We start from the raw sequence: 72,089 nt of genomic DNA, 5'->3' as shown, positions 1-72,089 counted from the left end.
AAACTTCATTACAGAGTTCATCAAAGCACAAACATAACCACCATTAGTTGAGCAAATATTTTGAACCTCAAAACTAGCCAAGAGTCATTAACAGCAATTCAAAAATATGGCATATTAGGTACTTTTTACATGTGGCAAAACATAAATTTATCTCGTAAGGCGGGATGTTCAACTAACCTATACGACCTGACATTAAGGCATAAAAACATCCGTGGGCTGATACAAAGTACACGAACAATAAGGACAATAGTGAGGATTTTTACAATTATGTACATTCTAGGGCTGTTTTTATCTTTATATAGAAACTTAAGGCCAGGTGCATTGGCTCATGCCTATAATCCCAGCACTTTCGGAGGCCAAGGCAGGCCATTCACTTGAGGTCAGGAGTTCGAGATGAGCCTGGTCAACATGATGAAACCCTGTCTCTACTAAAAATATAAAAAATTAGCCGGGTGTGGTGGCACATGCCTGTAATCCCAGCTACTCAGGAGGCTGAGCCAGGAGAATCACTGGAACCCAGGATGCTGCGGTTGCAGCGAGCCAAGATAGTGCCACTGCACTTCAGCCTGGGTGATAGAGTGAGACTCTGTCTCAAAAAAAAAAAAAAAAGAAACTTGAAGAGAAAACCTACTACATTCAAAAGGTGAAGTTGGATATACAATGATGGTTTTACATCTTTTCCTTTCCTCTTATAACTTAAGCACCATCTGCATGCTCCCCACTCTTAGCTAGCCCATCTCTTATTTCACTGAGAAAAGAGAATTGATTAGATGAGAACCATGTTATTTTCCATCAAATTTACCAGCCTACCTATCCATGTCCGTATCCTTTGTCTTCCTTCAATTAAACTGAATTGAATCTTCCTTCTCTCTTTTAAGGCTATTTTATACCCCAATCTCATCCCTCTTGAGCTTTTTCAGAGACTTTTTCTTGCAATTGTCCCCTCCCTCTCTCCTGCATCATCAATTCTTTCATTGTTACTGGCTCATTCTTATCATCATGTAAACGTGCTTCCAAAATTTCTTGAGAAAAACCTCCCTGGGCCTCAGGTCCTCCTTCAGCTTCCCCCCAATTCCCTACTTCCTCAAAAGAGTTCTCTAAATAGTCGTTGTCTCTACCCCCTCACCCTCCTGTCTCCTCACCCAATGATTCTTCCATCCACCACTTCACTGAGATCACTATTGTATAGGTCAAATTTGTTGGTAGCATGTAGATAAAATTCTAATTCATGATGCTAGTCTATAATAAATAGACAATTGTAGTCAAAAACATAACAATCAGCTGTCTAACTTATAAAATACAGACAATCCTGTCTTCTCTACCTCACAGGGCTGTGAATCAAATGACATCATGCAAGTAAGTATTTCAATAAGCCACAATGTACAACATATATAAGTGTTATTATTTTCAAAGGCATGGATTTTTATAGTTCTTATCAAAGGCATGGATTTTTATAGTTCTTATCAAACCCTACTATAACCTAAGAAACTAGAAAATAGTACATTGTCCACAGACTTTTTTGAACAAATAAATGAATGAACTGAAACACTTGGTTTCGTGGAGAATTCTGGCTGGAAATGACCAGAAGCATCCAACTAGAGTGATGTTAAAGAAACTAGCAGCATCTAGAAACTACACTTTTTTTTTTGGAGACAGAGTTTCACTCTTGTTGCCCAGGCTGGAGTGCAGTGGTGCGATCTCAGCTCACCACAACCTCCGCCTGTTGAGTTCAAGAGATTCTCCTGTCTCAGCCTCCCAAGTAGCTGGGATTACAGGCATGCACCACCACACCTAGCTAATTTTTTTGTATTTTTAGTAGAGACAGGGTTTCTCCATGTTGGTCAAGCTGGTCTCAAACTTCCGACCTCAGGTGATCCGCCCGCCTCAGCCTCCCAAAGTACTGGGATTACAGGCGTGAGCCACTCAGCCCAGCAGCACCTAGAAACTATAAGCAAAAAAATTATTCCTTCCATAGTAAAATACAGAACACCCATCTAACACCTTGAATAATAAATAAGCTCTCATTTTGTTCAAGAAATTATCTGAGCCTTCAAAGAACCGTTCTTATCTCAGTTTCCATTTAACTGAGAAGCTGTCTCATACAGTCACACAGCAAATAAAGATAACAAATACACACACTTCTGTATTTGTATTTGTTACACAAAAAAAGGTGCTTTTTGTGCTTAGCCAAGACTCAAACATCAAAGCCATCAACTAAAATAGCCAATGTAAAACATAATAAACTCAGTAAAAATATATTTCTTATCATCTAGTAAGTCATTGCTTTAGGATACAGTTAAACCAATGAACATCTTGAGACCTTGAGCTACATACATCATAATAGCCTGCTTTGCAAAATCACACTTAAATTATCATGGTCTATCTATCAAATATTTAAATTTTGGTTGCCCACATTATGATATTCTCCAAGACTTTGAAAACTTTTCCACATAGTCTAATGAGGCACTTGGAGGCATGACTGGTCAGCGTCAGATTGAAAATAAATGTGCTGTTTCCAGATATTTCCTTTAGGATTGGCTGACATCAGTCTACCATGTAAGAGTTTATGGGGGAGAGCAAGAAAGCTTGACTTAAGAACAGCCCTGCCGCCAGAGTAAACAGTGCCACAAACCAAGGAAATTTAAAGCACATGCCTTATTGTCAAGTTTAACTTGTTTGACACACCCAAACAGCCATCCCAGCTTCTAAACACTCATTTGTTTCAGTAATTTATACTTAATCGTGAAGATAAAACAAATACATTTGTTCGGATAAATATACGGTAATTATAACGGTCGCCAAAGAACTCAACTTGTCACTGTCCCCATGTACTATATGGGAAATTGTTAGAATAATAATGACAGAGAAACATCATAGAGAAATGGGACCAAAGCAATAGCAGTCAGGAGCTAAGTATGACACATTCTATTTCTTTCTAAACTACAGATAAACCTGTATGTACCTAAAATATAAGGTGATATCATTTTGCAAATGTATTCTCTCTTCCTACATATCTTACATACCATCCTCCTGAGTTATAGTGTAAAAATCTTTGTAAGACATGAAGAATTATAGTTGAAAATTATAAAGAGAAAAAATCAATCACAAAGATTATAAAATGAAAATTATTTCAATAGTGTAAAAATATATAGAGAGATGTTACTATATTAAATAATGTATTTATATCTTATTCTTACATATATACATATATACATAAAAGACTAGAATAAAATATACTATAGGTTTTTTATGGGGTTATGCTGCAGTGACAAATAATCCCAGAATTCCTTCATCTGTTATGTATTTGGGAGTAATTTATAGTGATTTATGGTAATAAAGGTTTAATTCTTGCTCTGGTTTCATGTCAGTTGTAGCTCTGTTTTGAGTCTTCTTTGTTCTACTGATTAGTACAAAGTAACAGCCATTTTTCAGTACTTTGTTCTCATGGTCAAGAGAAAAAAGCTAAAGAGAAACCACATGGTGACTTTTAAAGGTTGCACTCAAAAGCAGCCCATCATTTCCATCACATCTCATTGGCCAAAGCAGGTCCCATAGACAAGACTCACCTTCCCGGAGCAGTAGGAACAATCCCCTCACAGGGAGGACCCCACACATCACATGGAGAAGTAGCGATTACTAGAAAAAATAATATAATTTGCAGCAATAACCATTATCTCTTGGTGGTGATATCAGGGCTATTTTTCTTTTTCTTCCTTATACTTGTATATTGGTTCCTTTTCTATATAATGAACATGTGTTACTTTTAAAAGAAGAAAAAGCAAATGTCACACATAAAAAGAAATCTATTGAATCATACCACATCATTCACCTCCCACTTCACTTTCCTCCTGTCATCTGTGGTGAAGTGTGTTCTGATGTATCATTGGCCGTGGGTGTTGATCTGTTGGGCTGTCCATTCTTTCTCACTGAGTCATGCGTAGGCTTCCTTTTCATGCCACACAGCACTATAAAATCGACCTATGAACACTATCAATTACATTACTGAAGAGTGGATATTGGTGCGTAGCCCAGTGGTTCTCAGCTCAGGACAATTTTATTTCCTAGAGGATTTTTGCAATGTCTGGAGACATTTATGATTGTTACAACTTGAGGGCAGGAGATGCTTTGGTATCTAGTGGCTAGAGGAAAGGGATGCTGCTAAAGGCAGCCCTCCTCAATGTAAAATTATCTGGCTCAAAATGGGTACAATAGATACCAAGGTTAAGAAACCATGTGGTCCCCTGATAATGTAATTCCTACTTTAAAAGACCACTGAGAATCTTGCAAGTGCTTTGACACTCGAGTCCTTCAGCCTTCAGGCCATGGATAGTGATTTCCTAGAGGCTGACTATCATAAAAATGTGATCTATGGCTGAAGATGGTGCTGGGGGCTGGATTTATTGACAAATCAAAGCACACAATCACATAGCTTAAGGACTTTTGCCATCAGGACTTAGGGGTTAAATTAATACTGAAAATTATTTAGAAATAATGTCTGGGTGATGACTGTGAGACTGATTCTTAAGAGAAATTGCTCTGGTATTTTGCACAGGAAATTGTTGCTGACACGAGGAAGAGTATTTGGAAACAAGCAAGGAATGTTGTGACAGTTTGTCAGTCATGAGTAACTGGAAATCATACAATTATTACCATCATTTGTGTATATGTCTGTCACTCTACCTTCATCTGTTATGTATTTGGGAGATGGAGGAGAACAAGAGTGACATCACCACAATATTTAGAGGTATCTTGTAACATTTGTATTACACATTGTGTTCTCAAAGGTTATTAATTGACTACAATCAATTCTAAATTTAAAACAAATGTTACACAAGTTTCTCAATTTAAGAGATTATTTTATAAAAGCTCCTACTTATAAGCATTATCTTGAAATAATTAAAATATGATCCATGTCCTCTTCATCTTGCCCTATTTTTCCTCTATGCCCTATATTAGAGGTTTCTTCCCACCAAAACTCAATACCCTCTTTTTGCCATCTTTCCTATGTCAGAATTCCATATCCTTACAAAATACTCACTCCTTCCTACCGAGTATGTGAATCAGGATTGCTGTGCCTATAATACTTGCCATCATATCACAGTGTTTAACTGTGTCTTCCCACTAAATTATGGCCGGTAAAAATTAGACCACTTTGTAACTCAGATGTTTATGTAATGTCCAGTACACCGCAAGTGTTAATCACTGATTTTATGTTAACATATCCTCTCAATGACCAGATTTCATTGTAAGGGAAAAATGAATTTGAGGTATTTTTTAAATGAATAGACGAATAACTTTCAAAAGAATACATATGCTGACCTAAAGGAATAAATGTCTAATAGTAAAGTTTCACCCAGAGAGACAGTAGAATAGGAAAGAAATTTTGAAGCAAGAGAGGCTTCCTAGGTTCAATTCATTATTTAAAGGCAATGACCTACTTCAACATGACCAGGTCTTGCTCTGCAATAAAGAACTAAAGCTGCATTTAGCATATTGTCCATTACTTGGGTTCTTGAGACTAAAAAAATAGTTTTCTTAAAATTATAGCTGATGCAATTCTAACATATATTGCAATGAGATGGCTGGAAAAATGTTTATCTGCATGCTAACAATTCCAGCTTGATTTACGATATATTTGTTATTGATATTTTTAATCACATACCTAAACACTACACAGAATTCTTCTCAATTTCACAGTTTATTAAGTTATATTTTTATAAAATAGTATGATATTTTGATTGCTGCTTTTATGGGAAGGGGGATTTAACTTTTGTTTGAACTTTCTAACAGTATATACTCTGGCAATAGTTGCTATCTTTTTCCCCTGGAAAAAGCCCTTAATCTTAATGGCTACACTTAATGTTTGGTGCTCTTGAAGATATTTGATTTAGCATTTTATTGTATACTTTCTTCTATTAATCACAAATAATGTTTTTGACATAAGTCAGCTTTTCCACTGAAAGTTCCTTGAGGGAAGGATTAGATTGCAGACAAGTATTACCAGTTCACCAATGGGTTGTGTTTCCAAAGTCATATCTTTTCAACAGATATTTATTGATCAGCTATCCCATGCTAGATTCTGTGCTAAACATTGGAATAAGCAGTTACTTAATTGGAAGTTGGTTTGTTAAAACTCAGAATGCATTTTTCCATAAAAGCAGTATTTTAAAAGGAAGTTAAAATTGCACATGATCCCCACAAATCAATTTTATATATCACATGATTCTATGCATTCATCTTACGTTCCTATTAGCTTGGTGCAAACGTAATTGTGGTTTTTGCATTGCTGAAATTTGCCATTTGACATTGGAATACATTCTTAAACAAATGTCAATATGTTATACATCATTCTGATGCACATTTCTCATTTTATTTTTTTGCTAATAACTTATTACTTGCTGTTCATTTCATATTTATTTTAGACTTTGGAAATGATGTTAGACAAAAAGCAAATTCAAGTGATGTTCTTACCCGAGTTCAAAATTGGTCATCAAGCAGCAGAGACAACTCACAACATTAGCAATGCATTTGGCCCAGGAACTGGTAACCAACATACAGTGCAGTGGTGGTTCAAGAAGTTTTGCAAAGAAGACAAGAGCCTTGAAGATGAGGATCATAGTGGTGGGCCATCAGAGGCCGACAGCGACCAACAGAAAGCAATCATCAAACCTGCTCCTCTTACAACTACACTAGAAGTTACCGAAGAACTCAGGGTCAACCATTCTAAGGTCATTCCGCATTTGAAGCAAATTGGAAAGGTGAAAAAGCTCAATAAGTGGGTGCCTCATGAGCTGAGTAAAAATCCAAAGAATTGTCAAGTGTCGTCTTCTCTTATTCTATACAACAACGTGAACCATGTCTCGACTGGATTATGACATGCAATGAAAAGTGGATTTTATACAGCTGATGATGACCAGCTCAGTGGTTGGGCCGAGAAGATGTGCCAAAGCACTTCCCAAGGCCAAACTGGCACCATAAAAAGGTCATGGGCACTGTTTGGTGGTCTGCTGCCGGTCTGATCCACTACAGCTCTCTGAATCCCATTGAAACCATTACATCTGAGAAGTATGCTCAGCAAATCGATGAGATGCACCGAAAACTGCAATGCCTGCAGCCGGCATTGGTCAACAGAAAGGACCCAATTCTTCTCCACAACAACGCCTGACCTCTCTTCGCACAACCAAGGCTTCAAAAGTTGAAAGAATTGGGTTACCAAGTTTTGCCTCATCCGCCACTTTCACCTGACCTCTTGCCAAGCGACTACCACTTCTTCAAGCTGCTGGACAACTTTTTTCAAGAAAAACCCTTCCACAATCAGCAGGATGCAGAAAATGCTTTCCAAGAGTTTGTCAAATACCGAAGCATGGATTTTTATGCTACAGGAATAAGCAAACTTATTTCTCATTGGCAAAACTGTGTTGGTTGTAATGGGTCTGGTTTAGATTAATAAAGATTGGTTAAACCTAGTTATAATGACTTAAAATTGATGGTCTGAAACCACAATTACTTTTTTTTTTAATTTTTATTATTATTATACTTTAAGTTCTGGGATCCATGTGCAGAACGTGCAGGTTTGTTACATAGGTATACACGTGCTGTGGTGGTTTCCTGCACCCATCAACCCGTCATCTACATTAGGTATTTCTCCTAGTGCTATCCCTCCCCTAGCCCCCTACCCCGTAACAGGCCCCAGTGTGTGATGTTCCCCTCCCTGTGTCCATGTGTTCTCATTGTGAAACAAACAGCAATTACTTTTACATCAACCTAATAGAAGAAGAAAATTTAAATTATGGCACATCAAAATGTTTTCTACAAATGGTAGAAAACAAATGGTGTTATAATATTGCAATGAACAAAAGAGGAGCTGAATTCATCCCCTACTCCATACTCCCAGGGCAGATCTTGTCTCCTCTGAGTCAATCGGCATGTGACATTGCCCTGACTGTTCTCTGTGCTTCAAAGACTGAAGGGAAAGATTCCTTACCCCTTCTGAGGCAGGGAACTCTTCCCTTCTCATTGGAAATGACCCAGGAAGGGACAGTGCTGATTCGCCCTGACTGTTCTGTCACACAGGAGAAATCGCCTGGATGGGCTGGGTGTGGTGGCTCATGCCTGTAATCCCAGCATTTTAGGAGGTGAGGTGATGGATCACCTGAGGTCAGGAGTTCGAGACCAGCCTGGCCAACATGGCAAAACCCCATTTCTACTAAAAGTACAAAAATTACCCAGGAGTGGGGGCACGCACCTATAGTCCCAGCTACTCTGGAGGCTGAGACAGGAGAATCGCTTGAACCCAGGAGGGGGAGGTTGCAGTGAGCCGAGATGGTGCCATTGCACTCCAGCCTGGGTGACAGAGCAAAAAAAAAAAAGAAAAGAAAAGAAAAGAAAGAAAAAGAAAAGAATAAAAGAAATAGCATGAATGGTCCTAGGCAGCTAGGCAGGGTATGAGAGAAACAGAGAACACGGGCCCTTGATGCCATCTCCGTGTTGCTAAACTCACCACCCCTAAAGTCTGACTTATTTCTGGGATTTCTAGGATATAATATAATAATTTTCCTTTATGTTAAGCCAGTTTGTGTCAGGTTTTTATTACTTGCAGCTAAAACGATCTTAAACCAATATCAAACCTTTGGGAATAGAGAACACTGTACTGTTCTATTTTTATTCTAATCCTGGCGATAAGACTTCCTCTATAATTTCCAAGACCTAGTATTTTTCTGAGACATCACTGGGCAGATATCTTTTTGCTTATAGAGGAACCATTCCTGCTTCCTGCTACAGCCCACGGTGCCTCACTTTTTTCCCAAACCAGAAAGAAAAAAATATATATATTCAGATACTAAAGGAGACAAATGGCATGAAGCCCAGAGACAAGCTATTTTTCTTTTTCCACTTCAAATAATGCTCAAATCTCAGCCAGTTTCTTTTCAACAGTTCACCACCACATCTAAAAATCTAAACGTGTGCTGTATTGGTAGTTGCCTTGAATTCCAAATTACCCTGAACACCCGTTCCTAATCATGGAGATCTTGATTGGAACTAAATTTGTTCTCTGTGTAGAAATCACTCATGTTCCAAGAGCAGTTTCTCCTCTGGTCAAATTAGCTGTGTAAATATTACAAATAAAAATATATGTAGGGGCAAGTGGATTACAAAAAGGCATTTCCTTATAAATGATCCATATGACCCCAAATTAGAATGTGTCTTGCAAATAGGGAGAGCCTGGGAAAGATTATTAGACCATAACAACTGGTGCCCATAAACTGCCTCAGACTTGGAGGCCAAACTCTCACCAGTGTAAGCTTAAAAAAAAAAGGATGGTGGGGAAAACATGGGAAAGACAGAGAGGAAAGTTTTAGGTTTAATATTTAAAACTCCTAAAACACAGGCTGGGTTTTGAAAAACAAGGGGAGGGATATTTTGGGAAGAATGCATAGATTAAGGATTTCCTTGCCTTTTTCCAAATTTCTGCCTTTACTGTGTTTCCATCCTATTGTAAGCAATTTAATTCATCCTTTCATAATTTTATAACAACTTGTATTTAAATTTGGATAGGGCTTAGAAAGAAAATAAACAAAACACACCCAACATCTTTTATCATTACATTAAGCTTAGGGAGAATCTTTAGTGTGGTACTTTCTTCTCTTATGAAGATAGTCAACCACATTATAAAAGGCTTAAAGGCATGAAAATATACACTTACAGAGCCACGGTATTCTGCTGTTTTCCTGGGGAAAATCCTATTTATCCTATGCATGAGTCAGTCCCATGGAACAAAACTGTAAAATTTTGGACATCAAATCTCAATACAGGGAAAAAGGTCAGCAATAGAATACAATTGCTCTTTTTCCTTTGTCTCCTTCTATTATAACATTGAGTGGGAATTTGTTCATTTGATCTTTGTCTAAGGAAAAGAAGTAAACAAATCTTGCTAAGTGTTAAGCTTGTTTCAAACCAACGAACACTCTGCTGATCCAGTGTTGGACTCTCAGGCAACAATGATTACACTTTGATGCTATAATTTTCAGAGAATGCTGTAGGCTAAAGAAAGAATTATATATATTTTTGTCAGGAAAACTTTCTTTTTGAAATAGAACCACATAGATGCTTTATGCTATTTATGTGTGTATAAAATAAAACTATTACTATGAACAGTGTCCATTATAGGTAACAAGCAGTGAATTGATTGTAGCTTAGAATAAACTCTCTTACAAGAAATAAGAATATAGAAACAAATCATACTTCAATACTCACCTAAAACAGTTGTTAAAGCCATAGATCGGTTCCTCTGAGTTTAGATGTTACACAAATCAATCATTTATAGACCACCACATAATAAATCATGCAAGTTCAAATTAGATAGTTATTATTAAAATATCCATCCTATGAAACTCCTAGACACCATCAAAAAATTATTTCATTTGAATTAAACTGCTTTAAAAAGGACTGTGTGTGTGTGCATGTGTGTGTGTGTGTGTGTGTGTGTGCGTTTCCTTCTTCAAAAAGATGAGGCATCTGTTAGATAAATGTGAATGAGGCAAGACATTCCTTCTTGGCCATATCACATAATGTCTCCATTTTAACCAAGTATTTTACCATATCATGTCTAACTCTCTCTGCCTTCATTTTAAATGTTCTCTCACCCTCCACTAATCCATCGGATTTCCCACTAATCTCAAACATTCCCTTCCACTCCAGGACGGTCTTTAAATGTATCCCTCCAGATGCCACACTCAATTCTGCTATTATGATGATGATGACTTTGTTCTTGCTTGAGGAAAGCGGAAAAGTTCAGCCTCCCTCCCACCACTATTTTCTTACTTGCCCTAATCCTTTGCATCTTAACCGCCTCCTCTCTCATCACTCCTCTGCAGCCTGACTGATAGGTCTCACATCTCTTCATGACAGAATCACACATAAATGAGTCCCTGGCAGCTCACTTGCTTTGATTAACTAGTATTATCATTCTCTTCCCAACCACACTGTAGACCTACTGAGAGCAAGCACTTTGGTTATCTCATAGAACAGCAATTTAAGCTACTAAAGGTTGCATGTTGATTGATTCTTCATAACTATTTTTTTTCTGTAAATCTTAGCTACAGAAGCTTGTTCCAGAAAATACTTTAGTGGAAAAAAGCAAGTAGTAAAATAATATACTAGAGTACACTACAGAGTATAATTTGATTTGTGCTAAAAAACCAAAATGATATATTTACATATGTTTCTATAGGCTGTAAAAGTTCTAGAAAAATGTACCTCAAACTGTTATCAGTAATTACCTCTGGAGAACTAATAGGTAAATAGGGCTTAGGTGAAGAGGCAAGAAGTGATATGGGTTATAAGAGCCTTTAACTTTTCCTTTAAATTTTTTTAATATTTGTAGGCCACAGTGGCTCATGCCTATAATCCCAGCACTTTGGGAGGCCGAGGCAAGTGAATCACCTGAGGTCAGGAGTTCGAGACCAGCCTGGCCAACATGGTGAAACCCTCTGTCTACTGAAAATACAAAAATTAGCCAGGCATGGTGGCACATGCCTGTAATCCCAGCTACTCAGGAGGCCGAGGCAGGAGAATATCTTGAACCCAGGAGGCAGAGGTTGCAGTGAGTTGGGATTGCACCACTGCACTCCAGCCTGGACAAGAGAGTGAGACTCCATCCCAAAAAACCAAATTGTAATATTTGCTTTTATAGAATGAGCATTATTGTTATTTTTATAATTTCAAAAACCTAGAAAAAGTACAAAATTGATAAGTACAAAGATTATATCACGTGATTCACTTCAGGTTTTATGAATATTCCATGTTTTCAGAGGTGTTACCCAGCAAGTTTAAAACACAGGGCCAGACCCTGCTACCTGGAGACCTTTGAAATTGGCAGTGCAGCCAATTCAGCCACTTTTAATTCATTCAGCCAATTCGGCCACTATTAATACATTCGAAAAACTTACCATGTCATCGCTAACTGTTGCTTCTTTGAAGAAGTGCCATATTATACATTGTGCCATACATATATTGATAATTCATAAAATTTGAACAGCCTTTCTGTTTCTTTGGTTGAATCAATACCTTGTAACGCAGGGGAAAATATAAAAGTCATCAATGACACCTTCCTCATCGGGTGATCTTTTTATACTGTAACCTGGATCGATTCCCTCTGAGACTCGGCCTATGCACACTCTGGCTGAGAAAGATTTGACTGAGTACCGTCACCTTAGAGAAATTTGAGACTTGCTGGATTGTTGTGGTTCTCAAACTTTAGCAGGCATCAGGATCACCCGAAGGGCAAACAGATGGTTGGCCTCACCTCCAGAATTTCGGATGCAGTAGGGTTTGGGATGGGGCCCCAATATTTGCATTTCTAACAAATTCCCAAGAGGTGGTGATGTTGAAGCTGCTGCTCCAGGAACCACACTTTGAGAAGCACTTTTCAATGGGTACTGAGGCTAACTTGTTCTTTACTTTCTTTTTTTTTTTTTTTTTTTAACAAGGTCTCACTGACAGCCAGGCTGGAGGGCAGTGGCACAGATCTCGCCTCACTGTAGCTTCAACCCCCCAGGCTCAAGTTATCCTCCCACCTCAGCCTCCCAAGTAGCTGGAACTACAGATGCCCGCCACCATGTCCAGCTAAATTTTATCCTTTTTTTGTTTTGCCACATTGACGAGGCTGTTCTCAAACTCCTGGACCCCAGTGACCCACCTGCTTTGACCTGCCTTGACCTCCCAAAGTACTGGGATTACAGGAGACAGCCATCACACCCAGCCTTGTTCTTCACTTCTCAAGTACCAAAGAGACTCCTTTTCCCAACTGAAAGTCTATAGCCATTTTGATTCAAATAAAATTGATAAAAAGTAGATCGGCCAATTAATATTTCAATACTTAGAATAAAATCTCTGGAGATTTATAATCCCTGGGATTCATTTTTCTTCATCGGATCATTGTCTCTGCTTTACCGCAATCAACATTTCTAAATTACCATTTACCTTCTCATCACCTTCAATTTCTTATCAATAAACTAATACCAAGAATCCTTGAAATCATATGAGTAGGTTAAAAAGGGAAAAAAAGAATTAAAAATAACACTCCTAAAAACAAATCATTGTCATCCTCATTATCGCCTAATTGAAAGCATAGATATTTCCTGTGAATGTATGCGCTTAAACCCGAAGAGTTTTCTCCACAGCACTTAAAGATTCCGGCAGGTTTCTTGGTCAATGATAGCACAAATTTATTTGAAATGAATTGTAGTCATTTGTTGGATGAAATAATTGGTTGTAACATGAGAATCATATATTCTGGACATGTTCTTAAGAAGATTTTACTGACTTAAATGATGAGTTAGCAGTTACAAGATGCCTGGTGTCCATGTTAAAAAGATACCAGTTGTTCAGGAAGACAGCTTTTCCTGGCGTCCGCTTAACAGAAATATCTCTTTTGGGACTCATAAAAGAGACACTGATAAACAACAATCTTAAGAACAAATTGCAACAAAAACTACAGTCATTTCTCATGACTGCTTCTCCCGCTTTCCTCAATGCCTGCTGAGGGCACAATGCCAAATGCGGTTCAGTAAAAACAGTTCCACAAGGGGCCAAAGCAATCTGGTCAAAGCGTATAGCCGTCTGGTAGGCTGGCAAATATTAGAAAAATTAGAGAAGTAAATGGAATGTGTATCCTTTTGGTACTGCTCTTCTTTTTTTTTTTTTTAGATAGAGTCTCGCTCTGTCACCCAGGCTCAAGCAATTCTCCTGCCTCAGCCTCCTGAGTAGCTGGGATTGCAGGCACCTACCACCACACCTGGCTAATTTTTGTATTTTTAGTAGAGACAGACTGGTCTGGAACTCCTGACCTCAGGTGATCCGCCGCCTCGATCTCCCAAAGTGCTGGGATTACAGTCAGGAGCCACTGCACCCGGCCTGCTCTTCAAATATTATTTCTAGAGACAAAGTCTATGGTAAGAGCCGGGCGCTGAAAAGGAAGAGGGAAGCAGTGTTACATACCCAGTGAGAGTGCGGGGGTGTATGTGGCTGCTAGTGCCCCTGGCATGGTTGTGGGTGGAACTGTTGCTGTTAGAGGTATTGCAGAAGGTGGCAGGCAGCTTGCAGTGAGAGAATAAATGATTTCCTCCTCCACTTGTCATCATTTTGCAAATATGCAGGCAGCCGTGGCCTTGTCTGCAGTCCCCCTCCATCTTTGGGCCCTGGCGGTGCACACTCTCCATTGGAGAACTGCTAAGTTTCCAGCCGGCTTTGGTGGGGCTGCAGCTGATGAAGTGACTGATTTTCCATTGACCTGCCTGCTAAGCCCTAGTCCCATCTCTCAGAAACTGTTTTCTCTGTATAAACCCTGCAAACTGGAAGGTGACTAAAAAGACATCATGCCATGGCTATCCAGGACACTTCCCAATCCGTTCTATTGACTTTTACAGGAAGGCCTAAAGACCTGCTCCACGTACGTTTCAATGTGATCATATGTGCCTTGAGAAACACAAAGAGGAAAGAACAATGCTATATTCTGCCACTGTTTACATACATTAAATAACATTTAAACTTTGTATATGTTGTAAAGTAGAGAAGCAGGAGGATGTTCAAGAAGGACTATGTGCTTTTGTTAATAAAATATAAATGGATTCAGAAAGGTCTGTGAAGAGGGACAAAGAAACAAGAAACTACCAAATGGTGTACCATAAAATGGGAGTACCTTTTCGCCACTCTTTCAGTCCCTCCCTCTCAGTTAGATGGAGCCACACAGGGAAACGAAGCTTTCAGTAAACAGGGTCTGTAGTTATCAAGAGTACCAGCTAGCTCTTTTATTGGCGTATAAAGAGAGAGAGGGCTCAAATGCCCAAACTGATTGCTGACGTCTTAAATATTCCCTTTCCTCTGGGAAAGCTAACCGGAGAGTTTCTTTAGGGTCTGCTTCTCTTTCCAATTTCTACTTTTCTAATAGCTCTCCTCTTTTTCCAAGATAATCAAAAAATAAGAGTTTCTCAATTTTTGTGTTTGGGGAATTTGAGAATCAATTTGAACTTGAGAAGTTTGGATTGGATGCACACTGTATTCCAGAAAAAGAAAAAATCAACTTACTGCTTTGGAAAGGCCAAAGTAAAAATAGATTTTTGTCTTGTTGAATTGTAGTCCTCTGACTTCCCTTTTAGCTTGTGATGAAATATACACATTTATGGGACATACCTACTTAGACATGGAAAGTAGACATTGAATTAAGTTTTTAAATGATATTTGAAAACTCCAAAGAAAATCAAACGAAAATTAACTTCTGAGCTGACTTATCATGTTAGTACTACCATATACGGTCTGGTAAAAATGTCAAAGCAAAGTACTGGAACATTTACCATTAAGTTATACTTTGTGTAGAGCTCATTTCTCTTAAACATTTCAAATAGAATCTTAATACAAAATTTTGTTTTGGCAGTATAAGTTTCTGAGAGTTAGGAAACTTACCCCATCCTTATTTGCATCTTACAGAAACCCGGTGTGAAACACTAGCTTTAAAGCCAAACTGCCTATAGTTTATTATTGGCTATGCAATTCTTTTGCTGTTGGAGCCAGTGGGTTAGATTATTTGTGCCTCACTTTCCTCCTCAATAAAGGAGGATAATAATGGTATCTACATCATAGATTAGTCTAATAGATTAGTCCACTAACTTTTCCATTAGTCAGTGGAAAAATTAAGTATTTTAATTCATGTGAAAAAATTAGAGCAATGCCTAGCACATGCTCAAAAATTATTAGTAGTACTTTATAAAATCCATATTTCATAGACACTGCATGTCCTTTTTTTTTTTTTTTTTTTTTTTGAGATGGAGTCTCGCACTGCCACCCAGGCTGGAGTGCAGTGGCAGGATCTCGGTTCACTGCAAGCTCCACCTCCCAGGTTCACGCCATTCTCCTGCCTCAGCCTCCCGAGTAGCTGGGAGTACAAGCGCCCGCCATGATGCCTGGCTAATTTTTTGTATTTTTAGTAGAGATAGGGTTTCGCCCTGTTAGCCAGGATGGTCTACATCTCCTGACCTCGTGATCTGCCCACCTTGGCCTCCCAAAGTGCTGGGATTACAGGTGTGAGCCACCACGCCCAGGCTACATCTCCTTTTAATCCATTTTGTGCAAATACTTTGTTAAATCCTCTTATTTGGCCACAGATTTTTATTATACCTAGGACTGCAATACTTAAATCAGATAACAAAGTAGTATGTGGAAAAATCAGGATTCTTAGATTAACAGTAGCAAACGTGCATTCTTCAGAGGCCCTGACCTTGGACCTTGGTTCAAGGTGTCCTAAGTAAAGCTTTGATCTTTAACACAGGAAGCACCATATACATTTGTATAAACAAAGGAGATAGACAAATAAACAAACGTCTCCAACAATCTTGTTCACCATCATACACTTTCTTTAAATTGGCCTCTACTCCCAAAACAATATCTGGTTGGGCAGAAAAGAAAAACAAAAGTAAGAAGTACCCTAATTGAAAAGTGATTGGGTAAGGGGGGTCTCTTCTGATCACTTTCACATTCACACCAATATTATTGCTGTCCCCTATGTCCCCTCCTCCAAAGGGGAAAGAAAAAGTTACCACAGGTGGAAAATTGCTTCTGGCATTAATCCTCCTAGCTCAGATCAAGAAAATGGATATCAGTAATCTCTTCTGGAATAGCTGCCATTATTCATTTTAGTACCATGATGAAAATGCATAGGGAGAAAAGGCTCTTTGGCCACTTGCAAAGAAACTCACTGAAGAAATAAAATGAACAAGCATATCTGTGCATACTAAAAATCCCAATTTCATCCAACTTGATTACAAAGCAGAAGCAAGACCCCGTTTTTTTTTTAGTGTATTTTATTCCCTTAGAGGTTTTGCCAAAAGGCAGACTCCTAAGTTATCAAACTCAGAATTTTCCCCAATCCCTTATTTTTCCAGTTTGCTTCTTGCGGTTAACTCCATTACTAACTTATAGCGATAAACACCTGGAGTCCATCAAAAACAAAGAGAGGCTTATTCAGTGGGTGCAGCCCAGCCTGGTGAACACCCTGAGCAGAAACAAACTACATAATATAAGACTTGAGCAGGAATATGTTTTTTATGATGTGCCAGCATAAGGGGGATCAAAGGCTAAAGTCAAATAAATAGCAACTGGGCACCAGCAGAGGAAACATATTTAGACTTTAAAATAATCAAAAACAAACCCAAAGAACACTAACACCCTCCACTTTCGGCAGTCATATTTTCCCTCTTTTTAGACACAGCTTAAACCTGTCAAGAGTTCTGAAGCTAATCACTGAATCTAAAGAAGAATCCTGCCTTTCATTGAGGTTGTGACAATCACCAAAAAGACTGGGCCTAAATAGATAGACCCTCCCCCAACTTCCCCCACCCCTTCAGCCTCTTCATGCCAACCCCCTCCTCCTTCCTCTATTGGCCTATTATTAAATTTACCTTGGCCACGTTATGGAATTTGCCGGCTGACATTAACCCATTTATTAAGCTTGACTCCTCCTTATCTAAAACATCTCTAGGCAAACTGAAACAATCTGTCTGCCATCCACTGATTGGCAGGGAAAATTTTTCCAGGTGGTACAACTAGCTCCCTTCAAATGACTCGCCAACGTTATTTCAGCCTGGCAGAATGATGGAAAGAAGGCCTGAGCAACCCATATTCGCTGCCATGTTTGGTACCCGCAATGTATTTACATAAACAATTTTGAAAGATTAGTAGTACTGAAAAGAAGTTGAGTATGGGGGGCACAGCACCAATGGGAGGAGGTAGATACGAGAGCCGAGAATTGACAGGCTCACCCCTGAGGGCAAAAAGCTACATCTGTATTTGATTTGTCAGGGATTTACATTAGTGAAACTTTAACTCTGCAGATGATACATAAGATTACACTTACAGAACAAGCTTATGCAAATATAGCTTAAACTCCATGGTATGTGGCCCAGACAGTGAATTTGGCAGATTTCATTGAGTCTGGTGGCTGGATCTAATAAATTCATTTACATGAAGGATCAGGACATCTGGAAAAGTAGCATGGTGGTTTATTGAAACATAAATAACATTAATTGAAAGGTTACAGGTATGCAAAACACTTCATGTAGGTGATACAAAATGTTATAAAGCTGCTTCCCTATTCGAATAAAGCAAAAGAGAAGAATATCTTGCTAACATAAACAGAAAAGGTAATTTCCAGGATCTAATTTTAATGTCACTTTACATAGAGTGAGAGAGGCAACCCATTTTGTTTTTTGTTATCCTGACTTTGTAGTAAACCGTCTTTTCCAAACCTACACTGGACTGCCCTCCTGATACAAATCTTAGGCACTAATTAGCAGCAGCAAAGTAGTAACATAATTAAATTTATTTTCAGCTAGAAATCCCCAAACTGTCATGCCGTTTTGTACTCAGAAAAGCACGATTGAGATCTCAAGCTATTTCTTCCGTGAGTTTATTTTTATTTTAGTGCTGTAATGTATACTCACTGGTAATGTGGATCGCCAGTTAATGTCTCATGGAATTGGTTACCATCAGCATAATAACAAATTACCCAGAGGAAAATGAGCAAAGATTGATATCATATGATTTAAAAGCTGAGAGGAAAGCTCAGGTGGTTTACAATCATTTGAGTACCTCAAGATTAATTTATAACTTGGTAACCCATTCAAACACCCCTTCATCATTTATTCTCAAATAAAGAGATGACTTAACTGCTCAGTCACTCAAAATGCCTCCTGCCCAAACCAATAGCAAGCCATTCCTTTTAAAAGGACTGTTTTCTATAAGTCATTATCAACATGCTGACTTTGAGAAGTCATGCAAATGAGGAAGCAGGAAATCTGGCATTCTCTCAGGTATGGCGATGGAGTGAGTGGAGGCCCCTCCAGAAACTCTATGTAGGTTTGACATCAAGTAATCAAGTAAAGAGCTGTTTGACCCAAACTGAAAGAGGAACTCTGACAAAAATTGTTTTTAAATGAAATAAGATTTAGTGGAGTGATTGATACACTTGAGAGAATAATTTAACAACATCTTTTTTTTTTTTGGAAACAGAGTCTCGCTCTGTAGCCCAGGCTGGAGTGCAGTGGTGTGATCTCAGCTCACTACAAGCTCCACCTCCTGGGTTCACACCATTTTCCTGCCTCAGCTTCCCAAGTAGTTGGGACTACAGGTACCTGCCACCACGCCCAGCTAGTTTTTTTATTTTTTTGTATTATTTTGTATTTTTGGGGAGATGGGGTTTCACCATGTTAGCCAGGATGGTCTCGATCTCCTGACCTCGTGATCTGCCCGCCTTGGCCTCCCAAAGTGCTGGGATTACAGTCATGAACCACCGCGCCTGGCCAACAAGATTTTTTTAAAAGAGACTAATATCCTAGATGACCTTTCTTTCCATTATATAAGAAATTAGACAACATGATTTTTGTTTTTAAAGCAGGTAATATCAGAAAATGAAACAAGTTTTTACTGACCATTCACATTTCAACCTTTCCATCGTGAAGACAATTTAAATGATCTTTTTTTTTTTTTTTGAGACAGAGTCTTATTCTGTTGCCCAGGCTAGAGTGAAATGGCGCGATCACAGCTCACTGCAACCTCCACCTCCTGGGTTCAAGAGATTTTCCTGCCTCAGCCTCCTGAGTAGTTGGGATTACAGGCACTTGCCACCACACTTGGCTAATTTTTGTATTTTTAATAGAAATGGGGTTTCACCATGTTGGCCAGGCTGGTCTCAAACTCCTGATTTCAAGTGATCCGCCAACCTTGGTCTCCCAAAGTGCTGAGGTTACAGGTGTGAGCCACTGTGCCTGGACAAGAATGTACAAAATTTTAATATTGTTATTGATAGGGTTTCTGTCAGAAATTAAACTTGACTGATAATTAAAATTTGTCAAGTACTATACATTGCCACAATAAGTTTCTTCCACCAAAATGGATGTTTTTCTTTAAAAATAAAAAAAGGCATTAAAAAAGAAAAGATTTTTCACAACTGGCTAAATGACAATAGACATATTGCAAAAAAAAAAAAAAAAGCAAGTCATGTTTATTGATGCCTATGGCTCTTCAAAGAACAATTTGGAAGTTTTTATACAGAAATGTCAGTTGGTTGCACAGTGACAGAATACAAAACATTTGAATCTATTTCAAACAGGTTGGTTGTACAGTGACAGAATACAAAACATTTGAATCTATTTCAAACAGATTGGCCTTATTGAAGTAGTTCATCCAATAGGACATCTCTCTGCTGCTCCTCCCATGGCACAGCTGGCCACCAGTGCTGCTGGGATGCCAGGAAGTACTTCTTTACATACACGGATAGTGGCCAGTCTGAACATTTTTTTTTTTTATTTTACTTTAAGTTCTGGCATACATGTGCAGAATGTGCAGGTTTGTTCCATAGGTATATGTGTGCCATGGTGGTTTGCTGCATCTATCAACCTGCCATCTAGATTTTAAGCCCCGCATGCATTAGGTGTTTGTCCTGATGCTCTCCCTCTAACCCAATGCAAGGAAGCTAAGAACCTCGATAAAAGGTTAAAGGAACTGCTAACTAGAATAACCAGTTTAGAGAAGAACATAAATGACCTGATGGAGCTGAAAAACACAGCATGAAAACTTTGTGAAGCATATACAGGTATCAATAGCTGAATCGATCAAGCAGAAGAAAGGATATCAGAGATCGAAGGCCATCTTGCTGAAATAAGGCATGCAGACAAGATTAGAGGAAAAAGAATGAAAAGGAATGAACAAAGTCTCCAAGAAATATGGGACGATGTGAAAAGACCAAACCTATGACTGATTGGTGCACTCAAAAGTGACACAGAGAATGGAACCAAGCTGGAAAACATACTTCAGGATATTATCCAGGAGAATTTCCCCAACCTAGCAAGACAGGATAACATTCAAATTCAGGAAATACAGAGAACGCCACAAAGATACTTCTCGAGAAGAGCAACCCCAAGACACATAATCATCAGATTCTCCAAGGTTTAAATGAAGGAAAAACTGTTAAAGGCAGACAGAGAAAGAGGTCAGGTCACCTACAAAGGGAAGCCCATCAGACTAACAGCAGATCTCTCTGCGGAAGCCCAACAAGTCAGAAGAGAGTGGGGACCAATATTCAACATTCTTAAAGAAAAGAATTTTCAACCTAGAATTTCATATCCAGCCAAACTAAGCTTCATAAGCGAAGGAGAAATAAGATCCTTTCCAGACAAGCAAATGCTGAGGGATTTTGTCACCATCAGGCCTGCCTTGCAAAAGCTCCTGAAGGAGGCACTAAATATGGAAAGGAAAAATCAGTACTAGCCACTGCAAAAAACACACCAAAATATAATGACCAATGACACTATGAAAAAACTGCATAAAATAATGTGCAAAATAACCAGCTAGCATCATGATGACAGGATCAAATTCACACATTTGATATTATTAACAATATTAACAATATTAACCTTAAATGCAATTGGGCTAAATGCCCCAATTAAAAGACACAGATTAGCAAATTGGATAGAGTCGATCCATCGGTGTGCTGTATTCAGGAGACCCATTTCACATGCAAAGACACACGTAGGCTCAAAATAAAGGAGTGGAGTATTATTTACCAAGTAAGTGGAAAACAAAACAAAACAAAACAAAAACACACAGGGGTTGCAATCCTAGTCTCTGATAAAACAGACTTTAAACTAACAAATATCAAAAAAGACAAAGAAAGGCATTACATAATGGTAAAGGGATCAATGCACAAAGAAGAGTTAACTATCCTAAATATATATGCACTCAATACAGGAGCACCCAGATTCATAAAGTAAGTTCTTAGAAACCTACAAAGAGACTTAGACTCCCACACAATAATAGTGGGAGACTTGAAAATTTCTTTAAAAAATTTTGCATATAAATAGATCCAATACTTGGAAGAAAAGTGATGGCTTCCTGACAAAAAGAACTGTGTTGTTCATATTACTATACCAGGCCCCAGTGGTCAGAGTAAATTTTAATGTAATTAGGATGTCCAGCAAGTAGCCTACCCATCCAATTAAATCCTCACAACGAGTTTAACTAGACCTCAAGTCATTCAGAAGTTTAGTTTTCTTGGACACTTCCAGAAAAACTAAGATTAGATCTCAAATTCCAAACATCATTTGATGCTCATCTGTGTTTTTGCATATTTTTGACCACCAGGAAGGCGAGTTCAATAGGGAGTGCTCACTGACTTCCCCTTAAATCATTGTATGAAGTTCCAATAAGAGTTTCTCAGCCCACATGGGATTTAAGCAGGAAAAGCCACAGGTAATAAGAGGAAATATACAGAGTTCCCAGAGGTCAAATTCGAGGTTTGTTTCCCTTGACAAGTCATCTATAATATTTATGCATTTAGTAAATAAGAATGTCTACTTCATTTACATGACTGGAATATAATCTATATTACAGAAAAGATGTTAAGAACCCTTGAAAACAGGGCTGCACATCTATAACATGCTTTGATTGAACAAGTACAATCTAGGGACTCCAAAGTGGTGAAATGAAAGAGAAAATTGGTTGGTGCACAAATGTGTCCCTGGTTGACAATTTAACCATTTACTAGTTCCAACATGTTAGGAAAGTTACCCAGTGTATCTCACTTTGCTCAGATACAAAGTGGAGATAATAATTGTACCTACCTGGATGGTTCCATAGTAAGGACTGAATGTCTTGATACATGCACAATACACTTAGAATTGTGCCTCGCACATGCATAAGGCTTTGCTACTGCTACTGCTACTACTACTGCTGTTGCTGCTGCAACCTAAGAGCCCAGCAGAGAATGGCATGTAATAGCTACCACATAATGATGTCTTCTACTATAATTTCTAGAAGGAGCTGAAAAATGGCAATAGGTTGCTGAGAATAGTTTATCAAAGTAATCTCACTTAATTCCAAAATAGTGAACAATCAGAGGCCTATGGACAAGTCACCAATACGGAAAAAGGAAAGAAGTGTTTCTTGAAGAGAAATCTTGAGATGATTAAGAGTGGCTGATTTGAGAGTTATACACCAGAGTGAGAAATACCTGCGACATGAGTCGCGGGAGTCAACGAAACAAAGAGAAAGAGAAACCTGAAAGAAGAAAAAATGTTTGTCAAAAAGGCGAGAGTGGGTAGAGGAACTTGAATCCAAGGATTGAAAGGAAGAGAGTAAGGAGAGTATACAACCATTAAAACAGGTGTGATTTCCCCAAAGCAGACTTCAGTAGAGTTGTTGGGGCAGCAAGCTTCTGAGAGAGACTGATGCACTGTCAACTTAAGCAACTGAACAGTCCATGTTAAGCTAGTTCAGAAAGATATAAAAAGTACTCAAGTATCACCTCATACAGAATGTAGAAGTTATTGAGTTCAAGATATTTTTGAAGGAAAGGAATATTAAAAGACTATTTCTGGCCAGGCGTGGTGGCTCACGCCTGTAATCCCAGCACTTTGGGAGGCCGAGGTGAGCAGATAACAAGGTCAGGAGATTGAGACCATCCTGGTTAACACAGTGAAACCCCGTCTCTACTAAAAATACAAAACAATTAGCCAGACGTGGTGGCAAGGGCCTGTAGTCCCAGGTACTCGAGAGGCTGAGGCAGGAGAATGGCGTGAACCCGGGAGGCGGAGCCTGCAGTGAGCCGAGATCGCGCCACTGCACTCCAGCCTGGGCGACAAAGCGAGACTCCGTCTCAACCAACCAACCAAAAAAGACTATTTCCATGACATCAGCTACTTATTTCCCTACATGTTCACAAACCTCATCTTGCCCCTTCCTGAACAACAGACCCAAAATAGCATCTGGATATACTTCAGACTCCTCGGGTATCACCAGCCCAGAAATGAACCACCTCCTCCACTGCCTCCTCTTCCAAAAACTTCCTCCTCGTTTGTCAGCAAATGACCTCACGAGAGTATCAGGTGGCCAAACTCAGTGCTTCCCTTCTCTTCCATTCTCCTCTTCAGCCAATAAAACAGTAAATCCCGTTGACTCTGCCTCTTCCAGTTCTCTCAGATCTAGCCAGCCCATCTCTTCTTAGCCACTGCCTTGTCTAAGACTTAGCAACATTTCATTCACCAGCTTAAAGTCTTTCGTTGACTTTTTTGCCTACAAGTTTAAACTCCTTGGTATGGTATATGTGGTTCTTTTTTAATTTTTAAAATATTTTTATTATTTCAGTTTTCTTTATTTTACAGAGTCAAGGTCTCACTGTGTTGCCCCACCTGGTCTTAAACTCCTGGCCTCAAGCGAACCTCCTGCCTCAGCCTCCCAAAGTGCTGGGATTAAAGGCATGAGCCACCATACAGCCACATATACAGTTTTTTAGCATACCAAAGACAGGGGTGGGGAACTCTTGCAGAGGGAAGTGTTTTGTTATTAACAGTTTGTGATATAAAGTGTTTAATTTTGCTGGAATTATTTTTCTCTCAACCTAGTTCAAAAAGAAACAATGATAAGAGAAAGAGCACCTCACCAATCATATTGTTCCCTACTGAGTCAATTCATTATACTCTCTATCACAGAACATACCATGAATTTTTCACAACTCTGGATAGCTGAACATGTTATTTCCTGTCTCTCTAACTGGCAGGCTCCTACCCATCCATCAAGATTCAGCTCAGATATCACCTGCTCTAGGCAGCTTTTCCCAACTTCCCAAGGCAAAGTTTATTCCTCTCCACTGTGTTCCCACAGCATTTTAGGACCTCTACCATGAAATATATTTTTCATTTAAAATCTCATAGCCAGGTTCTCCAGGGCCAGGCATAATTCACAGGAGGTGCTTAATAAATGTCTATTGAACAAATTGAATCTAGAGGTGTCTAAAATGACAGCTCCATCAGAAGTAGGTAACAAAGCAAATGTATCAATTAAAATAAATTCTTAAAGACAGATGGATGAATATCACTGAAGCAGAAAAGAATTCCCAAGGGCCATTGTTGGCAACTAAGCATTTTTTTAAAAATGAGCTGGGAAAGAATTAAAAGAAAAATAATTTACATCTCAGTCATTATTTTCTTGTGGTTCTAACCTTGAGAACATTTTAGCTGGATAAGTGTACTCATGCTTTTTGGGGGAAAATCCAAGTTTTTCATTGTCTGGTACACAGCAAACAGTACAACCACTTCCTTTTCCCAAATAATTTCTTTAGCCCTGAGTCTTGTCCACAAACTTGTCCTTTGCCAGTCTTTCCACACTCTCCATGCTACTTCAGAATCTCTTGTCCTCACCACATTTGTGAGTAAAATTGGGTGGCTGTGGCTACTTGGTATTGCCACGCAACTAGTAGAAAAAAGGAGTGAGGGCCCAGTGCCTGATGGCCCAGCCACCAGAAGTCTTATCTGCTACCCAGGAATAATATTAGGAAGACAGTGTAACTTCCCTTTCTCTACATTTCAACTTCCAGCCATTACAACTATTCTAGTGATTTGTTTCACCCTTTCTTACCTCAGCCAGCCCTAGCATTGTCTATTTGAAGGTGGATACCATCTATACTCATTTACTAGACCAACTGTAAGAAGGGCCACTTAAATCTCTGGGCCCTGCCGGGCACAGTGGCTCATGCCTGTAATCCCGGCACTTTGGGAGGCCAATGCAGGTGGATCATGAGGTCGGGAGATCGAGATCATGAGGCCGAGGCAGGTGGATCATGAAGTTAGCCTTCCTGGCTAACAGGGTGAAACCCCGTCTCTAATAAAAACACAAAAAATTAGCCAGGTATGGTCGCAGGTGCCTGTAGTCCCAGCTACTTGGGAGGCTGAAGCAGGAGAATGGCGTGAACCCAGGAAGCGGAGCTTGCAGTGAGCCAAGATGGCACCACTGTACTCCAACCTGGGCAACAAAGGGAGACTGTCTCAGAAAAAAAAAAAAAAAAAAAAAAAAAAAAAAAAAAAAATCTCTAGACCCAAGCATTGTTACATCTATTCTAGTTATTTTCATAAAACAGTTCTGTAGTTTGACACCTGAGGCTCTGTGAGTAATTGCAAAGAAGGTAGTTTTAAAACATGGCCTCAAAACTCTTGACACCCTCCTACTGAGAAGTGGAGCACGTGTTCCACTCCTTGTGCCTGGGCTGTGGTGCGGCGCAACCCACAGACAAAGGAAATGCCACCATGTCAGTTTTTGAGCCCAGACCTTAAGAAATTGACATGATCTACTTCCTGTCTCTTGGGACACTGGCTCTCAGAACACAGCCACTACGCTCTTAGGAAGCCCAAGCAGCCCAGGTAAACTGGAATCAAGGCCCCTGGCTCACGGTCCTGACTGAGCTTCAAGCTGACGGCCAGCACCCACTTGCCAGCCTATCTGAATGAGTCATCTTGAAAGTAAACCATGCATGTGTTCTTTTGAGAAATGTCTGTTCATATCCTTTTCCCCCTTTTTGATGGGGTTGTTTGTTTTTTTCTTGTAAATTTGTTTGAGTTCTTTGTAGGTTCTGGATATTAGCCCTTTGTCAGATGAGTAGATTGCAAAAATTTTCTCCCATTCTGTAGGTTGCCTGTTCACTCTGATGGTAGTTTCTTTTGCTGTGCAGAAGCTCTTTAGTTTAATTAGATCCCATTTGTCAATTTTGGCTTTTGTTGCCATTGCTTTTGGTGTTTTAGACATGAAGTCCTTGCCCATGCCTATGTCCTGAATGGTATTACCTAGGTTTTCTTCTAGGGTTTTTATGGTACTAGGTCTAACATTTAAGTCTCTAATCCATCTTGAATTAATTTTCGTATAAGGAGTAAGGAAAGGATCCAGTTTCAGCTTTCTACTTATGGCTAGCCAGTTTTCCCAGCACCATTTATTAAATAGGGAATCCTTTCCCCATTTCTTGTTTTTCTCAGGTTTGTCAAAGATCAGTGAAAAAATGCTCGTCATCACTGGCCATCAGAGAAATGCAAATCAAAACCACAATGAAAAGCCATCTCACACCAGTTAGAATGGCGATCATTAAAAAGTCAGGAAACAACAGGTGCTGGAGAGAATGTGGAGAAATAGGAACACTTTTACACTGTTGGTGGGATTGTAAACTAGTTCAACCATTATGGAAAACAGTATGGCGATTCCTCAAGGATCTAGAACTAGATGTACCATATGACCCAGCCATCCCATTACTGGGTATATACCCAAAGGATTATAAATCATGCTGCTATAAAGACACATGCACACGTATGTTTATTGCAGCACTATTCACAATAGCAAAGACTTGGAATCAACCCAAATGTCCATCAGTGACAGACTGGATTAAGAAAATGTGGCACATACGCACCATGGAATACTATGCAGCCATAAAAAAGGATGAGTTTGTGTCCTTTGTAGGGACATGGATGCAGCTGGAAACCATCATTCTCAGCAAACTATCACAGGAACAGAAAACCAAACACTGCATGTTCTCACTCATAGGTGGGAATTGAACAATGAGATCACTTGGACTCGGGAAGGGGAACATCACACACCGGGGCCTATCATGGGGAGAGGGGAGGGGGGAGGGATTGCACTGGGAGTTATACCTCATGTAAATGACTGGTTTATGGGTGCTGATGAGTTGATGGGTGCAGCACACCAACATGGCACAAGTATACATATGTAACAAACCTGCACGTTATGCACCATGTACCCTAGAACTTAAAGTATAATAATTTTAAAAAAAAAGGAAAGTAAATCATCCAGACCCCGGGGGGCTGCCCTATCTGATGCTAGGAGGCACGAAACCTGTTCGCGTCACTCAAATGACAGACTGAGGAACAAAATAAATGAAAGTCATTGTTGTAAGCCTCTGATTTTTAGGATGGTTTGGTACAGAACAATATATAAATGATAGAGCAAAGTAACTGACCAATGAGTGATAAGAAAATGTTCAATTCCAGACCAGGTTTACATATCTAAAAATAAACCATACTGGATTTATAAGCCATTTTGCTGAAAATGTCTTTCTTAACTTATTATTCTCAAAAAGTTTAAATCATACAAAAGTCATGAGATGAGTTTACCCATTATGCACTTACCCATGACCTACCTTAAATAATTTTTAATGAATGGTAAATCCAATATGAATTTTCAAGCAAATCCAAGGCATCATATCATTTCATTCCTAAATACTTGCGGTATGTCTTTAACAGAAATCAATTTTTTTTTTTAGAAAACGTTTAAAAATACTATTTTTGCATCTAAATTAGCAAGTCCTTAATAGTATCTTAATATTACCAAAGATCCTATCACTATTCAAAAAAATTTTTTGAGACAGGGTTGGCTCTGTTACTCAGGCTAGAGTACAGTGGTGAAATCTCTGCTCCCTGCAACCCTGCCCTCCACACTCAAATGATCCTCCCGCCTCAGCCTCCAGAGTAGATAGGACCACAGGCATGCACTCCATACCTGGCTGGTTTTTCGTACTTTCAGTAGAGATGGGGTCTCGCCATGTTACCTTGGCTGATCTCAGACTCCTGAGCTCAAGCGATCTCAGAGTGCTGGGATTACAGACGTGAGCCACCATGCCTGGCCTGTTTTGCCTTTTTTTAATTTATTAAAGTCTGTATTCACACAGGGCATTAAGCAGATTTGTTATTTAACCCTCATTTAAAAATCTATAGATTCTCCCTCTCATTCTATTGTTTCATCATTTTTATTTATTGAAGACTCCTAGTCATTTGTTCTGTAGATTTTCTCGTATTCTGGATATTGCCAACTGTATCTCTGTGGTTTGGTTTAACAAGATCCTCTGTCCCCTATACTAGAGCTGTATCCAAATGCTTGGTACACTTCAATCAGATTTTTAAAATTTCTTGTTTTGCTGAAAATTGATGCTTTGAGGGTTTTCCCAAAACTGATGTTTGAGTCATGAAAGACACAGTATGTCTTTGTTCTACAATCTTATTACTGAGAGAGCAGTGGCCCAGTTCAGACTTGGTGACCAGTTACTTAAAAAACAACTCCTTGAGTCTTATGATAATCATGCAGGTTCACTAGACAGAGATCAGATCTTCTCCTAAATAACTCTGACTTTTACTGCCCTGCCCTCCACAACACAAATAACATAAACTCATTCATTTTACAAACAGTAAACAAGGACGAATAAAGTAAAATACTTGTCTTCAAGAAGATCATACTCCAGTGGAACACAAAAATGTGAAATTTACAGCACAAAGTGGCAACTGCAATTACAGAGATAAGCAGCTTTGCAGAGACACCTGCCTGGGCTTATTTCTCTTTTGCCAGTGAATGAAACTTACCCCAGGTCATCAGCAGAACAGCAGATAGTATGGTAGCTGAGAACACGGCCTCTAGTATAAGCCACTGTCTGGTTTCAAGTCCTGGCAACATCAGTTCAAATCCTCTAACCTCTGTCTGCCTCAATTATTTATCTATAAAATAGGGATAATAAGAACACAACAATAGATTATTAAGATAAAGATCGTTAAAGTAAGAATTATCAAAATTAATGCATGAGAAACACTTAAATCAGTACCTAAAACACAGTAGATGTTTATTTGCTCCTATGGAAGTTACCATGAAAATGTATGGCCCTAATAAAATGTTTAAAATCTCTTTTGAGATAATAGGATACTAGATCAGTGCCAAAAAGTCCTGCTTGTTAGGAAAAGCTGGGTCTCAGCTGAAAGAAGCCTCAGTCTAGTGTAGATTTTCTGAAGACTACAATAGAATATCTAAACACAGGGACCTGTGTATAGGCAGAGTAGGAAGCTGTCTATTCAGAATTGTTTGAGGACTTTGTCCTTGGTCCAAACAAACTATCTTCCCACAGGGCCATTGGGAGTGCCTCTGGGTCAAGAATTTCAGGATGCATGATCTCATTTGTCTGGGAAGGAGTAATACATCTAGATCACTGAACCTGGCAAAGCTTCATTTTTCAGATTAGTCATTCCCTGTTCTTTAAAACTTTTCTGGAGGAACCAAATGCAGGAGAAGTCAGTTTGATGTTAGGAGGAGGTTGGAAATGTTCTAGGCCTTCAAATATGTCAGCAGAACAGATTCATGTAGGGTAATGAAGTAAAAGGCTATAGTCACCCAGTGAGTGGCTTGATATCGGGTATGCAAGATAGGAGTGAACAGGTATCCTGAAGGCGACCCTCACTACATAGTTTATGCCAGGCTAAACTTTAGCCTCCCTTCATACTGTCTCCTTCACACCTATCCTGCCATGTAGCTTATACCCCTTTGTTTAGTTCAAACCTCTTTCCTTAGCAAAAAACTACTCAGGAAAGCATCTAAAAGGATCTGAGGCAAACCGTTTATACTTTTGGTTTTAAGACTGCTTTTGAATTCTAGAATGAAAAGTTATACTTCTCAATAAAGACATTCCAAGACTTTGAAAAGAATAGTGCTTGCTTTTCCCAGGGAAGCCTTCCTCATGTCCCTGGGGCATAGGATTCAAACATTTAAGGAAAATCTGTGTGCCCTGATGACACAGGACATGTTATCTGGGTATTTAATTACTTAAGGGACATCTCCAAGCTTAAAAACAAACAAATGACAGCACAACAAACTGAAGACAGCTCTGCATTAAGATGCTGCAGACCTTGGCCTTAAACTCTCACCTGTAGAACAAAAGCGTGCCATTAGCTTACATCACTCTGTCTCTGTTGCTTTGCATTTCTTATATGTCAAATAGTGTTACCAAAATAGAATCATATGAAGCGACCAGTATACATCCTGGTTTAGGGAAATCAAGAAAGAAAAAAAAAAGACTTAATCTTCTTTAGTCTAGTACCCCTGAATGGGGAATGGCAGATAGGGAATAGGAAATTAAAAGTAAATACATAAACCATACTTAGACAGCAAAGTTGTTTTCAGATTTTGGCACTTTGAATACCAGAACCAGAAGTCTGAATCTGATATGAAAGGAGTCATGATAGATACTTAAAGGAAATCCAGGCTGTAAGGAATCAATATGAAGGTTACAGAGGAGTGAGAAAAGGCAGGCAAACCAGAGTAATCCAGACGTGACAGGTTATGCACGTACATATGTATGTATGTACAGGTTACTGTGGGAGCCTGCGCTCACATGGTAGCTGTGAGAAAAGGAAAGACAATGAATGTGAATGATACAAAAAGAAAGAGATTGATGACAGAAAGGCTATAAGAAATCAGAGAGAGGAAATAAAGGTGACTACATTTTCAAACTCAGACAACCATGAAAATGGTGAATATTCAACTGAAATAAATCCAAGGCCGGATGTGGTGGCTCATGCCTGTAATCCCAGCACTTTGGGAGGCCGAAGCGGACAGATCACTTGAGGTCAGGAGTTCAAGACCAGCCTGGCCAACATGGTGAAACCCTGTCTCTACTAAAAATGCAAAAATTAGTCAGGCCTAGTAGCAAGCACATGTAATCACAGATACTCAAAAAGCTGAGGCACAAGAATTGCTTGAACCCAGGAGGTGGAGGTTGCAGTGAGCTGAGATTGGCCACTGCACTCCAGCCTCGGTAACAGAGTGAGACACTGTCTCAAAAAAACAAAAACAAAAAACCAACTCCTAAATATTATAAAGTATTTTATGTTGAGTGGATTTATTGCTAAGAATTTAGTTATTAATCATGGAATTCATCCTGGACTGCTGATATTGTTCTTTTTCTATATTTTCTTTATAAATTCTCAAATAAATATTTAAAAAACTCTGAATTTATTATTAACTTCAGCAATATGTAGCTTACTAGCTAGGAGTAAATTATTCTTATTTTTTAGAATGAACAGTGGCAGAACCCAATGAAGATGAAAAGGTAGTGATGCTTCAACTACCTTTGAGTAACCATATTAGAAAGCATTAAATATTGCACCAAATCTCTCAGTAAACTTACACAATGTAACTTTTTTGTGTGAAACACTGAAGTAGATAGTTGGTCTTGTACATGTAAGTAATTATTAAATTGACAGTAAGTGAAGAGTAAGTGGCAATAAGTGAAAAGTAATTTATAAAATTAAGTATAGAATATTATGGTTGATGGTCATTTTGGATTTAGTTTTATCATATCTGAGCACAATCTAAATTCATATTTATAAAATAAACATTTTAATCAGGACTATGCCTTTAACAATGAATTTTTATCTGGAATGATTTTTTTGGCAAAATTTACTAGGTCATTTAAATCCTTTGGTTAAGCTTCAAAGTGGCACAGTTAACCATTTACATATTTTTGTTTTTTGTTTTTTTTTTTCAATTTTACTGAACTTACTTTAAGCAGAGTAATTTTTCCAATATAAATCTTCAATGAAGATTTTTTTCTGAGTAGAACAGTCCTAAAATGTTGAGATCAAAAATCCCTACTTCAACATAACAAGACACTTGGAGTAAGGCAGCCATCAGTAGGAAACATGTTGAATGCTTTCTTGAACCATGTCTGGTATAATAGCCCACTTCCACTAAAGTAACCAAATCCTCCTCATTTGTGTGATTTTTAATTTTCAAATATTTCCTCATTGTTTAATGATAAGAAGAAAGAGAGAAATAAAAAGAAAAGAAACTTAGTCCTCCTTGGTCATGATGGAGTCACACGCTCTCCAAAAAGACATTTTCCCAACCTAAACACATGGTGTTTCTGGTACTAATTTCATTGCTAAGTACTGTATGATCTTTGAATTTCACGGGACCAGAAAAAAAAGCAAAAGTAGGGTCATAGATTTCACCACTTAAGGACCAGCTGATCATGGTTCATGCTATAGTAAAACGCACTGGAAATCTGCATGCCCTACTTTCTGAACACCTAGCAAGCATATTGCCGACTATGACTTTCACTCCCTCAATTATTCATTTGTCATTGGCAAAACTTGTTAAACGTATTTCTTGTCTTTGAGACACAACAAGAGAATATAATGTTTCCCTAGGATGAAGAAGTTGGTAGCATGATGGATGAAACTTCAGGAACATTACACCAGCTGCTTGTGTAAGCTTTAATAAAAAACACACTTGGGTCTTCCTTGCTAGATATGAAACTTAACATGAATTGGCCTGGAAGGAAATCTAAGTAACATTTTTTGCTATAGTTGGATTTTTACCTGTATCAATTGTTCAGATAAATTATTTTCTAATGGCTTAGGATTGTAGTTTAAAAAAAAACCCTAGGATAAGATAATAATTTGTTTCTGAGGTCTTAATGTACTTTTTAAAAATCATTCCTCATTTATACATTATATATATGTGTGTGTGTGTGTGTGTGTGTGTATGTGTATATATATATATAGAGAGAGAGAGAGAGTCTCTCTCTGTCACCCAGGCTGAAGTGCAGTGGTGCAATCACAGCTCATTGCAGCCTCAACCTCCCATGCTCAATCGATCCTCCCAACTCAGCCTCCCAAGTAGCTGGAACTACAAGGTACGCACTACCATGCCAGCTAATTTTTGTATTTTTGATAGAGATGAGTTTTGCCATGTTGCCTAAGCTGGTCTTGAACTTCTGGGCTCAAGTGATCTGCCTGCCTCAGCCTCCCAAAGTGCTGAGACTATAGGTGAAAGCCACCACACCCAGCTTCACATATCTTTTTTAAAGTTGCTGTTTATGGCATTACATGCTATTTTCTTATAGTCTCATATATATGTATATATATGTGTGTGTATTTATGTGTGTGTGTGTGTGTATATATACACATACCTTTTAACCTGCCATGCAACTGTTGCTAGTTTAATGACTAGACCTTTAACTTAGCCAATTATTGTGATATCATTATGGGAGCCCTGGAGTGTCATACAAAATGTTATTATAGTGGGCACATGGGATGATGACTTAGATGCACAGTCAGAAATGAGAACCAAACTTGGGCATTAATAATTCATTGCTTGCAATTTTCATCCCAAAGAAACATTTGAATAATGATGCTTCTTTGGTTGGCAACCTTAGATATTCATTAAACTTTATTTGAATTTTACAAGGTCCTATTAATTCATTTAATGTCATTTTGTGTGAAAGTAGTAAGCAATTTAAAAAAGCAAAAGATCAAAGTGTGTTCCTCTAATAAGATTATTCCTAAAAGTTCACAATTATGAAAAACCATTAGATGATCATTTATTTCATCCAGATCAATATACCTGTTTCTTTAAAATTATTTTTATGTGTAAAGAAAAAAGCTATTACATTCATCCATCTCATTAGATGATAATGAATGTATTGTTCACCAACTAAATCAACTCATTTTTGAGACACTTGTGATTTTCTTCCTTATTAGCATGTCATACCAGAGAAGGATTATTGTGGCAGCAATTTGTTTCAGATTTACTCTGTCAGATCAGCCACTGATGACTTGAGACCACCCTCATCTGAGATAGAAAATGGAGCTTTTTGTTGAAATGTTGGAGTAGCAGATCTAGTCATATAATTTGAAAACCTTTAATCACAGACTTTTCTTATTTATCATTTCTTCCCAGTTCTCAGTTCAAGTTATTTTCTTTAATGTTTAGTGGAGAGAACTAAAGCATTTGAAACTTTAGTTTGCCTTTTATTTTCAATGTAGTCAATGGAATCAAAACTCCTTGGGAACAAAAATATATAAAGCAAGTATATATGAACAATACTTTTAAATCGACCCAATTTTATTAGAATCAAATCTACTGCTCTTATTTGTGTCAAACAGAAAAAAGAGATGGATTTAAAAATAATAAATTTTTATTTTGTTTTTTGAGACAGAGTATTTTTCTGTCACCCAGACTGGAGAGCAGTGGTACGATCTCGGCTCACTGCAACATCCGCCTCCTGGGTTTAAGCAATTGTCCTGGCTCAGCCTCCCAAGTAGCTGCGATTACAGGCGCACACCACCATGCCCTGTTAATTTTTGTATTTTTAATAGAGACAGGGTTTTGTCATGTTGGCCAGGCTGGTCTCAAACTCCCGACCTCAGGTGATCCACCCACCTCAGCCTCCCAAAGTGCTGGGATTACAGGCGTGAGCCACCACACCTGGCCAAGTATGTGGAATTTCTATAAGATTCTGTATTTCAGATGTGTTTGGAATTAATAAATTATACAAAACTTTCTTAAAGTGAAAAATGATGAACTGATGATTAAATAATTAAATGTGGTGTGATGCAATAAAGGAAACTGAACAAGACAGTGGGAAAGTTACTTGTGTTCTAATCCCCCATTTACAGTATACAAACAAAACACAAAATCTGAAGCAAGTCATTTAACTTCTCAAAGCTTTTGTTGACTCATCTTCAAGCAGGGGATGTCATTTATCAGCTTCAGAATAAGGACTGCACCAAATTTTCCATGGAGTTCATTTGAAGCTCACACAACTACTATTTTATAAACATCTGCAAATTCATCACAACCTTCATGATTGAAAATTAGATCATAACAGCACAATTAAAATTTTATAAGCCGGCCGGGCGCGGTGGCTCAAGCCTGTAATCCCAGCACTTTGGGAGGCCGAGGCGGGTGGATCACGAGGTCAGGAGATCGAGACTATCCTGGCTAACATGGTGAAACCCCGTCTCTACTAAAAATACAAAAAACTAGCCAGGCGTGGTGGCGGGCGCCTGTAGTCTCAGCTACTTGGGAGGCTGAGGCGGGAGAATGGCGTGAACCCGGGAGGCGGAGCTTGCAGTGAGCCGAGATCACGCCACTGCACTCCAGCCTGGGAGACACAGCGAGACTCCGTCTCAAAAAAAAAAAAAAAAAAAAAAAAAATTTTATAAGCCATTAACCATCACATTTAAGCATCAATCCAAATTACTCAGACAAAAAAATTGTAAAGCTTTATATGCTTAGCTAAAAAATATGATTAATAAGTAGCAATTTATTTTTATGTAATCATGAGTTAGATTTACATAGACATGTTCATTTATAACCAATTTTGCCTTTAAAAATATACTTAAATCAGTAATGTAAAAAAAGTCAGCAAGGTTCAAGCAATCTTTATTCTTACCTCAGAGTAGTTTAATAATCATAATCACATCTAAATATAATAGAAAATGCAAGGAAAATTGCAAAATATTTTTAAGAGTGGCATTTTCAGAATCAACCTTGCAAATTGCCTTTTAGAAGTCTCCACTGTGTAAAATAAATGTGAAATGTATTCCTTCAACTCAGACCTAAGCCCACCCTATAATGTGGTAAAGAGTTCCCCTTTCAAATCTCTCAATTTTATGTCTGGATATGTATATCAACAATTACGTATATGTATGCATCTGCTTGGATGGGTCCATTGAGTATGTTTAAGTTGTACAATTTTCCCTTGCTTAGTGCATTATACTTACAAGAAAAATTTGTACTTTCCCAGCCAACTAAATAATAATTTAAAAAAAATTTAACTCATTTTAGGATTTGCCCTCGCTCACATACACACTCGTTCAGCAAGCACACACACATGTGCGAACACACACGTTTTAGTTGTACTAAACTTAATGTGAAATTTTAGATTAGAGTCTCATTTATTGGCAATTCTGGGAAAGGGTTTTAGCTTAATCCTCAGTTAATGAAACCCTTGCTAGTGAATTTCCTTTGTCAACACTGCATTTAATGTATAGTGCTTCGTACCTGCTAGATCATCAAAACCCACAAAGTGATTAGGTTCAACTGGAAAGCAAAAGTTGGAAGGCAAGATTTTTGTAAAAATTTTATAAAAAGATTATGCTCAGAAATTACATGGGCTGACTCTACTTAAAAACTATTTTCCAGTTTCTATGTTTTGCTATTAAAAGCAATGAACAACCTACGCTTCAAACATAAACCATTTCTTGGAAATCAAGCCTGATTGATATATGGCTTCTCGAATAAAAGCAATCAGGTCAGATACTGGCTCAGATTAAACCAGCATAGCCACTTTTCCTTCTTTTGTCTTTTCAGGGCTAGACACATACATGAAAATGACTTTTAAAAAAAATTACACCAAATATCTACCCAGAATTGTTGGCAAATATAGTACATATGATAGTTAAACACTGGGTTTATAGGAAGCTACCAGGGATTCATATACTATTTTACATTACACCCCTTTCAAACGGATGGGCTACAATAACGTTCAGTAAATATGAAATATACATAACAATTATACTTTGGAGGAATAAGAGACACTTCTAGATTAGGCATTGTCTTCCAATATGGTACCCAAGGTAACTAAAGCAGAGTTACCTCTAATAAGTTAACAGTCACAAGGCAGAAAAAGGCATTACAGAGATCATCAAAGGCAAAAACACTTGGATTTTAGTGTGAAAAATCTATTATATAGTTGAGACTTAATTTTACTTAATAGCATAAAACCTACTTCTTTGATCAAAAAGCGTATCAGAATTCCACTTTGATCCCTTCACCTTTGGTGTTTCTTTAAGGGAATGAATTCATAATTCTTATACCATATCACTTTAAAGGGGTAATATTAATTCTTATTTAGAATAAAGTAGAAGGTAGATATGAGATCAAAAGTTTATTTTTTAAAAACTGTAAGATATTGCATATTTAAAACTGGTCTGCTAAAAAAAAAAGACTTCTTTTGTATGAATGATTTTTATATTTAAAGTTGCATGATATTAAATTAGGATGTAGTTCAGCCAAATGCCTTCCAGTAATTTTTCAGTCTTGTCAGTTTAATTGTTACCACATTCATTTGAAGAAAAGCTAAGAAAAGCTGGACATAGTGGCTCACACCTATAATTCAAGCACTTTGGGAGGCTGAGGTGGGTGGATCCCTTGAGCCCAGGAGTTCAAGACCAGCCTGGTCGGCATGGTGAAACCCCATATCTACCAAAAGTACAAAGGTTATCCTGGCATGTTGGTACACATCTGTGGTCCCAGCTACTCGGGAGACTGAGGTGGGATAATGGCTTGAGCCTAGGAGGCAGAGGTTGCAGTGAGCCAAGATCTGGCCACTGTACTCCAGCCTGGGCGACAGAGCCAAATCCTGTCTCAAAAAAAAAAAAAAAAAGACTTTAATTCAAAATTCCCTGTAATATCAGGTATAATTGTTTTGAGTGAACTTCTCTGATGCTTGGCTACACACACACACAAAATCTAAAACACACAAAGATTTAAAAATCCAGATAGAGGCCTAACCCCCAGGTATAAAAGAAAAATGTCTACCAGCTCTTCACAGAGATTGGCATTATCTTTTATGCAGTAAATAGCGAGAGACTTAATAATAATTCAATTCCGTCCTTTTAGAAATTCACCAAATCTTTGTTTCCATGACCCCTATTTCTAGACTCATCAGTCTGTTACTTCAGTGTGTAAAAAAGTGTTCTCTTTTCTTTCTTCTAGCTATCCTACTTACTAATTTTTTTTAAATTCTGGATTTTTGTTCTACATAAAGGTATGTCATGATAAACATGACTTTAGACTTTTATTATATAATACCAAGAGAAAGAAAAGGTACATATACATGTGTTCCCACGTATGTATGTAATGATAACTTATATTACAATGAGGGGATTTGTTTCTAAAGAAAACTACTCATCAAAACAGAAAGTCAAAGAAGGGGTAAAGGGTGTACAGCCCTTTCTCCTATGTACTGGGTATGTGTGTAAATAGTCTGTCATCACCTTATTCTGTCTCAAGCAGAGTGGTCTGTGACATGCAGTAGGCTTTGCCCAGTGTTATTAGAATATCCTTTCCTTTCAGGCAGCTATTTAAGGGTGGATTCAGAGCTCTTTCTTCTCCTTGAACTAGTAAAGTGGGAATGTGGTATACACTCCTTCTTTACAAGAATATTTTGAAATATATAATAATGCACTGATTTAAATCTTTGCAATGGGTGCTGTAATATTAAGAGCCCCTGAAGAGCCTCGAGCTTTTGTGGAAGTAAAATCTCTATAAATAGTAATGAGGTCAATTCTCTCATATTTTGAAGGGCATGAGTGAAGGTTTATAGAAGGGGTTGGAGCAAAGGGAGCATAAGCCTGGATGTCATGATTTTCAAGTGTTTACAACACTTCTGTTCCAGTGACAGAGCAAAGCTAAACTTACAGTCCCTTTAAAATATGAGACTCAGGCTTATTATTACCATAGTGGGTATTCTCTCCATGCTTTTACTGCACCCTGAAATAATTCCTTCAGTTTATAGGTGAGTTTGCAATATTTTTAAAAGAAAGGGAAAAAAATCTCAAATAGGCTAATTAAAACAGCAATTCAAACAGGTAGTATGAACACCATTTGGATGTCAATATATACCCATACAAGAAAAGTAGGTCAGGCAATTGGGAATATTTTAAATCTTTCACTAATCCCTGTTGGAGACCTGAAAAAATAAATGAATTAGTGACACTTTGTATGCCTGTTATTTAGGGGTCACAAATTTGGCTCTATGATTTCAAGCAACAAAAGCATAAATTCAAGCGTAATAGATTATAAGATTCAATATTCATAAGATTAAAACATAACAACTATTTGGGAAAAGTACTCCTTATAATGAGGCTAGAGAGAATGCTTTCCCTTGAGGTTCTCATAAACTGGACCCCGTGTCCATGTAACAAGCAACATCCTTAATGTGGATGAAGCAACACATTTATTAATAATAGGGACAACTTTACTACAATTAAAGATAATTGCCTTATGCCAAAGTGCAATTTCATAAAAGCAATGGGAGAGGATTTTGGGAGAAGAGAGAGGTGGAAGTGTTGTAGCTTTTTCACTCCTGTTGTTTGGTGAGTGGGAGAGAGTGTTACAGTTCTTTTATTCCCACCACAGGTTCCCACTCCAGTCCCACTCCAGTTTCTTGTCTCATGACCAAGAAGAATAAGGCACACAGACACCAAGAGTGAGTAAGGTAGAGTCAGATTTCTTAAGTGACAGAAAAGCTCTCAGCAAGGAGAGGGGACCCAAAACAGGGTTGCTGGCTGAGGGGCTAATTTTGGGGGTTTTATGGACTGGGAAGGACGAGGAGCGCACTGACTGGTCTGCACATCTTGGAGAAGGCATCATTCAGAAAGAGACAGGATAGTGAAAAGAATCATTTGGAGGCAGAGGTGAAACCTTGGCTCACAACCAGTCAGGGGCTGGAGTGATGTTACCTTATCCAAATGAAGATTTGGCCCTCGGCCAATCACAGAATATGTAAAACAGGTGAATGGTAAGGACCAATCAGAAGAAAGCACATGACACAAGAAAAAGGCACACCAAGGAGAGAGAAATATGTCCAAAAAAGGAGTGGAATTTGTTCTTCTGGGTTCATAGTGGGCGTTCCCATTTTGGGGCCGCAGCTTAATTTTCAGGCTGTTTTTAGTTTGAAGTTTTACCAAGGACCCACCCTAACTGCCTGCCTGACCCAGTTTCTTCCTTCCTCCTCTCTCAGAAGTCACTGTTGTACAGAGTTGTGGCTCTCTGTGGCTTCATGTTGGAATAGAATTTAGAATATTTATGAGTGAACAAACAATAAATATTTACCTATATATGCTCACCTAAGACAATATTCTATACATATTCACCTAAGCTTTGAAACCTACTGAGTGACAATATATAGATTAAAATTCCTATCAAGTACTGAGAGTTATCAAGCAAGAAAACAATGAAAATTTAGTAACAGATAGTTATAGAAGGTTACTAGAATCTCAATGAACATACAAATGTGCTATTCTTTATACAACGTGGAAAGAAAAGCCTGTGATATTTATTTAAGGGAAGAAACGTGCAAATATTCAAAAACAGAACAATGGAAAATGACGATAGTGGTGATTAGACCTACCATATATTAAAATCCATTACAAATCTACAATGATTTAATTCATATGGAACTGGTATAATATCAATGGACCAGATCCTAAGACAGTTTTGCTGGAATGAAATAAGCTATTTAGAAAGAAAAACAATCTGAGAATCCAGCAGAAACCATAACCCAAATAAATTCCATTTCAATATAAAAGTGTGTTATTACAAAATGAAATGTTTAGTAGAAAATATAGGTAAAACCAATTTAATCTCTTCTTTAAAAAGGACATTCTTAAACAAATTTTAAGAACAATCTTCAATAAACTGAACAGTCATGCAAAAGATGCAATGATGAAACCTAACTGAATTTTGGATAAAGTAATAGAAGAACATAAAATAATGAAAGACTTATTTTAGGAGCAATAGGAAAAATTCAAATAAGGACTGGATATTAGATATCATGTAATTTTTGGTCAGGCACCGTGGCTCACGCCTGTAATCCCAGTACTTTGGGAAGCCAAGGCGGGTAGATTATCTGAGGTCAGAAGTTCAAGACCAGCTTGGCCAACATGGTGAAACCCCATTTCTACTAAAAATACAAAAATTAGCTGGGCATGGTGGCAGGCACCTTTAATCCCAGCTACTCGGGAGGCTGAGGCGGGAGAATCACTTGAACCTGAGAGGTGGAGGTTGCAGTGAGATGAGATCGTATCATTGCACTCCAGCCTGGGCAACAAGAGTGAAACTCCATCTCAAAAAAAATTAATTAATTAATTTTTTAAAAAGACATTATGTAATTTTTGTTAATTGTCATAGGTGTTTTAATGGTATTGTAGTACATAGGAGAATGTCTATATTCTTAAGAGATTTACAACGAAGAAGATAGCAGCCCAGTGTCATGATGTTTGAAGCTTACTTTCAAATAGTTCAACAATAATAAATATCTCTCATTTACTTATATATACGCAAACATATATATGCATATATGTTTATGTATGTATCATATATTGAGGTCAGAGAAAGGAGAGAAAATGTGACAAAATTTTATCAGCCAGTGAAATCTAAGTAAAGAGTATACAGGGCTCATTGGATTATTCTTTTAATTTTTCTGAGTCTGGAAGTTTTAAAACAAAAAGTTGAAAGGAAAAATAAAGTTGAAAATCAAAAGAACATTAGATTTAATGAGTTTAAAGTGTAAGGCATCTATACGTCAAAAAAAGGATACTTCTAAGTTACATGGCAAATGGTTATATTTTTAACAAACAAAAGGTTCATAAAAGTTATTACGGAAAACATTAAAAAACCACAAAAGGAAAATGATGCAAACAGATGCTCCCCAGAAAAACTTCAAGTGACTAACAATATATGAGAAAATCATCGCCAAGAAAATAATGTCAATTTCACTAGTCATCAACAAGAAAATGGAAGATTATTTTCCCCTATAAAAGTTAGCAGTTTTAGGCCGGGCGCGGTGGCTCACGCCTGTAATCCCAGCACTTTGGGAGGCCGAGGCGGGCGGATCACAAGGTCAGGAGATCGAGACCACGGTGAAACCCCGTCTCTACTAAAAATACAAAAAATTAGCCGGGCGCGGTGGCGGGCGCCTGTAGTCCCAGCTACTCGGGAGGCTGAGCCAGGAGAATGGCGTGAACCCAGGAGGCGGAGCTTGCAGTGAGCCGAGATCACGCCACTGCACTCCAGCCTGGGCGACAGAGCGAGACTCCGTCTCAAAAAACAAAACAAAACAAAACAAAACAAAACAAAACAAAAAAAGTTAGCAGTTTTGTTTGTTCATTTGTTTTCTTTCGTTTTTAATGGTTATACTTAATACTACAAAGGGTGCCAGAAGAGACATCTTTTCAGTGTTGAAGGGCTTGCAAAATGGTACAAGAATTCTGGAAAGAAAATTTGAAATGGTTTCAGAAACATGAAGAGTGTACAAACTTTCATCAAGTAATTATTTTCTGGAAATTTATTCTGCAGGAGGAACCAAAACTTGGACAAAGATTGTACACCAAAAATATACATCGTCACATAATGCAGTCACAATAAAGTAAAATAAGAAACAATTTCAATGTCCACTGTTAGGATATAGGTAAGCAAAACTTTTACTACATGGCACATCTACGAATAAAACACTATGACATTGCTAATAATGTATATAAAAAGTTTAATGACATAAGAAACTTCATATAATAAAATCTTGATTTTCTGTTCTTGTGATAGTTTGCTAAGAATGATGGTTTCCAGCTGCATCCATGTCCCTACAAAGGACACAAACTCATCCTTTTTTATGGCTGCATAGTATTCCATGGTGTAGAGGGATTGCATTGGGAGTTATACTTGATGTAAATGACGAGTTGATGGGTGCTGACGAGTTGATGGCTGCAGCACACCAACATGGCACAAGTATACATATGTAACAAACCTGCACGTTATGCACATGTACCCTAGAACTCAAAGTATAATAATAAAAATAAATAAATAAATAAATAAAAATAAAACTCGAAAGAAAAAAAAAAAAGAAAAAAAAATCTTGAGTGAGAAAAACAGGGTAACAAGCCATATATGCACTATTCGTCCATTATGAAAAAAAGTTTATTTAAAAATCATGAAAAAAATGCTGAAAAAAATACCATGACGAAATATGAACAATGGTTGCCTGTAGGTAGTGTGATTATCTATGTTTTGTTTCCATTTTTATACTATTCTATGTTCCCCAAATTTCTTGTTGTGAGCAATACATGCTGCTTAGTGAGACACAAATAAAGTTCATTTAGAAATGCTTGCAAAGACATTAATAAAGAGAAAGAAGAGAGCCTTCAGGTTACCTTGAGGTAACCAGAAACACACTGGAGCCCATCCAACGCTGACTTGGCAATATAAATACATATGTAACATAAATATTACATAATATTTAATATGTTTATATTTAATAATATATAAAATGTATTATGTAAACAGAAATAAAAGCAAACCATATACCTCAGAGACCAAACATAACTTTTTGAAGACTTTCCAAACAAGCTCTGTTTTTCTGTTTTAATAAGGGTCAAAATATTCTCCAGAGTTTTTTGTTTGCCTATTTGTCCTGTTTTGTTTTGTTTTTATTTTCAGATAAAAGAGTTGAACATTAAGTAAGTGGGAAACTCTGACGTGGGGAAAAAGAAAGTTGTAGGGCTCTACCCAAATGAAACACTCTGAACACACACTTCTGCCCTGTACTACTCCATATTTGTAGTTAGACACCTCTTTGAGCAAAATTAACTTTTTTGAATCATAGAAACTCACTTATCTTAGCAATATAAATCTGTTCCGCATTAGAAAATCAAGATATAGGGAAAGACATACATATGACTGGTTTAAATTTTTCACATATTTATTTTTAATCTCCAATTAAATTTGAAGACTTGGACTGGAAAAGTCAATCACTTTGCTTGCCCATGATTTCCCGGTACTTCCTAACACTCTTTTAAGATCTACTCATACCTCCTTTGTCAGAGAGAATGTTCCCACAGGACTCACCGAATGCACAGAAAGACATATGACCCAAAACCCAGGCATGGCTGATTGTACCCAAAGGACACCTACTTAAGTGCAGTCTCTGTGATTTTCTCTTCGGAGAATTTCCAGTTAAAATACAGATAGGCCCAATTCATTTTCTGAGGGTAGTCTACCTGTCAAGTTACTGAATTAGTGGCTGGGATTACCACCTAAAGACATTTTTGTGTTAATAAGCCAACCAACAGAGCTGGGCTATGAAGAAAACCAAGAAAAGGAAGTAGAAACCCGTAGCTATGTAATGAACACAAATGATGCAGAGAAAGTGGGTGGATTAAGATGCTGTGGTTTCTGAGGGCTTTCTAGTTCTCTATTTCAGCACCTCACTCAGGCCTGCCTACATATCCTACCTTTGGTTTCATATGTCTAATGTCTTATGAAAACTTTCCCTTTATTTAAACAAGCTTTAGTTGTTATTTTGTTGCTTGCTACAAAAGCATCTGTCTTAGTCCATTCTGACTGCTGGAACAAAATATCAGAGATTAGGTAGCTTATAAACAAAAGAAATTTATTTATCACATTTCTGGAAGCTAGGAAATCCAAGATTAAGGCAAATTTGCTGTCTGTTGAGAGCCTATCAATGGGTTCATGGTTGGCATATTCCCACTGTTTCCTAACATGGTCGGAGACAGACAGCCCTCTTTATAAGGGCACAAACCCCATTCATGAGGGCTCTGCCTCCATGACCTAATCACCTTCCAAAGGCCTCACCTCCAAATACCATTAAATTGGTGATTAGGTTTTCAATGTATGAATTTTAAGAAGCCATAAACATTCACAACATTCAGACCATAGCAACATCCTTGGGTAAAATATATACTTCTCCTTTCTAAATTACATTGAAAGGTGGACAAGCTGTGTATTTTTTAATCCATCTTTAATAGATTAGGAACTGAGTCAAATAATTTAACATCACATGTCTAGTTACTGAATCCATGGGACATGAACTTAGATTTCCAATTTTAGTTCTTCCGCTGTTAACTTCTCTGTGTCCAAAGGGCAATGCCGTCCTAAAAGCCATTGAATACATCAGCAGAGGTCTGTTTTCAAGGTGGTGTAATTGGGAAATGCTACATCCGGGTCCTACTCTGGTAGCATTCTGCGAGGAGGCCATGGATGAACAGTTCAATTGAAAGCATCAGGACCACTTACTTATAGTTCTACCACCAAATTTGTAGAAAAACTCCAAAAAACTGTTTTGACATTAACTGTTAACCAAAATTTATTGCAGCTTCTATTTTAACTACAGCTATAGTGTCGGTGTTGAATTGTTCTTTTCATCAAGAGAAAAGCAAGTGAAAACGCCTTCTAGTTCCAGTGTTAAAAATGTTCTGTAAGCTCAATCAAACACCTTCAAATCTATCTAAAGAGGAATAAACAGCTAAAGTCAGCCAGAATCTACTCTATGCTCTTGAATATAGTATAACTAAAGAAATACAGTTAATTTACTAATACCTATTATAATAGCTACCTTTGTTTTTGAGACAGAGTCTTGTTTGTTACCCAGGTTGGAGTGCGGTGGCTCATGGCAGCCTCAACCTCCCTGGCTCATTAAATTCCATGTGGCTCACTGTCTCAATTCTTTCAGGAATTTGCTCAAATTTTACCTTTTCAATGGGACCCTTCTTGATCTGCCTATTAAATTCAGGCATTTGAGACCATCCTGGGTAACATAAGGAGAGCCCATCTCTATAAAAAATGTAACGGTTAGCCAGGTGTGGTGGTGAGTGCCTGTAGTTCCAGCTACTTGGGAGGCTGACGTGTTAATCTTGGATTTCCTAGCTTCCAGAAATGTGACCTGCCTATTTAAAATAAGTCTTGGCCCCTTATGTACCTAGTCCTATACCATACTTCATTTTTCTTTTCTGCCTGAATTTAAGCAATCCTCCTGCCTCGGCCTCTCAAAATGCTAGGACTACAGGCAAGAGACACTGTGCCTGTACTACCATTTTTTAAGTGCCTACATTGTGCCAGGCACTTGTCTGGGTTCTTTGCACACATTATTTTTTCATTCATTCAACAAATATTTTATTGATCATACAGTGTGCCACTCACTGTTCACACGTGACAATCCCTGAGAATATGACAATGAACAAAACGAAGTACATGCTCTCAACAAGTTTCTCAGACTTCATTTAATTGTTACAGTCAACTCACTGTTGTTACCACTTTTTTAAAGGAGGAAAATATCCCCCCAAAAGTTAAGTAATTTATGCAAGGTCACCCAATTGATGAGGAGTAACCTAGACTTCAGACTTAAAATTTCAGTTCTTTCCATTTGACCACAGTGCCTCTCATTAAATCATTGAGTATGGAAAGTGAGACATATTTATAGCCAGGAGAACATGGTTATGAAGCTGATAATCACTGATAATCCATGCCAGGACCTTCTCATATATATTAGTTTCTTGATGCATTTACTACAAATGTAGATTACTTTCCATAAAGTAATACTCCCATTGAAACCAATATTTCCTAAAACACTTAAACAACACTTGAAATATATCATTGGATCATCACTGGATCAGAATCTAAAATACTCCAAAGTCAATACAAACAACTTTCCAGATGTTCAATATAAGGTGAATGCAAGCAATTTCATTAAATCAAATTAGGCTAATTTTGTTTTTATTTTAATTCATTCATATATATGGAGTGCCTATTATGGGCCAGAACCAGTTCTAAGTGCTTGAATACTAGAATGAAAAAACAAACTTCTACTCCAATGGAGTTCATATTATTTTTTTAAAAAGAAAAGAAAAGAAAACTTGTTGTCATAAGGTAGCAAGTACAGAAAAGAAAAATAAAGTATGGTATAGGACTAGGGGCATAAGGGGCCAGGACTTATTTTAAATAGGCAGATCAAGAAGGGTCCCATTGAAAAGGTAAAATTTCAGCAAACTCCTGAAAGAATTGAGACAGTGAGCCACATGGATGCCCAAGCAAAGACTCATCAACTTCAGTTTTCCTAAGGTGAGCATATCACGGTTATTGGGAACATCAGGATCGGAGAAGCAGCGGGCACCGGGTTATGTAGGATCTTGTAGGCCATCATAAGGAGTTTGGCTTTTACTCTGAGTTACATAGGAGGTTATTGGAGAGTTTCAAACAAAGAAATTTTATTACATATAATTTAATACATATAATACATATAATTTATTACATATAATATAATATTATACAGCAATTGCTTAAAAGAATCCCTGGCTATTGTGTAAAATAGACCATAGGAAGGCACAGGGTGGAAACAAGGAGATGAGTTGGGAGGCTTGTAGTAACCAAGGTGGGAGATGATAGCATCTTCCATCAAGAGTAGAAGGGGCCATATTCCTGGAGACATTTTCATTGTAGAGCCAGTAGGGTTTTCTAACAGATTGGATGTGGGGTTTCAAAGAAAGAAATCAAAGGTAACAACACGATTTTTTGCCCCAAGCAGTGGTGATGATAGAGTTGCCTTTTACCATAGGAGGAGGAGCACGTTTGAAAGGGTAGTTGTCTGGGCCGTGTTATGTGTAGTTTGCAACATGAAGAAAGTCTTTCCCAGAAGTGACTGCCTGTGTCAAGAGCTACTGATAGGCTGAGTGACAGGAAGGCTGAGAGACTAATGGATTTAGCAATATGGAGGTCACTGGTGACTTTGACAGAAGCTGTTGTGATGGAATGAAATGATAGGAATGAAAGACTGTTTAGTATGGATGAAGAAGCAATGGGGAAAGAGAAATTGAAGGCAGCAGGTAAAGTCACCTTTTTTGAGAAAATCGGCAAAAACTGAAAGAGAAAAAAATATTAAATAACAAGTTAAAATTGAATAGCATTTTTATTTGCTGACAGAAATGGCCCATTAGAAAGCAAAGAATTGGGCCAGGCACAATGGCTCATGCCTGTAATCCCAGCTCTTTGGGAGGCCAATGCTAGAGGATGGCTGGAGACCAGGAGTTTGAGATGAGCCTGGGCAATACAGCAAAATCCCGTTGCCATAAAAAAAAATTAATCATTAGCTGGGTGTGTTGGCACACATCCGTCATCCCAGCTATTTGGCAAGCTGATGCAGGAAGATTGCTTGAGCCTGGGAGTTTGAGGCTGCAGTGAGCTATGATGGTATCACTGCACTCCAGCCTGGGCAACAGAGTGAGACCCTGTCTCTAAAGAAAAAGAAAAGAAAAGAAAGTAAGCAAAGAATTGATGGGATCTATTTTTGCAGAAGGAGAGTGGATGAGATCGATCTTATCCACTTCTGGTGAGGAGGCTGATATTAGAAGTGTGGGTAGTTCATTCACATCATAGTATACATGATTTGTGATTGCAGTAGCTCAGTATATTACATAATTTTTATTATTATCCTTATACTACTGATACAGAAATCAATTTCTTTGCAATTTGCTAAAAAGACTGTACCTATTTTCTCACATAAATTTAATGAATCAAAAATGAGTAATCGTATTTTTATCACTATTTATCTAAATTTATTCCATGATAAATATTTCAATGTTTACATCGTGTAGCAGTGTGTGCATAAATATTGAGAGGCAAGTTGTAAATGTAAAGAGGACACAGTCTTCCCTGGGAACCTGTGCCCTAGTTCTCTGCTGCATGGTGTACTATTAATTATTCAGCATTCAAGAAAGTCTTCCAGGGAGGCCGTGTCTGGCTCTCACTCTCGCCGCCATTGCAGTATGCTGAGCTCCATAGAGACAGCACCGGGGCAAGTGAAAGCTGGACTGGCACAGGGCAACTCTGTGTCTTTCTGAGGAAAAATAATGAAACATGGGCAGAAGAGATCTTAAGAAGCTGAGAGGCAAAATGTCTTCACAGCATTCTTGTGCAAACTTGTCAGGAGCAGCACAAGAAGCACAACGAAGATGCTTCGGTCAATTTCTCAGAATTATCTAAGATATGCTCAGAGAGGTGGAAGACCACGTCTGCTAAAGAGAAAGAAAAATGTGAAGATATGGCAGAGGCGGACAAGGCCTGTTATGAAAGAGAAATGACAACCTGTATCCCTCCTAAAGGGGAGACCAAAAAGAACTTCAAGGATCCCAATGCACCCAAGAGGCCTCCTTTGGCCTTTTCCTTGTTGTGTTCTGAGTATCACTAAAAAATCAAAGGAGAACATCCATCCTGTCCTATGCATTGGTGGTGTTGTGAAGATGCTGGGAAAGCTGTGGAATGACACAGCTGCAGATGACAAGCATCCTTAGGAAAAGAAGGCTGTGAACCTGAAGGAAAAATATGAAAAGGATATTGCTGCACACCAAGCTAAAGGAAAACCTGATGCAGTGAAAGAGGGAGTTGCCAAGGCTGAGAAAGGCAAGAAAAAGAAAGAGGAGGAAGATGAAGAGGATGAGGAAGAGGAAGATTAAGAGGATGAAGATGAAGAAGAAGATGATGATGATGATGAATAAGTTGGTTCTATCACAGTTTTTTTCTTGTCTATAAAACATTCAGCCAGGCGCAGTGGCTCACACCTATAATCCCAGCACTTTGGGAGGCCAAGGCGGGCAGATCACGAGGTCAGGAGATAGAGACCATCCCAGCTAACACAGTGAAAACCCATCTCTACTAAAAATACAAAAAAATTAGCCGGGCGTGGTGGCAGACACCTGTAGTCACAGGTACTCGGGAGGCTGAGGCAGGAGAATGGTGTGAACCCAGGAGGCGGAGCTTGCAGTGAGCGGAGATTGTGCCACTGCACTCCAGCCTGGGCAACAGAGCAAGACTCCATCTTAAAAAATAATAATAATAAATTTTTTTTAAATAATAAAACATTTAACCCTCCTATACACAACTCATTTCTTTTAAAGAAAAAAACCGAAATGTAAGGCTATGTAAGATGAGTTTTTAAATTATACAGTGTCTTTTTTTGTATAATTAACACACTAACCCACTGTGTCTTTAAATAGCCCCTCCTGGTGGTATTCTCAATAGCCCCTAACCTTGCCTGGTACAGTATGGAGGTTGTAAATTGGCATGAAATTTAAAGCAGGTTCTTGTTGGTGCAGAGCACAAATTAGTTATATGTGGGGATGGTAGTTTTTTACATTTTCAGTTGTCTCTGATGCAGCTTATGCAAAATAATTGTTCTGTTAACTGAATACCACTTTAATTGCAAAAAAAAGTCGCAGCTCTTTTGTTGTCATTCTGAATACTTACAAGTTCTACATAATTTTTTTTATTAAAACGAAACAAAGAGACCCTTCCACTTTGCCTTCTGTCTGATTCATCTCCTACCTCACTGACCATTCCTCCTCCTGTCTCCAGTCCATTACTCCTTTCCATGATCCCATCCTTAGCTCCCTGTATCTTCTCCTTTTCAATTTATCTCCTTAGAAAATTTACGTGGTTGTACAGTTCAAGTACCTCTTCCATATGTTTCTTCTCCATTTTACTTCTTGACCCTCTTAGGTGACAGATAGTCGAGATTTAAAGATTCTGGAATTATCTCAAAGCAACATATCTAAAACCAAACAAATCATCTCTTGGTCTTGCCATTTGTGACACGGTTCTGCTGGTTCACTGGGCTTGCATCTTCTAGTTAGGGTAGGTTTCTCCCATTCTTCTATTTCCTCAAATGCAAACAGACAGAATGGAATGCTCTGATTCTTTTTAATACAATTGCTTTACCTCTCTTATCCTGCCCTCTTTATTGCCACAGCTACTGATCTAGGATACCACTTCTCACCTCACATGGCATCGATTGAGCTGACTTCTAAATGAGTTCCTGCTTTCAATCTCTCCCAGACCCAAGCCATTCTTGCACAACCAAATGCCTGGATAATATAACTAAAACATATTCCATCACGTGATTTCTCTATTTAGCAAGACTTAAAGCAAAGTGCAAACCTTTAGCAGGACATTCAAATCCCACCACCATGTGGGAGTTCACCAGTTGATCCTTACTTGTTCCATTGTATTTATCTTTCTCCATTCTACTCTATGGGCAGTTTACTAAAGCTAAGCTCTTCACTTTCCTTAATAAACATAATGTGTTCTTTCCTATTCCTGTTTTCCTTTAGCATCTCCCTCCCTTGGAACTATCCATATCTAGCATCTTCTTCATGACCAAAGTTCACACACAAACCCCATAAGCTTGTCCTATAATTACCTGTCTCACACCCTGACTCCCCTCAGCAGGTTAACAGCTTAAACTTGGGGAACCAAGCCTTGAGCAACCAAACAAATTTAAGACACAAGGATTTGTCAATGACAGAAGTTACAACAGAGGCAAAGCTATGGGAAAAAACCTGAGGTTTTGGATCTGCATTCATACTCTCTCTAGATTTCAAACAGACATGCAAACAAGCTTCAGAATTATTAATACTTTAAAAGATGTTGTATATATTAATTATAGCCAATAAGAGTTATCTAGTTTGATATTTCACACCTTACAGAAAATAAACTCGATAATTACAAAGGGCACAGATTATTTTGTTTTTAGTTTTGTTAATAAGAATCTTCCAATTTTTTTTTTAAAAATACTCATTTTGAAAGCACAAGAGTTCTATTTAGCACTTTGTAAATATAGATAATAATCTCATTTTTTAATTGGAAAACAAATCTTATAGCTTTATAAAGCAAAGACTTCAGGATCATATTCTCTAGTTTTCAAGGGTGTATATTTATCAATTAATAATGAATCTATTCACTCAGCACCTTATCCTTGTGTACAACATTATGAAATTGATGGTAAAGTTCAATTTGTCATGCTATATTTTTACAACCGCAGGCCTGTGTTAACTATTCTCTGCAAAACAGAAAATGTTGTTCTAAAATTTATTGAACAATTAATATGAAGAAATAAGTACTCCCTTGAGTATTCCCTTTGTACAAAGAAGTTTAAACAAATTGCCTAGCTCATATAGATTGTAAATTCTGGTATTCAAATCAAGTCTGTGTGTGGTTCTAGAAGCCATGGTACAAACCATTACCTCCCATTGTTATCTGCAACATGGTACTCCTTACTCATTCTGGCTAATTAAGATATAATTTTGACATACTTACCTCCTAGAAGAAATTTATCCACAAGAGGATTACAGTTAAAAAGCTATTCTTTCCTCATAGTAAATGTCATCTATACAAACATGTGGCTTACATAAAATACACTATAGACTACAAAAAAGTTAATACATGTAGTATTTCCACATGTACACTGATTGAGGCCCTGAGATATAGATTGGGATAGTTTGATTCAATTGGGGAAAACTTTTAGTAAAAATTTATCTTTAAATCTTGAAAATTAGATGCAACATACTTGGAAGGAAGAGATGGGCTAATTAAGGACTGGGGACAGGTTGGCAGATGTGAATAACAGTGTGAAGTGAAAAAGAGAGAATTGAATACAAAGCATAGCACGGGGGTTTCGCTGACCAATGCAATGACAGATTTGAGTGAAAGAGTATGAACAGCACAGCCACATGACCATAGAGACACATCGAGTAGGGTCATGAGTCTTGCATTTACTCAGGGGACAATTTTGAAGATGGTTTTTGAGAAATAAATTTCCCATACATATTCAACCAATTTGTAGTTATATAAGGTGTTATGGTCTAGAATTTTGGCTATTTAAACTATTGCCTAGCAGGAAATAGGGATGTCAGCATCACGTGGCAAAGTATAAGAAATGCAGAATCTGTGGCCAACACCATTGACGTACTGAATGGGAGTCGGCATTTTAACAAGATTTCAGGTTAGTTTTGAGAAGCACTGTGGCTGTGTTCCAATCTGATTTGGTTATTTCCTTATCATGTAAATTTAGACCAATCCTTTCATCTCTAAGCCTAAATTGCATATCTCCAAAGTTGGGAGAAAACTCTGCCATGCTGATTCAGGGGATTTGTAGAAGGATCAAATGAAACAAACCATGTGAAAGCACTTTGAAAGCTATAAAGCATCATTAGACATCTCCCCTGAAATGGCCATCTGCATCCAGGAGAAATTCAGCTGTCTCCACTGTCCCTGTACACAAAGGAACGCTCAGGGAAGCATCTCACTTAGTAAAACAAATATCTAGGTTTATTACAGAGTCTGGGAGCTGGATTATCCCAGGAGATTCACAGGGTGATGCCTGACCCAGCTGCTCTCCAAACTAAACCCATCACAGGAGCACACCTGTCCCCACTCTGCGATGTTCCTGTTGACTCCCTCACACTCTATCACTGGAGGATGGCAGGGAAGCTGAGGAAATAGGACGAACTGGGAACTGGGATTCCATGAGGGCTAACATGTCAAGTAAAAGGTTACAGGCTCTAGATGCTCTCCAACAGTGACAGCAAAGTGTCCCATAGCAGATTTCTCAACCCCAGTGATAACTGTCACCTTGGAACTTTCTAGCCCAGGAAACTACCCTATAAATAAAGTTTCCAAGTTATTAAAAGTTAACATATCACTTTCGCAAAATTTGTGTTTTACAGGATCCTGCCCCTAAAGATGTTTAAGGAAAAGGGTTCTGAGGTCAGGTGAGTTCAACAGAATCCTATTTAACTTTGCCTAATCACGAGTTTTCCAAACATTTATTTGACTGCGGAACATTCTCCTGTAGTCTTGTTTATTAATAGACTGCAGTTTAAGCAGCAGTCCCACTAAGAATACATTTTGGAAATCACTGTCTTTTATGGTTACGAGATCTAATGTAATCTCAGTAAACACAGCAGAGCATAGCATAGCATGTGTTTGTGGAAGCCTACTGTTCTGGGCCTGAAACTTCTTGTCCACAGAAACTGTTTTTTACTGTTCAACACTTAGTGCAGTGCAAGGCACTTAGCCATCTCTCAGTAAATGTTTGTTACATTTTTAAATATCAAATAGAATTTATTTATTTTTTCCGTGAGAAAAGACTTCTTTACACCAACAGGACAAAGAGAGTCCTTAAAGGGGTTTTGTGTGGTGGATATACATATATATATGTGTATATATATGCACACACACACATTTATATGTGTGTATATATATTCCTTTATTGTTTTTTTTTCTTTTTTCCTTTTTATTTTTGATACACGGTCTCACTCTGTCACCCAGGCTGGCGGCAGAGCAGTGGTTCTATCTTGGCTCACTGTAGCCTTGGCCTCCCTAGGCTCAAGTGATCCTCCTACCTCAAGCTCTCGAATAGCTGGACTACATGCACATGTCACCACACCTGGCTAATTTTTTTGTATTATTGTAAATATGGCGTCTCATCACGTTGCCCAGGCTGGCCTCGAACTCCTGGGCTCAAGCAATCCTCCCATCTCAGCCTTCCAAAATGGATCTATATATTCAAATAACTTATTTGAGCTGATTATCTGCTACCACAAGTAATAAATAGGGAAAGGCAACCCTAAAAAATTATGCATAATAATACTGTCAACTTGGTCTTCTCCTGTATCACAGTTTCTAAACATTTGGAAAATATCATGTTTCAGTATGTCTAAAGAACCAGAAATTACCTTTTTTATTTTTTTAAAGACAAGAGCCAGTGTTGTTCTCTATAAAACAGTGTAGGAGTTGAATTTTGAACAGAACAGTCTACAGGGACTTGGACTCAGTATTCAAAGTTTATAGTCCTTAGTTATCAAACTGCTGGTAAAGTAGAAAAATACATCCAGGGGGGCTCGATTGTTCTAAATCATGGCTGTTTGGCACCATGTCCTTGGCCCCTACACTATGTCCTGAGAGGCATTTCGAATCTGCAAAGCTACCAGAAAACAGGAAGTGGGGGTGAGTGGGGAGGAGAAATGCGCCTTCTAAACTGAAAAAGGAAACATGGATGCTGACGTTAACAAAGTTTCTTCAAGGAGAGAGCCCTAGGTAAGCAAGCGTAACTTTGAAGTGACCCACAAACATCTCCCTTTAAAGAACGTTCTCCGTCTCACCCAGATTGTATTTCCCATAACGGGAAATAAAAGCCCTTTGGGTTCTGCTAGAGTGAATGATTTTCCACAGTCACAAGACCGAGTGTCTAAATATTCCTAGCAAGCTCATGTATTTATTGAATCCTGCTTTCAAGCTTTTTTCAAACCTTGATCGTAGAAGAATGAGAGAAATATAACCTGGAAGTAAAAGTCCAGGTTTTCTTGGGCTCAGGAAGGGATTTAACATAAATTGCTCTATTAGTAAAATGTCCTTTGTTACAGCCCCAAGGAAAAAAGAAGTCACCATGGACAAAGGGTTTTCTAAAATGCTGTTCCAAGAATCCTACTGGTGTCTCACTGAATCTCAAGGACTGCTATTCCATTGTAACGCCCCACTCCCGTTTGTTTAACTTTCTGCTATATTATTTTCAAATGTTCCCATGATGCTACGAATAAGTAAACAATATTATCTCAAGTCCCCAATTCAGATTTAGTCTTTTCTTATTACCTTTACATATGACATCAGACTTTATACACTGTATTTAGGAAAGCATTTATATAGAGATATATACATACACTTTTACATAAAATCTTTCAAACAATGGTGATGAGCACTAGCTTTGGATTTATAGATATAGCTATTATTACTGTATTATTCATTTAAGACAAATACCAACTAATGAGAAAAAAATCCAAAAGAGCCTCCATAACACAGGCATTAAGAGCATTCAGATCTGGGAAAGATAGTTAATCTCTTGAAACTCACAAAGTGGAGATAATATCAGAGCCGACAGCACAGAGAAGTGTAAGAATTACAAGAGGATGTATTTAAAATACTTGGCCTGCTGGGCATGGTGGCTCACGCCTATAATCCCAACACTTTGGGAGGCCGAGGAGGGTGGATCACTTGAGGTCAGGAGTTCGAAACCAGTCTGCCCAACATGTTGAAACCCCGCCTCTACTAAAAATACAAAAAATTAGCCAGGCATGATGGTGCGTGCCTGTAATTCCAGCTACTCTGGAGGCTGAGGTGGGAGGACTGCTTGAGTCCTGGAGGCAAAGGTTACAGTGAGCCAAGATCGTGCGACACTGCACTCCAGACTGGGTGACAGAGCGAGACTCCATCTCTACAATAAAATAAAATAAAATACTTAGCCTTATAAATGCTAGCTACTATTATCTATGTCGCTGTTGTTTTTAAACCTTTATTATTATTAAAGCCCTTAAAATTGAAATGATTTTTAGTGTACCTCTTAAGATTGCTATTCAATAGACATTTTACCAGTGCCAAATATGAGGAAGCAATGGAACAAAGCTAATGTCACAGCCTAAATTAGAAGTACGAACAAGGTTTTCTGAGTTCTCAGCCTATTCCTTTCTAATCTGTTCTTAGAACTTAGCCAACACTGAAAAGCCAGCACTTCTGAATGAAGGTAAAGGAATCTACCAAAAAGTAGGTTACACCAGTTTCCTAGGAACCAAACTTACGTGAGCCGTTCATATATGAATTGGATTCATCTAATTCATTCAGTTTGAATTTGAGTATTTACATTAAAATTTATGAAAAATACAAAAGCATTATATATATTGCAAACTTATATTCACCATATGTTGTTGTTAATGCTCAAGCAGGAGCAAAAGAAAAATAAAAAAAAGTACAAAGGAAAAATGTGTATATTTCCCCCATAAGTAATTTTTGCTTCATTCTGCTTTGTGCTTGAAAAATCATATGAAAATATCAACAATATTCCTATTTTAAAATCCTCTCATTTTGTTTTGTTGTTGTATAGCATTTATAGATTCTGGAGGCTGGGCGCAGTGGCTCACACCTATAATCCCAGCACTTTGGGAGGCTGAGGCCAGTGGATCACCTGAGGTCAGGCCAGGAGTTCAAGACCAGCCTGGCCAACATGGTGAAACCTCGTCTCTACTAAAAATACAAAAATATTATCCGGGTGTAGTGGTGGGCACCTGTGATTCCCAACTACTCGGGAGGCTGAGACAGAAGAATTGCTTGAATCCAGGAGTTAGAGGTTGCAGTGAGCGGAGATTGTGCCATAGCACTCCAGCCTGGGTGACAAGAGTGAAACTCCATCTCAAAAAAAACAAAAACAAAAACACAAATAACTTTCTGAGAGACTTTCACTTTCGTATTTTATATTTGATGGATTTTCCCCAAGATTTTAGACTAAATATCAAATCTTCCATATAGTACACAAACCTGGCACATAATAGGTTCTCAAGATACATATTTGTTAAATTAAAGAATAGCAATTTATTGTGAAAGTGCCTATGCCTACACACAATAGGCCCTTAATAATAAATGATTTTTGAATCTGAATGTTATTCTTTGTCTACCAAAATGACAACAGAAGGATGATAACATGGTTGACCATCGGTCAAGTGGAAAACCTTCTAGACTCCATCTACTTATCTGCTGTAATGGTAAGGTTCCTGAGTTCTGTAGGCAGCTCTTGAAGGGCAAATCAGATGAAGTGGGCCTAACAGTGTTTCTTTGGTGTGGGATGGTCCATAAAGACTTCCTTGAAACTTCACTTTGAAATACGCTGCCCCACCATCCTCATGATAACTTTGTATTGATCAGTCTTTGAGCCATAGGCTGAAGTACAGTATAAAGGGTGATATTTCTTATCCCCATTACATATGACTTAATATCTTTTGTCTAGAGACAAAAGTTATATCAGATATATTTAGAGAAAATGTATGCAATGAGAGTGATTAATGTATCATGACTTACAGATATCATGCCTAATACGTTTATTAGCTATCTTTACATATTTTTGAAAGTTCTAATGTTGGAATGAACAACAAATTGACCAAGAGCTAAACACTAATGTGAAAATTGAGGAGTGCTGGAGATAGCCAGAGGGCAGGGGATTGTGAAAGACTAAAGAAAAGATGGATGAGAAATATGAATACAAAGAAGTTATTAGAGAAGTGAGATCAAACCCAGAAGAGAGGATGGCAAAAGTCAGAGGAATACCTAACTAAGAAATCAGAGTATCAGAAGGCTTCAGTTACGCTGAACTGGAGAGTTAACCTTGTTCCCTACAAACTATGCCTGTCTATACTGGGCTGAAACTATCCTAAATTGGTAGGTATAGTGGGCCTTGATTACAGCAAAACTCTTAATAAAGTCTTTAAAGATAAATTTGTAAATGAAATAAATATCACAAAGCATAATCTTTTTCTAAGACTTATCCTATTGCCTTATCTATGTATAGCAGACACTTATATGGAAAGAATGAGGATTGTGATCTGGGGAATACCACATTAAATGAATTCATAGCTGACTGATAGCATATTTATTAATCACTGCTTTACTATCATCTCTATTGAGAGTTATTGGAAGACAGAGATCATGTAATATTATCTTTGCAACCCTGGTCTGAGCAAAGGGCCTAAATACCCAATAAATATCTGCCAATCAACTGAACCTGGAGGGAGATAACTACCAGCTTATCTCAGAACACAGATGTTCAACTTTTTCATCTGTGATTTGAATGAATACCTAACAGGTTTTAAGCAAATTAAATGTGTGGATAACACAAAAGCTTAAAGGATAAGGTGCTTTAAATACTTGATTGATCAAGAGGCCACTACTACTCATCTTAAATACAGCAGTTAACGGGAACTATAGCAGCAATAGTAATTGAGCATTTATATGAAGTCAGCAACATTAGTAACAACTAGATGCAAAGGTAAATTGAGGGAAAACCATGTTGCCTGCCCTCAAATGAGATTATTTCATTTTTTTCCTCTGAATGCCATTTAAATAAGTAATAAAAATTTAAAATGTAGTGTAAGTCCTTGGAAATACATAATATATGTAATTAACTCTGATTTAAATTTCAGATGAATTTGATCAAACATTGAGAAAAGGTTTGAAACGTTAATAAAAACAGGAGCATGAAACTTTAATTTTTTTTAAATTAAACTGCTCCTTTTTAGGAGCAGTTTCATGGAAGTGCCCAAAAATAATTTTGCAAAATGTAGTATTTTTTGAGTGGGCACCAGACAAAAGTGTTGAGTGACCATCTAATAAGAAAAACTGATTGTTCCCCAGTGTTGTTAGAAAAAAAATTATAGCATTAATAGGTTTTGAAACAGGCCCTTGCCTGGACTAAAATTTGGCCCAAATAGGATACAGGGTCCTTCTGGCACACTTTGAGCTTGGGATAGAGCCATAGAAACTGAGAGACACTACCTTACATTTGGAAGCAGTTCTACTTTCTTAGCGAGACGATCACAGGAAACTTCTGTACCTGGAGGGCAGTGGAGATAAAGATGTGGGAGCCTGGGTTTCTGACTGACCTTTCACCAAAGGGTACCCATTTCACAGTGGTAAAGATGATGGTCTTAGCTTCCCCTTTCTTTGATTTCAAAGGTTTATTTCCTGCCATCTCCCACAAAATAAAAAGACCAATTCAGAGGTAAATTTCTGTATTAGAAATGGAAACTTCTGACATAAGCAGAAATGTGCAGAGAGTCATATTTCTGACTATGTAATTTTACCCTCTGTTTTCAGGAAGAAATTTAGAATTTTCTTCTCCAAACTCATAATTTTTCTAGTATATTGTCATCTCAAAGTGACAGCAACTTGAAGGAATAAAAATTTGAGGGAAGGAAAATGAAAACATCACTTTCAAAGAAAACAGATTGCCATGGAGTAGTTCTGAGGAGTTCAGAAAAGCGGTCCAATGACTAGCATGTTGCCAGATCATTTGCCAAAATGTTGACATGAGAGTTCCCTGAAAACTCTGTCTTACGTTTCCAAAAATTTCAGTGAGGAAATTGCTAAAAGAATAAACAATCAGTTCAATTGCATACAGGGAAGAATAAGGTCTACATCCAACATGCATATTCTCTGTTTATAGCTGGGAATAATTTAAATTACTTTCCTAGCATTCCTTTTCTCTTTTCAAGTATAAACTAACTCAAAAATTAAGTAAAAATTGATGATCTAGCAATGTTTCTCTGGCTGCCATACAGTACGGGCAATGAGTTCTAGACTCCAATTTATTGGTTTGTCAGAAAGTTTGGTTATTTTCATCAATTTAGCTTTACATTTAACATTCCTCTGCTTAATTGAAACCATGCGGACATATTTGGTTAGCATGACATTCCTACAAAACTAAAAAGGGCACTTTGTCTCAAATTCTGCACAGTTTACCAGTAAGTTATATTTTTCTTGCAGTAACAATTAAACACACACTTCGCACTTCATAGCAAGTCCTTCCTAATCCCCATTATCAATGGGTACAACTCAGGTTTGACAAATATCCAGTCAGCTTGGTGGGGGAAAGCGCATTATCCATAATTTTGTTTTAATAATTGAATAAATGGTCTTCCGGGGACTGATCCCAGGGTTTTAAAACATGAACTTTGGAAAATTATGACCATTTTAGGAGCTCACTTAACCTCCTTTCTCTATTTCTTGTCCTCCCGGGATCCTGCTCTAAGTGCTGGCAAAAGGTTGAGATCTGAGGGGTAAACTAGTAAGTGCTACAATTGATTACTGCCTGTTCTTCTTCTTTCTTTTTCAATCCCATTGTGGAAAATGACTCTGGATGGGTTTATGAAGTGAGTTTAGTGAGAAACAGGTTTCTAGGATTTGTACTTTCTCTGCTTTGGCAAAGTAACTCCAAATAAGCCCAAGATGCACAGCAGGATAGCTTGTAGAGCTAACATACAATATTTTGAGATTGACTGACACTTAAAAAAATGTTCAATCTCCTTTTCCTGTTAAAAACTAATGCAAAAAATAAGGTGGAAACACGAGAGGAGGTATGATCAAAAGGATGAATAAAAAGGACCCCTCAGAGACAATGACAAGCTGAGTCAAATTACAATCACTCCACACTATCCACAGAAGTTGGAATTGGCCTCTGGTATCTACCGTAGGCCCCTGCCAGAGACAGAGCCCTCATTCTGTAGCAGATATGAACTGAGTGCTTACTCCATACTACTCCCCTAGACACTACTGCTACACATTTGTAGCCACAGGGAGATGAATTAGACAGATAGGGCCTTGCTTTCCTCTACTTACATTTGAGTTACCCACCTGCTTCCTCTGCATTGTTGGGTGCGAGTGTGACCAAGTACTGAAACCAGAGCACAGTCACTGTGACCATCATGTCAGAGGCTGAAGCAGGGAGGTCACACACCAGCCATGAAGGAAGACAGTTGGCCTGAGTGGCTGACCAGGTCCAGAGAGGGCCAGACGTCAGTAAGGAGGGAAAGAGTCAGGAAAAGTGCCAAGGGCAATAGTAAGGATTCGTGACAGGCCACCAAGCTAGCAGTTCTCACCAGGGAGCTCACAGGCTGCCTCCTGCCCCTGGCTTGTTTGCCCTCATCCCTTTGCACAAAACCAGAGATCTTCCAGCGCGTAAGTTTGATCCTGCCACCCCATTCGTAAAACACATTAAGTGAGTTCTCATTCATTACACTGAAGGTAAAATAAAAACCTACTGTTTACAATGCCTTTGTAATTGGGTCTTTTGCTGCCATCCACCCTTGACTTAATACTCCAACCATTCTGAATGTTTCTACCATAACTTATGTGCCTTTGCCCATGCTGTTCCCTTTGAAAAGAATAATCCCCTACTCCATCCTGCTCTCCTCACCTCCTTGCCTAAAGCTGTTATAATTCCAGGTCTTGGCTAAATGTTACTTCTTCCAGATAACCTCTTCTGTACCTCTAAATCAGAGCTTCTAGGAGAGCAGTCTTGCAATCAATGCATGTTTAAAATACTTCTGGGCCAACTCCAGATTAACTGAATCATAATCTCTGGGACTGGGACCCAAGAATTGCACTTTTAGCAAGCATTCCATTTATACTGAGGCACATGTAATGTTTCAGGACCACTGACTTAAACTTTGAGATGATATAAAAAATATTAAACAACCCATACAGTACAGTCACCAACCAATCAAAATGGACACAGTGACCAATCAGGACAGATGCCATAACCAATCAAAATGGACTCTGGCTGTTGATCTCCAATATGTACTAGTATGCACAAACAATAGTCAGCTGCTCCTATGCCATGTTTCATTCCACCCTACCCTTTCTCTGAGCCAGAATATACTGGCTGACTTTTATTTAGCACTTCTTTCCTGCATCACCCCAATTAACTTTCAAGATAATCCTGCTATTATTATTTTGATTTTACAGAGGGCAAAACTGGCACAGAGGTGTTAAGTAACTTGCCCAAGGTCACACAGGCAGTGTGTGCATTAGAGTTCAAATGCAGCCTGGCTCCGGAACCCTATCCTACACTACACCTAGCATGGTATGTCTGAGGCTGCATTTCAATTTCCAGTCCAGATGTTTGACCTCTCCAGTTCACTGTGATCTTCCTGGGGGTAAAACCTAGGACTTAATAGGTGGTCAGTAAATATTTGGAGAGTGAATGAGATCAACTAATCCAGTGTAGGATCAAGAGGAGTAGAGGAGTAGGAGGCTGACTGACTTCTTGGACTATCTCCTAGAGTTCTGAAGCCATCTTTTATTTTTATTTATTTATTTTTTTGAGACAGAGTCTCACACTGTCGTGCAGGCTGGAGTGCAGTAGCACGATCTTGGCTCACTGCAAGTTCCACCTCCCAGGTTCACACCATTCTCCTACCTCAGCCTCCCAAGTAGCTGGGACAACAGGGGCCCACTGCCACTCCCAGCTAATTTTTTTTTTTTTTTTTTTTTTTTTTTGTATTTTTAGTAGAGACGGGGTTTCACCTTGTTGTCCAGGATGGTCTTGATCTCCTGACCTCGGTCTCCTTGGTCTCCCAAAGTGCTGGGATTACAGGCGTGAGCCACCGCACCCGGTGATTAAGCTATCTTTTAAAGGACTTCAAGGAAAAGGAGCTTGGGATGTTGCAGGAATGAAGATATAGGAACTATCTGGGGCCACTGAAATCCATGAACCTAAAAAGCACAAGCTGTAGAATTTGCTTTCCTGCCCCAAATATTTTTATCCAGAGTGATAAAAATGAAACTGACATACATACCATTGGCCAGTAAAACCATGCCAGAAAGGTTACAATCAACAGAGAGGCACCAGGCCTCAACGGTCCATGGAATTAATTTCTTGGAAAAACCTCTCCAGAATGCCTGTTGGGGAGCCAGATAGAGCCCACAGCCTCAGTATCAACACCAGCTGCGTCATGCAGATCCATTGCACAAAATCAAACACTCGACATCTTTCTCCAAAATATAAAGTCAGTTACTTCTCTCGGGTTGGAGCACTGTGGTTGTCACTTACACAGCCTTATCCTTCTGAAAGGTGGCCCCATCATGAACTTTCTGTAACTGCTGCAACACAGCACTCCCTCCTTCTGGCCTTCTTACCTTCACGAGGCCTATGTCAACCTCCCCTGCATTTCTCCCCAAAGTCTCCCCAACTCCAGTTTTACTACTTTCCAGGCAAAACTGCATTTCTGCTAGACAAACAATCTTCCTAAAACCCTCTAGAAGGGAGGCAACACTTTACTTCTACCCTCCTAGGGCTTCTGGTGGCTTCTGGTGGGCCCTGAGAATTAAGTCAACATAAGACAGATTAACAGGAGAAAAGCATACAGGAAAATGAAGATCCAAAGAGGTGGCACAGCCTAAGTGCTTGTATACTAGGTTGGACACTGAGAGGCAGTTGTAGAAAAGTCACTAAAATATATGGAATGTCTTTGTCCATTTGCAATGCTATAAAGAAATACCTGTGGCTGGGTAATTTATAAAGGAGATGTATTTAGCTCACCGCTACGCAAGAGGCATAACACCAGTATTTGTTTCTGGTGAGGGCTTCGGGCTGCTTCCTCTCATGGTGGAGGGTTAAGGGGAGCCCACGTGAGCAGAGAAGAGATCCCAGGATGAAAGAGCAGAAACAAGAGTGAGAGACAGACAGAGAGGAGGAGGACGTGCTAGGCTTTTTCAACAACCAGTTCTCCCTGGAACTAGTAGAGTGAGAACTGACCGACTCCCCCACTGCCATCCTCCTACCCAGGGACAGCATTGATCTGTTCATGAGGGATCCACCTTCATGACCTTGAACACCTCCCATTAGACCCCCCCTCCAACACTGGAAATCAAGTTTCTACATGAAATTTGGAGGCTTGTGTATCCAAACTAGAGCATGAGAGGACCAAAGAAAGATAAGAATCGCTTTAACAAGATCTGTGTATGCAGAATTCTCTCAGTCTTGACTCCCTATCTCTGGTGATAAGAATGTTTCTTACCTCCAGAATGAGCATCTTTCACATGAGGGATTTATCACCTACTTTTAGGAAGAAAAGGGGAAGTCAGTGTGCCCTTCTTGCACCTTCTGTTATTCAAGTGCCTTTAGTTCAAAATCATCCTTATGCCAAGTTGCATATTTGGGAGTGGCATATTCTGCTACCCTTCACCTCCTTTCATCAACATGCTATACTTTATACATCAGTCCTAAAGTCAATAGTTCACCGTTACCCTCAGTGTAAAGCTTATACTCCTCACACTGACTTTCAAAGTTCTTATATTATTTCTGCCTTCCACCAAACACATCTGTTCAAAGCTGCCCCTGAGACTTCTCAATGTAAGCCAAAGTCCCTCACCCTCTCCCTAATGTCACTTCTATGACATCAGGGAACACAAAAGCATCTCTCTGAGCACCTATTTCCTCTCCCTGAAGAAGGTCCAGTTAGTGATGCTTCTTCCATAGAAACCCCTTGATCACTCAAGACCACGTAGTCCCCTCCCTGATCTGAAATCACGTAACACTCATCTTTTGAACCATCCCTTTTAACATTGATTATACACTGATTGATTTGTAGTTGAACTGCCCACACTCAGCACAGCACAGTGCAGTGCTGCCCAGCGGCATGATACTTGGTGAGTGCACTTTAACTTATAATGGGTTCAAGTCCTTTGTCTTAGTGACTCCTTGCTACCTTAAAAAGTATTCAGATATTTGGCCAGATGCAGTGGCTCACACTGGTAATCTCAGGACTTTGGGAGGCCAAGTTGGGCAGATCACGAGGTCAGGAGTTTGAGACCAGCCTGGCCAACATGGTGAAACCTTGTCTCTACTAAAGATACAGGCCGGGCGCGGTGGCTCAAGCCTGTAATCCCATCACTTTGGGAGGCCGAGACGGGCGGATCATGAGGTCAGGAGTTCGAGACCATCCTGGCTAACACGGTGAAACCCCGTCTCTACTAAAAAATACAAAAAACTAGCCGGGTGAGGTGGCGGGCTCCTGTAGTCCCGGCTACTCGGGAGGCTGAGGCAGGAGAATGGCGTAAAAACCCGGGAGGCAGAGCTTGCAGTGAGCTGAGATCCGGCCACTGCACTCCAGCCTGGGCGACACAGCAAGACTCTGTCTCAAAAAATAAATAAATAAATAAAATAAAATAAAATAAAGATACAAAAAATTAGCCAGGAGTGGTGACACGCACCAATAATCCCAGTTATTCGGGAAGCTGAGGCAGGAGGATCACTTGAACCAGGGAGACAGAGGTTGCAGTGTGCCAAGATCGCACCACTGCACTGCAGCCTGAGCGACAGGGCAAGACTCAGTCTCAAAAAAAAAGTATTCAGATATTTGGAGAAATCTGACAATATTTATTTACTAAAATTCTTCTAATTAAAATTGGCATCTTGGCATCCAACTCAAGAAAGAAGTCCAGAAATCAGTGCACAGAAGGATGCTCTGATAGATCTCCAGGGTGGCAGTGGGACATGGAAGGAGAGGCACTACTAGTGGACCAGAACTAGGAGTATTGATAGTATTTAGAAGTCATTGTACATTCTTCCAACTACCCTCAAAAAGCCACATTCTTTTCCTTTATATCCAACCTCCAATGGTTCCCACATTGTTAGCAAAGTTGTAAATCTTTGGGAATAGCTCCCGTTCTCTTTATTTACCTCATTTTCCTAAAGAAATGCTTGAAGGATCCAGCATTAATCCTGGACAGCTCCCGTCTTAGTCTTAAGAGATTTTCCATTGTTTTCTGTGCCTAGACTGGACCTGAACTATATCTTATCTCTGTTTGGACTTGGTATCTTACAGTTGGTCCTCTCCTAGGGCGAGGGAACAACTAGGGAAAGGCAAGATTTGGGAAAATAAAACTTAGGATTCACTTCCCTAACTGCACTTTAACCTGACAACATATCAGCTCTGGCTATAGCCCATTCCCAAGCCTCCCTCACACACCATCGGGTGACACCATCCCCACCATTAGCTTCCACTGAGATTTAGTCTAGAAGGGAGGGAGCACAGCTGACCTAACTACCTAAATATAGAAACTAATAATTGAAATTAGTGCGTGAAACTGGTATAAGCAAATATCAAAATTGCAGAAGTTTTGTTTTTAAGAATAGGTTGTGATGCTTTCAGAACTAGGAAGAGCAAAAGTGTAGAATTCCAAGTGAATCATCCAATTGGATGAAAAGGGTGAAGTCTTGTAAGTAGTACTATACACTGACTATCTGAAAAGGCTCACTTCGATAGCTGCAAGTTTTTCAGTCTGATTCTAAAGTACACATTTCCATTACAATCCCGTCGGCTATTTTTAATCAGTGACTTTTCATAGTAGAGCGAAAATCAATTAAATTTAGCCCATGCTTGAAATGCCATAATTTTTCTATCCCTGAGCTAAATAAAAAACTTCCTCTTACCCTGTGAATCAGAAAAACAAACAAACAAACGCAATAGTTGGAGGGACAGTGAACAAGAATCCCAAATGCCACTTTAACTCTCTGGTGACCGCCCTTTCCTGTAATGTCTTCTGCCATCCAGGGCCTCCATATCAAGGTCTTCCGTGGCCTACACTTTACTATTTGATTATCTCTTTCCAGAAGATAATTCTATTTCCTATATACATTTAATATAGACATGCCATTTAAGAAGCAAGTAATTACAATAAAAAACATATATACATTCAGGGAGTGCTTAGACAACTCAAATTTCATCTGGCTAGGGGGTTTTTGACAATGATAAACCACTAGACTTTTGCTTTTTTAGTTTACAAGGTCATTAGGCAAGTTGAGGGGAACTAGAGTCTGCATGTGCAGTGGGGCACATTTGAAGACCCTCATAATTTGTCAGGAATTAGACTCTTCCAAAGAAATATTTTACATTTATTAAGGATTTGATTCCCCCAAAGTCTTTCTGATTATATTACCCACTATAAGACTAAAATCTGAACAGTTTATCATTGTCAGTAGGTTTTCCCAAGAGAAATATATATATATATATATATATATATATATATATATATATATAGAGAGAGAGAGAGAGAGAGAGAGAGAGAGAGAGAGAGAGAGAGAAAGAGAGAGAGAGAGAAAGGGTCTCACTCTATCACCCAGGTTAAAGCGTGGAGTACAGTGGCATGATATCTGCTCACTGCTGCCTCAACTTCCCCTGGTCAGGTGATCCTCCCACCTCAGCCACCTCAGTAGCTGGGAGTACAGGTGCACCACCACATCCAGATAATTTTTTTGTTTGTAGAGAAGGAGTTTTATCATGTTGGCCAGGCTGATCTCAAACTCCTGGGCTCAAGCAATCCACCTGCCTCCGCCCCACAAAGTGCTAGGATTACAGGTGTGAGCCAATGAGCCACTGTGCTTGGCCCCAAGAGAACAATGGTTTTTTGTTTGTTTGTTTGTTTGTTTGTTTGTTTTTGAGACAGAGTCTCACTCTGTCTCCCAGGCTGGAGTACAGTGGCATGATCTTGGCTCACTGCAACCTCCACCTCCCAGGCTCAAGTGATTCTCTCCCCTCAGCCTCCTGGGTAACTGGGATTACAAGTGCCTGCCACCATGCCCAGCTAATTTTTGTATTTTTTTTTTAGTAGAGATGGGGTTTCACTATATTCGCCAGGCTAGTCTTGAACTCCTGACCTCAGGTGATCTGCCCGCAATTGGCCTTGCAAAGCGCTGGGATTGCAGACGTGAGTCACCTCGCCTGGCCCGAAGAGAACAATCTTTATGGAAAATAATATCACACATTCATGTTGGTAACCTTGGTTGTATTATCAAGATATCAGATGTATTAGAATTTCTAATTTCTAGGTTACCCATATTAGACAGAGGTGCAGTTAAGTTTTTGTCAGTTCGAAATCCTAGATAGAGGAAAGAGGTTGGATTAAAAGATAAAAAGTAAGACTGTTTAAAATAGAAAATAAATACCTAATTAATTTATGAAAAATATGCCATTGCCGGGTGCAGTGGCTCATGCCTGCAATCCCAGCACTCTGGGAGGCCAAGGTGGGCAGATCACATGAGGTCAGAAGTTCGAGACCAGCCTGGCCAACCTGATGAATCCCCATCTCTACTAAAAATACAAAACTTAGCTGGGCCTAGTAGCGCATGCCTGTTATCTCAGCTACTCTGGAGGATCATGCCACTGCACTCCAGCCTGGGTGACAGAGCGAGACTCCATTTAAAAAAAAGAAAAAAAGAAAAATATGCCATATACGTTATTGCTACATTCAGTGTGGATTGATACTTAGATGAAAATTTTGCAAAAAAAAAAAAAAGTGCTACATTTTTATTTGTGTTTTCACTCTGTCTAGTCAACTATGAGTTATAACATTTAAAAGGCTCATACATAATACACTCAAAAGTTTACTGTCTTGAAAATATAACTCCCTTTGGGGAGTCTGGCATGGTGTTCTTGGATTCTTGTCTTCACTGATATTTCATTAGGGTTATATCCATGAGTGAGGTCTTGGAAATCTGGTAACCAACCAATTTTTCATGGCATAAGGTAACTAACTCCCTAGCAATATGGTGCTAAGACCAAGAAAGTGAAATTTGCTCCATTGTCTTTGCCTGTAGCTAAGAATTTCCTTTCAAAAAGACCACAAAGCAAGACCCAAGCAGTTTAATAATCCTGATGAAAACAGAGTGAGCAAAAGTAATGAGCATAGACAGAGAGACTGGGAAAACCAGAACGGCAAGGAAGGAAGCAGACACACAGCGGCAAAGACCATCAGTCACCAGCATGGACTTTATGCCGGGTTATGAACCAGGATATTGGGGAAAGAGACGGGGGTTGAGAATAGGAGCTGGGAGGAGGGGTTGTTTTTAATATAGTGTTTTTCCTTTTGGTTTTTTCTTTTAACCCTGTGGTGTTGAAAGCGCAGCTTTCTCAAAGATGATCTGACCTACAGTCAACTTTATAAATCATTCTCCTAACTTCATAAGCTGAAGGTCTGCAAGGGAGATCTGTAATCAGCATGTGACCCATTCTCCTAACCACGTACTTTTCAAAAAATAACATAACATAAACTAAAATAAAAATGTCTAATATCCTTATGGTCAATGCTAGAAAACAAGTTCCAAGATGTGGTGTTTTGTCTTTTACTCAGAAAACTTCATATACATCAACACTACTTGAAGCTATTACTTGTTAATTCAGGGATCAATATCTTGAACATGATCTCCACTGACATTTTCTAAAATCAATAGACGCAGGGTGCAAAGCAATGAGAATATTGTTAATAGTAGGGTTAGCAATTCAGTTACCGCCTCAAAATTTAAAACTATGAAAATTCTGCTTTTAAAATTATAATTAATTTAATATGAAGTTTTCCAGTTATTTTGAACCATTCCTGTGTGTAATTGTGTCACATCAACCTACCAACTGACTAGTAAATAGGCTGGTTTCTGCATATCACTTATACAATCAAACATGAATCTGTAGGACAAGATGTAAAAAGCTAAGGTCGAGAGTAGCTCATCTGAGGTGCCACAAAAGTGCCAAAGGCTGTTAATAGCATAAAACAATAAACAAGGAAATATATAATAGGATTGCAAAAATAACAGCATGGTTCCAGATATAGGAAACTTTTAATGTCACTATGTTCTGTGTTGGTCATAGCCCTTCTAGCTTGCTGTGGCTGCATCTGGGTATTATATTTTCAAATGGACAAAAGAAAATGAGACAGTGTCCAATGGAGGGCAATTGGTTTAGAAGCCAGGAACTATGAAGAAAAGCTCCAAAAACATTTGTCACAAAATCATTTATGTGACAACTCGAGAAAGAAAAAGAGAGGGTCAAATATAACAGTATATGTTAAAGGTTGAAGGAGTAGTCTAGTCTCCACAGCTTCAGAAAACACAAGCACATAGTCTTGCTAATACTATGTTTTACTCATTATAGAGCAAAAATGGAGTCGCAAAAAGAAATAGAGACAGTCAATTATTTACCCTGAGCCTCAAGCAGGGACTGTGTGATCATGTGCTAAGGGGGATGATAAAATGATTCATGGCTGGGTGAGGTGGCTCACACCTGTAGTCCCAGCACTTTGGGAGGCTGAGGTCAGGAGTTTGAGACCAGTCTGGCCAACATGATGAAACTCCATCTCTACTAAAAATACAAAAATTAGTTGGGTGTGGTGGTGGGCGCCTGTAATCCCAGCTACTCAGAAAGTTGAAGCAGGAGAATCGCTTGAACCCGGGAGGTGGAGGTTGCAGTGAGCCGAGATTATGCCACTGCACTCTAGTCTGGGTAACAGAGCAAGACTACATCTCAAATAAATAAATAGATAAATATAAGATTATTTTCACCCAAAACTATGATTTCATAGATATCAGTGCACAATTCTTTGCCAAACATAACTTTTCATTTAAAACTTTTAGAGATCAAATCAACAGAAATCACTTAAAAGCTTTAATTTAGCTCATGACAAAGATACATAGTCATCCTTAAATATTCACTAAGTTTACGCTGGGCTTATGACAGTTTAGTGCACATTAAATATTGTTATAAATTATACACTCAAGATAAAATAATAAGAAAAAGCAGAAGAGTCAGACACCACTTATATTACTAAACATGTTAATAATAGCTTAGTAATCATATTTCCTAGCAGGTGAAGACTATTACATGCAGTGTAACATGAGAAAAATGTTAAACATAAATAGTGGCACCAGAATTTGAAGTTGGCAGGGCTGATGCTATCACTAACATTTCATAGAAGATTTCCATATGCCATTTTTGCATAATGAAAAAGTCATAAATGTGCTTCGATTGGGCTACACACACACACACACACACACGCACGTGCACATACACAGGGATAACTCAGATTCCCTTGCCCCCAGACTCTCTTCTCCATGTCACTAATTAATCCATTTAGTCATCAATTATCTAAACATATATTTATGTCCCCATTATAGAAGAGTATAACTCCCCTTCTAAACTCCATTTCCTTGAATTCTACATACTTTACAAGCATTCACATCTCACTATATCAGGCTATAATTTTAATAAAATTTTGTTTTGTATTTAAGAAATTACTTGGTGGGAACTGATTAGAAGACTTTAACTTAAGTTCCTCTTGAAGAATTTTGTGTGTGTGTGTTTTTGCCAAAGTCCTTCTATTTTCTACAAATGATTATATTTTTTCATGCCCACATGTTAGTGATTGCTCCTAAAGTTGGATGCATGTTGTGCAGACCCGTAACAGTCATTCATGCTTAGGATCTATGTAGCATTTCCCATTTTTATCTATCCCCTTACCTTGATTAATTTTTCTTCCTAGCTCTTAGCACTCCCTGACATTTCATAACAGGTCCACATTCATATCAAAAACCCTTAGGACCAGTTGTGTTTGAGAATTCAATTTAAAAAAAATTTATAAAGGCTTTATGGCATACTCTCATCAGGGTCTGTGGCAGCTCTCCATGATCAAACATTAATACTTCTTCAATGCAGTGCATGGATATTTCTACTAAGAGAGATAAATAAAGGCTACAAATACCTTCACCTTTTTTCAGGTCAAGTTCTGCTGCCAGATGAGTTCAAGTCAGGTCAGATTTTGCTGCCAAATGAGTTAGGAAATACCTTTTAGTTTGAAGAGCTTTTTGAGTTTCAGAATCACAGATAAGAGACACATAAAATTACACTGATGCTGCTGATGTGGAGACCACAGTTTGAGAACTGCTGGCACACTTCATAAGCAATATTTATTTTACAAGGCACATGTGAGTAATTATTTAAATTCCAATGCCCTTCAAAAATAATTTGAATTTGCCCATCTGTAAAAGCATGTCAGTGTTCCTATCCACTCTTGATATTCAATTTGATTTCCAATCCTAAAATGCATTTTCTTCCAGAGAAAAA

At 38.5% G+C, this 72,089-nt stretch overlaps 1 pseudogene; it reads left to right on the top strand.

Annotated features, from left to right (window-relative positions):
- Nucleotides 1–48,906: 48,906 nt before the first annotated feature.
- LOC102137216 (high mobility group protein B1 pseudogene) lies at nt 48,907–49,748 on the top strand (annotated as a pseudogene).
- The last annotated feature ends 22,341 nt before the right edge of the window (nt 49,749–72,089 follow it).

Source organism: Macaca fascicularis, chromosome 4 (genome assembly GCF_037993035.2).
Source record: "Macaca fascicularis isolate 582-1 chromosome 4, T2T-MFA8v1.1".
NCBI lineage: Eukaryota > Metazoa > Chordata > Mammalia > Primates > Cercopithecidae > Macaca > Macaca fascicularis.
Note: the sequence above shows the minus strand (reverse complement) of the source record. Positions and strands in the feature narration are given on the sequence as shown.